Below are 61,523 nucleotides of genomic sequence, written 5' to 3' on the forward strand. Positions count from 1 at the left end.
ACTGCATCCCTTGAAAACTGTAATGTGGTCACCCTAACCATGATCTGCTTTGATAGATGCTGAAAGGAGTTCTCCTAGACCAAAAAAAAAAATTCTTAGAATCACTCATTTCCCATATTGGGATGAATTAACTTCCAGTTCTCAGTGCTGTGATATTCCAGGTAAAGTACCCAGAGAATACCTTGGAGTAAGGACAGAACCTGGAAGGCTCAGCGATCACAGCCCACCCCAGGGACTCCTGCCCAGCAGCAACCACGCTCAAAGCCTCCTCTGCCTCCCCCAGGCACAGCAGGACCCTGCTCAGCAGTGTTCAGGCAGCAAGAGAGGAGAAACAAAGTGATGTTACCTGCAGATTTAAGGTGCCAGAGTCAGCAGCAGGTGCCACCCGAGGCAGGGCACGCGGGCTCTGTGCAGCCAGGCAGGGCAGGCTGGGCACAGGCTGCCAGTGCAGGGCAGGGGCCTGGCACCAGCAGCTGCCTGCTGCTTGAGGCTTTCCACAGCACCTCCTCCTCCTGCCTAAGAGCAGATTTCGCATCAGTTAGCTTTTGAATGCCAGCCAAATCAATGCTGGCACTACTTTACAGTGAGCTCTGGTGCCTCACCACTGTGGAGACCTTTGGGGGGACATTCCCTGGTCTAGGGAGACACAAGAAGCTTCCCTCAAAAAGCTGTTAGACCCCATGGGCTCCTTCCCCTGTTCCTGTCTGTCCCTATGTCCCTGAGCCACTCCTTCCCTATTCCCTGATTGCCCTCATCTTTGTACTGCCCAAGAACAGGGTCAGCCCCCAGGCTCCTGTAGGGAAGAAGCTTCACCCGTTGTGTGTGGCTGCTTGGACCTGCACATCTCACCACACAGCTGAATAAAATATCTATTACAGCATCTTGTGTGGGTCGCTGCTGGTGAGAGAGAGACGGTGAATCTTGTTTCTAGATCAGAAAGTTGAATTTATTGATATATATCTAATACATTATAACTATACTAAAAAGAAATATGAGAGAAAGTTGTAAGGCTGCTGCTAGGCTAAGAATAGAAAGAAAGAATTTAAAATAAAGTTGTGTCTAAAGACTTTATCTCTAGCTTGCACTTTGTGATTGGCCCTTAATTATAAACAAGAAGCATGAGTTAATTAAGGTGTATCTTATTGCATTCTACAGCAGCTGATAACAATTGTTTACCTTCTCTTCTGAGGCTTCTGCCTTCCAGAAGACGCAGAAATTTGAAAGAAAAGATTTCTGTGAAAAAATGTCTGCGACAAACATCTGTGGATATTATGCAAAGGTCCTTTTTCCTTCCTTACCCTGGACTGTGCTAGCAGCAATTCAGACTGCTCCACACCACTCTGCAGTTTCTGAAAAGGGGTGTTCTATGGCCAACAGAGATGTTCAGCAAGTGGCATTTGAAATGCTCACTAGTGCTGAAGGTCTAAGCTAAGTAAAGCCAGGAAGGTGCAATACCTGGTCTGGATGGCCCCATGTAGTTCATGGTACACCTGAGCATTGAGTTGTGTTTGCACAGCTCTGGATGTGAAGGTTGGCACAGGGAGCAGCTTGGCATGTAGTGTAGGAAAGCCTCCCCAGCCCTCCTCAAATGCTGCACTGAGATGGTGTCTGGGGCATGGATGGAGCAGGAGAGGGTCATGATGGGGCAGCATTAGGGCTCTGGCCTGCAGCCCTGTGTGAGCATAGGTACAGCCAAACCACGGGCAGCTTCAGCTGGCACCTAAATCAAGGCCTCAGCATCTCACATGGGTGGCAAAGAGCCTCACTTGTCAAACTCTGCATTAACAGAAGTGCAGGGAGCAGGCAGAGCTGTAAGCCCCGAAGGGCTCAGTAATGGGTTGTTAATTGGTGTCAGTAATCAGCTGCTAGTGGGGACTGCCTCGCTGCACACTCAGCCTTGGCACCGGCCAGCTGCTGCACTGCTGCGTGTCAGGGATGCCCTGGTGGTTGGTGCCCTTCAATCAGCACCGTGGGTGCTGTCCTGGCTGGGGGAGCTGTGAGAAAGGAAGAAGCTGGCTGGAGCCCGGCTGAGTGAAGGGTGGCAGGATGCCCACAGGTGCCTGCCTCAGGAGCACTGGGTGGCACCAGGCAAAGGAAGCTCTGCAGCACAGCTGTGAAACCGGGCAGAGCTTCAGGCACAGGATCCTGAAGATAAGCCCCACTCGCTGTGCCCCACCACAAGGCTTCTGCAGCTCGCAGCCATCCCATAACCACAGAGATGTGCGTGCTGATCACAGCCCTCAGGGGGCAAACAGGCATCCAAAGTCCTGGGTGTGCCTGTCGCAGGAGGAGCAGCCCGTGTGAAAGGCAGGAGCCAAGTCAGATAGCTCAGAACCACAGGCTGATAAGACCCGTGGATAGCATCTGGCATTTGTAAGGTGCTGTGCAGGAGGGGGGCAGGGGAGCAGGGTGACACGAAATGCTGCAGTGGCTCTGTGGGTCACAGTGTGAAAAAGGGACAGGAGGGTCACTGCAGGTGTCCAGGGATGGGAAAGACCTGTGTGAAGAGAGCCACAAAGCAAAGGTGGTGGGAGCTGTTTGCCTGTGGTAGCTGCAGCTGCATTCCCCAGAGAGGCTGGTGATGTGAGTTATTTTTGAGTTAGAGCCCATGGTGATGGTCTTGTTCACAACTGGGGCTGGAAGGAGCCTCCTTCCACCAAAAGGAGGTTTCCACCAACCCTTTGCTCAGAGCCATTGTCTGAGGCCATGTCCAGTTTGGTTTTGAATAGCTTGAAGGATATTTCCACACATTCTCTGGGCAATCTGTTCTAGTGCTTGATCATTCTGAGACTAAACTTTTTTTTATGTTTTAACAGATTTTCCTTTATTTCAGTCTGTGCCTTTTGCCTCTTGCTCTTTCAGCTGTGTCAGGGAGAGGGCAGGAGGCAAAAGGCACAAACTGAAATATATGAAAGTCTGTTTAAACATAAAAAAAAAGTTTACTCCCTGCCACTGGGTGTTTATACACATGGATCAGATCCTTGAGAGACTCCTCCAGGCTGAATAGTCCCAGCTGTTTCAAGAGATATTCCAGTCCCTTAATCATCTTTGTGGCCTTTCCCTAGACCTGCTCTGGTAAGTCCAGGTCTTTCTTGTACTGGGTACAGTCTCAGGAGTGCTGGGCAGAGGGGCAGGGCTCACCTCCCCTGAGCTGCTGGCTGTGCTCCTTCCCCAGCAGCCCCAGCTGCTGTTCCCTCTCCCTGCTGCCATGGCACACTGCTGCCTCTCCATCAGCTGCATTCCCTCCTGGAGCCAGGCTCTCCTCTGCCAGGCTGCTTTCCAAGGGTCAGCCCCAGCCTGCCCAGGGGCATGGAGTCATTCCTCCTCAGCTGAAGGAATTGCAAGCGCTGACTGTCCTGCAGCTCTCTTTCCTGGAGGGTGACATTTGAGGGACACAGCAGTGTTGAAGGGAAGAGCACACCGTGAGTGTCAGCTCACTGCAGGCCTGGCTGTAAAAGGTGAGGAGATGAGCAGCACTGGAAAATTACTTTGTGCCACCACGATCTGCAGGGGCTGCAGTTGATGGTGAGGACTAAAAGCTGCCAGTGTCAGAAGGAGATGGAACTCAGCCTGTGGAGTTCCAGCTGATTTGGAGGTGGTGATCTAAGGAAAGAACCCCAAAGAGGGGTGTAAAGCAGGAGGGTGAGGTGGCTGGGGAGAGAAGACCATGGATAGGAGACAGGGTTGGATACAGGCTGGCCAAACTGTCTGGACCGATGAGCTCCACCACTGGAAGGGGCCAGGGAACACAGAGACATGGAGCAGAGGAGCTCTGGGATGGTGGCAGCCAAGCAGCCCTGGGGAAGGTCAGGCTGTGACAGTGGCACTGCCTGCAGCAGTGTCTAGCCTGGACAGAAGGATTCAGTCCCCCATGAGAGACAGGAGAAGGCTGCTCATGCTGGGTCTGCCTGAGCACCTGGCATTTTTTACCTCTCTTCTACCAAATCTCAGTGCTGGAAGATGCTGACCTGGTACAGATTACATCTGTTTGTGTTTGCTAAAATACAGTATAATAAGCAGAACTAAACAAAGTGGGTTTGGTTGTGGTGTGAAACAGGGGCAACACCTACATAGGATGCTGCAAACCTTCACAAGCCAGCCTGGGCAACCTTTGAAGGTACCACCTTTGCCATGACAGCAAGGCAAAAACACTCTTAAACCTGGTTTGGGTTTTTTCCCCTTCCCCTCCCTCAGTCACGATCATCTCTTTTCTGTATAATCAGTTTGAAAGATCACTTTGTTATGCAGTCCTTTGGGTTTGGAAGGTCTTCACCTTCATTAATATTCCAAATCCAAAGCTTAATTTATTTACAGTTTACATTCATATGTCCAAGAAGGAGGAAAACAAAGATGGGCTAAGGATGGCAGTGTTTGCACAGCCAGCCATGCTTTATTCAGGATGGGCTGCAGCAATACCCACCTGTACAGTGCTGTACAAATACATCTCACAGGTTTGGAATTATTTTATACATGGAGCAAATCCTCAGTGCTCTTCAGGCTGCACTCCAGCCTATCCAGACTGGTTATGTTGATGCTAAAGACTCACATCATTGATTTCCTGAGATTAAAAACTCCCTTTTGCTCTCTCTCTCTCCCTCTCTAAGAATCATTTTGTTTCTGAGTGCCCTGTGTTTGAGTGGAGACCTCTAATGCTTCAAGAGCTCCACCAGATTTTTTTCATCACTCCCCCTCAACCACAAAACACTCAAAAAAATAAAGAATAAAAAGAAAAAAAATGGGTTTTGCTAATGGGAAGCAACAGAGGAGAGTGGAAGTAGGTCTGGTAATTGTAACCCATGCTCTGACCTTGTCTAGTCCCAGGAGAACAAATCAATTTATCCTTGGCTTTCACTAGAAGTCTGTAATTTGCCTGTAGTTATCCTCCCATTTCTGCATTTGCACAGAGGCACTTTCAGCCTGGAGAAGCATCTCTCCTGCAACATAGTACTTATGAGTGTTAGAGGCTTTTGCTTATACTTTTGAACTTTGCCTATAGAAGTGCTTTGCTCTCAGTATTCTAGCACAGGCTAGGCTGAAATGTGTCTATGCTGGTTTCCTGAAATAAAAGGGTTCCTAAAACTCACTGGATGCATCACCCTTCTTCCTCCTGCTTATTTTTCCACTTGCCTTCTAAACTCCATTCCATTTGGTTTTTCATAAATTTGGATGAGAATGAGCAGTTTAGCTCAGAGGTTTTTAAACTGGGAAACTTTTGCTGCAGGAGGCAGGACAGCCATCAGAGGGTACAGGGAGGGAGAGTGCTCCATAAACATCCACTTTTCAGAAGGAAAATTACCCCAGCAGTCAAGAACTAGAAATAACCTGGCAAAGGAGAGGTGATAAATTAGATTCAAGTTAGTCTCACCTCATTTGGAAAGGTGATGATGAGTCTGTACCAAAAATTCCCTGTTACGTCAGACTGCTTCCGTTTCCTGAAACTGAATGCAAATTTAGAAATACAGTTTAACAATAACTTTAATAAATGGAAATTTAGGAATAGTGATTTTGACAAGATCTGTCAATAGCACCAAAGCATTTGGGACAGGGGGCAACCAGCTGATGATGACAAATGGGTCTTGCCTTCCTGTGCAAGCTACAGAGCATCAGCACAACAACATTGTGCCATTGCAGTGACAGTTTGGTGGTTTTGGGGTCCCCCATGGCAGGAAGGAAATGATGGATCTAACTCCATGTTCTTAGAAGGCTAATTTATTATTTAATGTTATTATATTATATTAAAGAATGCTATACTAAACTATACTAAAGAATAGAGAAAGGATACTTACAGAAGGCTATAAAGAAATATAATGAATCTTGTGACTCTCTCCAGAGTCTGACACAGCTGGACAGTGATTGGTCATTGAGTCAAAACAATTCACATGAAACCAATCAAACATGCACCTGTTGGATAAACAAGCTCCAAACCACATTCCGAAGTAACAAAACACAGGAGAAGCAAATGAGGTAAGAATTGTTTTCCTTTTTCTCTGAGGCTTCTCAGCTTCCCAGGAGAAGAATCCTGGGCAAGGGGATTTTTCAGAAAATATGATGGTGACATGACAGGGCTGAAAGCAATGACACCACCCTGATCCTGCTGGGTGCTGTGAGCCACAGATCTGCCTGTGAAGTTGTAGAAAATGTAAAGTGTCAGTGATGGGATGGAGTGGTAACCTTTGCAGGGCTGCCTTGTGGAGTAAAACAGTAAGCTGGTTATATTTGCTTTGCTTTTCAGGCCAGGGAGGCATATAAGCATATCTATAAATATCTATTAAAAATATATATCTTAACCTTTCCCCTTTGCAGGGCTGTGCTGATACACTGTGCTCAGAGAATAAAAAACAGAGAGCAAGGAACATGAACTTGGCTGAAGAATACATTTGTGAGATGTGCATATTTCTCACTTGCACAGACAGGAAGCAGGGAAAATGTAGTTTAGTAAGGTCAGCTCCAGCCTCTGACACTGGAATTTAATTTTGAGCTTGGAAATCTTGGCTTTCAGCATCTCACAGTTAAAACACATGTGAATTTGTGCACTCTGGAGAGCCACTGATTTACACCAAGGCGTTTTCGCTGTTACTTAATCACTCTGTTATCCAACCACTCATCAAGGGTAAGAAATCAACAGAGCACGACACTTTCACCCCCCTGGCCTCGTGTCAGACACATCCTTTTGCCCAGAACTTGACAACACTGACAGCTCTGCCAACAAACACAGGCTTCCCATAGGCCTCCCACTTCCAGACCTCCCTGCTGTCTAGGAAAATAAAAACCCAACATTTGGGTGGGAAAATTGGCCCAAAAAGACCCCATGTGGTGGCAGTGGCTGCTCCCCTTCCCAGCAGTGAGTGAGCAGGGGCTGTGCAGAACACTGAGCTCATCAGGGAGCACGTGAGGAAGGGAAAACAAGAACCCCATAAAGCTGTGCTGCATCCCATTTCACTGGCAGGTTCACTTGGTGGCTGCTCTGCTCCAGTACTTTTCTCCTGTGTGATAGCCTTTATCACCACAGGCTGTGACTCAGCAAGGCAGCAGATTTCCCCAGAGCCCCTTTGTGCAAATATCTGACCACAATGCAGATTCCAGGTGTCTGAGGATGCACAGAAACAACCCTGCACCTTCTCATGCCTCTTTAGGGCAGGGCTTCCCTTGGTGCTGGTCAGAGACACCCAAACCTGCCTCAGCTTTGTGGCTGCAATAGTGACAGCAGCCCCCTTACCCTTATCTGGGTCCCTGCCCTTTACCTCTCCCTAGCTTCAATGGCTGAAATACTTTCAGTGCTTTAAAATATTCCTTTTTCGCAGTATTGGTTGTTTTGGAGAAGAAAAGGCCTCCTGTGGGAGGTTGGTCCTTAAGAAGCAGCACAGATATCTCCTGGCCTGCTTGTCCAGCAGAACACTGGAGCACAGTGATGGAACCAACTTGTGCAGCTGCTTCCAGAGCCCTGGGATGGGTTCGAGCACTGACCTCTATCATTGTGGCTGCTTTTTAATGAAGGGGTGGGACTATTTTGGGGCTAAGAATGATTTATTGCTCAGATAAACATCAGCCTCAGAGGCTGTGAGATTTTAGAGGAGCAAGCAGTCAGCCACAGCTCAAAGCAGTCACAAGGCAATATAAACCTTCTGATCCAATGGACAGTTGCCACAGGGTTTATTTTTCTTTCCTAACCTATCACCTTTACTCACTTCTACTGCACTGCAGATACATTTATCAATGGGCTATTATCACACATACACACAAATGCTTCTATTATAACCTCTAAACTCTTAGCTTGCTCTATATAACTGCATTACTACACTATAAACCCTTCACCATCTTATCAATGCAGTTTCTCACTTAAGGCATATTCTTACAACTATAGAAACATAAATTTATGATTTTTCTGCTTAATGTCTGTGTATTGTATTTTTACATCAATCCAGGCTTCTCCCAAGGCTGCAGATCAAACCCTCCTGTGTGTGTGGAAGTTTCTGCCTTTCCATTTCCCACAAGCCCCTCTCCCAGCACACCAGTGCTCCCCACCTGAGAGAAAACGTTTTGGGGTTACTTGCTGGGAGTCTCCATCTGCTGTGCATGGCACCACTGCTGCACACAGAGCAGGGCCTGAGAAAGCCCCACCTGCACCCTGAGGCTCCTGAGCCAATCTGCTGCTGCTGCCTGAAATGCACTGCCCAAAGTCACCTCCAGTGCAGTTTGAGCAGGCTGTGACCCCTTGGGCCACGCTGGGCAGGAGCCTCTGGGGACATGTGTGCTGCTCTAAGTTGCTTATGTGACTTCAGGCTATTGCTTCATGCCAGCAGCCCCTAAAATGTGCATTATTTCTCTCACTGCATCAGTATCTTTTTGGCATTTCAACTGACATGTCAGTGACTACTCACTATGGCCTTGAGCACAGTGCAGTGTGAACCACACACAGAAGAAACCTCTCACCTGGTGGTTCTCCTTTCCTCCCTGAAGTAAAAGGTCAGGGGAAAATCAGCCTCTACTGCTGGTATTACCAGAAGGCATAGGACACAAATGAGATGTGGTGTTGATTTTTTGCCTCCTAGATCCTTATATAGTCTGCAGGGAAATGCCCCAATGAGGGAACGAATGATGCATCTGACTCCACTGATATCAGAGGTCTAATTAATCACTTTATTATTTTATATTATATTACACAATGTTACATTACATCTAAACTGAATCTGCCAAGCACTCAACCCTGCACAGAACTGCCCAGAATCTGTGACTGTCACCAACAGTCCTGACACAAACACACACACTTGGCCCTGACAGGCCAAGGAACCAAAACCCCATCACTGTGGGTAAACAATCTCCACATTGCATTCTGCTTTGGCACAAACACAGGCACAGCAAATGATAAGAATTGTGTTTTCTTTCTCTGATGTTCAGAGAATGTGAATCTCAGAAATATTCTTGGGAAGAACTGTGCCTTGCTTTTCTCTGTGAAGAGAAATGTGGTGACGCCCCTAGGTTTAATAAGCCTGCAGGCACAGGAAGTAACCTTCCGTGACTTACTTCCATTACATTTGAAAGCAATTTCCCAGTTTGCTACAAGGTGACAGAGTTCTCTATTGCTTTGTGGAAGTCCAGGGGTGCCTAAACCCTGTTCCCATTAACCCTTTAGTGCCACAGGAAGGAGGATGCTGATCCTGCATGCTGCGAGCACACAGCTGCCCACCTCAGCCCTGTGTGTGTGCAGGGACATCCCCTCCAGCACACAGGGGGAATTTCCTTTCTGCTCCCTGTTCTGAGGGGCTGGAGCAGTGAATAAACCAGAGTGAGGATAGAGAGGGGCTGTGGTATTTTCTGGGGTCCCCCGTGGCAGGAAGGAATGAATCTGACTCCATGTTCTTAGAAGGCTAATTTATTATTTTATGATATTATATCATAGTAAAGAATGCTATACTAAACTATACTAAAGAATAGAGAAAGGATACTTAGAGAAAGGATACTTACAGAAGACTTAACAAGATACTAATGAAAAACTCGTGACTCTCTCCAGAGCCCTGACACAGTTGGCCTGTAATTGGCCAATAAGTAAAAACAATTCACCTGTTGGATAAACAATCTCCAACCACTTTCCAAAGCAGCAAAACACAGGAGAAGCACATGAGATAACATTGTTTTCCTTTTTCTCTGAGGCTTCTCAGCTTCCCAGGAGAGAAATCCTGGGCAAGGGGATTTTTCCAGAAAATGTGACCATGTCAGGGGGCAGGATGGGGGCCAGGCACCTCCAGCACCCACCCTGCCCCAGCCTTCCCGTCCTCACACCCCCAGCTCTGTGAGCTGCTGCCCCACAGCTGTGTTCTGGTTCCTCTCACACCAGCATAAACCCTCAGTGACAATTTATCAGCCATTTTATTTATTATTTATTTTTAAGGTCTAGATCCTTATTTATTAGATCCAATTTATTATTTATTTTTAAGGAAAATTTATGATTCTCAGGAAATTTGCTGACACCACTGTTAAATTTGGCTGGGAAAACTGAGGATCAGTTTTTTTCAACCAATTTTTTAACACCAAGCTGTGGCGTAATTCAGGCTTCTATTTTGACCATTGGAGCTGGTTGCTTAGAGAGCAGCGAGGGTGATGTCTCAAATTCAGGCTGCTCTGGTGACAGCAGGGACCTGGGACTGGGACATCACTTACCCAGAGCTGCTGAGGACATTTTAATTACGTGCAGTTGGACAAAACAAGGTGTAGATCCTTAAAAAGAAGTACCCAGGACTGGTAAATCCAAGCAAAACCACATCCTTTTAGGGAAAGAAACAGGCAGCAAGGAAGAAATTATTTGCTCACCTTGCTTACGTGTTTAATGAAACCAGTCATGGTTCCTCCTTTCTCTTCATTCAGTCACATCAATCTCACTGCAAACCTTTTATCTCAGGAAATCTCTGCTTGATTTGCTTTCCTGATTGCAGGTCACTGTGTTGCTTTTCCTCTAAACAGAGATCAATCTCCATTTTGCCCACAGCCAATTAGCAGTGGCTCTGCCAGGCTTTAATACTATTTTTCTTATCACCCTGCTGGATGCTATAACATCCGAGGTGATCAGAAGGTTATCATGGTGTCTGAACTAGGTGTCTAAAGGTAATTTTTTAACTTTGTAGCATCATTTCCAGATAAGACAGTTCAGAAGTGCAAGGGTTTGCACTCCAAAATTCAGATTAGCCCCACATTGCGTGGGCAGATCGTTGTGACAGTGATATTTCCTCTTGACATTTGAGCACTTGCAGCTCTCACAGCCTCAAGCCTCCATCCAGGGAAAGACCCCATCCCCGGGAGGGAGGCAGGCCCCTGTTCCAGTGCAGGAGCACCTCAGGTCCTAAACATGGTCCAGGCTGCTTTTAGGTGCTCCATCTTCATAGTAAAAGTAATTCCTGCCTGAAACAACTTCTGAGGACACTGGCATCACCAAGGTAAGTCAAAACACACCCAAGCAGCCCCTGTGAGCACAGCTGTGTCTGCTGGGTGGGTCCCTGCTGAACCTCAGCTTTAACCTCAGTTAAAGTGCTTTGCTGACACCACTGTTCAATTTGGCTGGGAAAACTGATGATCAATTTTTTTTTTAACGCAGCCAAAGAGAGGAAATAGGTTCATTTGTGGTGTTAAGGTCTCTCTAGCAGATGGCCCCATAATGCCACAAGAACCAGGTGTGAATAACACCAAGCTGTGGTGTAATTCAGGCTTCTATTTTGACCATTGGAGCTGGTTATTTAGAGAGCAGTGAGGGTGATGTCTCAAATTCAGGCTGCTCTGGTGACAGCAAGACCTGGGACTGGGACATCACTTACCCAGACCTGCTGAGGACATTTTAAGTACTTGCAGCTGGCCAAAACAAAGCTGAATAATTCAGGAGGTCCACAATTATCCAGGGGGTCTGGCTGTGTGGCTGTGTGCAGCTGAGTGCCCCAGGACACCCTGGCTGTTCATCCCCTCCCTCATGGCCTTTGCTGTGGCACTTGTGCACCCTTCAAGGGGACAGGGGCAGCTGACACCAGGCTCAGCTTGATCACCTGGGTTTTGCAGCCAGGTTTTGCAGCAGAGAGGTGAGTGATGGGTCTGGTAACCTATTAAAGCTTGTGTAGCTGGCTGCCACTCCAAAGGCAGTGGCCAGGAGCCAGCTGTGCTGCTCTCAGGGTGTTTTGCAGAGATAATCAAAACTCCACAACTTTTGGGAAAGTTTTAAAGCTGGTATGTTTATTATTACAGTGTGCTGGATGCATGTGGGAATCATTCCCCTGAAATGACATGCGTGCCTCTGGGAACTTCAGGTCTCCTTTTATCCCACTCCCAAACACATATCCATAAAATTTCACAATAGGTTCATACATATTCATTTTTATGAATTTCGCGTGACATTTGCCGCTAGTTCTTCTTTATCAGAAAGAATTCCTAGGTGAGGTTGAGCTGCTCTCACAGCAGTCTCTGTCTCTCTCTATCACCCTCTTTCTTCCCCCCCCCCTTTATCTCTGTCCTTCACTGAAGCAGTTTCTCTGAGCCTAGGTTCTGCAGCCAGGCTAAATAGCTATGTTTTCTAAACACAGACTCAACTCAGAAATGTACATTTCACCTAAGTCAAAATGGATTTCTACCCTGGAAAATTTCCACCCTGCCTCAAGGGCACCCACAGCTGTGGCAGCAGGGCAGCTTCTGACGGCTGAGAGACTCCCCCTGTGTTTGCTCTTGCCCAGTTCTGAAAAAAGAAATAAATAAATAAAAGAAAATTCTGGGAATGTCTGTACACGTGCAGAGCACAGGGACCTCTCTGGCTTTTAGCACATCCCAGGAGCCTTAATAGGCCTTGAAAAGAGAGATGAGAAAAAGTCATTAAGATTATTCCTTGTTTCCAGAGCTTATTATCTACCTTCTTCTTTGACAGCCTCTTTTGTGATCCAGCATAGGGCAAGTAGTGCTTGTATGTTTATGCCTCACAGCTCCTGCTGTGAGAAATCTATCCTAAGAAATTGGTCACTGACACATCTGCTCAGAATTGTGGCTGTTTCAAGGTTAAAAAGAGTTAATTCTTATTTTCTCCTGTGTTACACACATATTTTATGAGAAATCTTTTTGCTAGGATTTTTCTCCTGAGAAGCCTCAGAAACAAAATGTAAACAATGGTTATCTGCTGCTGTGGAATGGAACAGGTGCATCTGTGATTGGTCTCATGTGGTTGTTTTAATTAATGGCCAATCACAGTCCAGCTGTCTCAGACTCTGGTCAGTCACAAAATTTCATTCCATTCCTTTCTATTCCTTTCAAGCCTTCTGATGAAATCCTTTCTTCTATTCTTTTAGTATAGTTTTAATATATCATTTTCTTTTAATATAATACATATAATGAAATAATAAATCAACCTTCTTAAACATGGAGTCAAGATTGTCCTCTCTTCCCTGGTTCTGGGACCCCTGTGAACACCACCACATTTGGTGAGCCCTGAGTGAAGAACATTGCCACACTCCTGGGTTATTTATTTGTTTGTTTGTTTGTTTTTCTTGTTTTTCTTCTCTGCTCTGCTTCATAACCCCTCTGCAGCCTTTGAGCTCTGCTCCAGGAGCTTTACCTGCCATGCACCCTGTGATAGATGAGTAATGCAATGATCGACTCTCACAATTAACAGACAGATATCATGTATATAGGCTAGGAAAAGTTTTATAGATTTATAGTGGTGTTTTACCCCTCATGTGGTTATCAAGGGACAGCTGGGAGGGCTGGCTTGTCACTGTGGAACACCTGAGCTCCAGTCAGGGTTTGAGGAGGAGATCTCCACCACTGGACAGCAAAGAAGGGGCTGATGGACAGAACTTTGGGAGGGGTTAAAGGGTTAAAAAGGGAAAACTTCCATTGTGAGGGGGCTGAGCACATGGCAGGGAAAATCTTTTGCTCCCAGCGCTGTAACATTTTTTCTTTATTCAGTCTTCTGTTGTATTTTTGATAAAGTTTAACAAACCTTTCTAAACTATGAAAAGTGAGTAGCTATTTCTCACACACCCACTTGCCTGGGCCAAGGGAGAGGGAAGAGGCCAGTGACAGCTCCAATGAGCCAAAGCCCTTCCCTTATTGCTCTGGAGATTCTCACACAGGGAATGCCCTGTTTCTGTACCAGGCTGTCTTTCACACAGACATTACTGACTTCAGCAGCCCAAGCAATACATTTATTTTGCTTTTTCTTTGCCTTTTTGGTGTCTATTTGCCCCAAGTGCTAAATTAAAATATTTTTTTACAGTTTGATGCCCATTTTATTTAATTTTGAGGTTCTCTGAGACAATCAGACCTCTCCCCTGGCATGGAGGACCATGTTACCTTCTCCACAAGGGCCATAGTGCTGTGCTCACCGGTTCCATCACACCCCATCCTTTGGGGAAGCTGAAAGGCTGGAGAGGAGCACAGACTACAGATCTGCACTAATAAACACCACAAGAACAACAGAGAGATCTGAATCCCTGTGTCAGCAGCGTGATCCAGGCTGGGAGACCCCAAGCCTGCAGCTCAGGGCCAGTGCATCTCTGAGACACTCTGGGGTTACAGCCCTACAAGGATGTGATGGTTTATAAAGATCTCTATTTTTTTTTTTTTAAGAATCTTTAAGAAATAAAAAAACACAACCCCAACATTTGAAACAAGAATTACACTGATTTCTGAGAGCAGCAAGAGGAGCTGGCAGTGGGAAGCAGTGTGTCACATCCTTTGGGACAGGTAAGCCAAGCTTATTTTGAGTCAAAACCAACCAAAGTTTTGTTTTTACTGAATTTTCCAGTATTTCTCCTTCAACATTTAATTCTCTGTGATTAATTACACCCTGATTTACTGATATCAGAATAGACAGGACCACAGAGAGCCATGTACAAAATAATAATCATTATTTACATAAGCCTCTTAGTTCATGTAAATTGTAACTTTTCGAATGCTAGCAGAGGGACTTCTTTTCATTACCACAATTTCTGTGGCTGTAATTAGTCCTGTAGGAGGATTATTACTTCTCTTATCATTAGTAAGAGAGAAAAGATAATTTGCTACAACGGTGTTGACTTCAGTGCCATTGGAGGCTGTGGCTGGTGAGATTTCCACATGGGGACAAGGGATTTACAGGACAGCACAACCCACAGAGTGCTGCCAGAGGAAATTACCCGTGTCTCCTTCCTGCCCCTTTCCAGCCATTATGGAAATATTGGTGTGGAAAATGGGTTCGGATGCTGGCTGGATGCAGACACTCGATGGCCAGCAGGGAGGCACAGCAGTGTGAAAGACGCCAATCACTTGTTTTTAAAATTTTAAAAAGTTTAATAGTAAGAAAATGGTTATAAAAATAGTAATACAATTAGAGTAATAACAATTTGGACAATTTGAATTAGGCCAATATGAGACAATAGAAACAAAGAGTTACAGACATCCAGGTACCTTTTTCTAGGCAGCACAAGCCCGAAAAAGGAAAAAGAAGACCCGTTAACAAAGGATTAACCCTTAAAAACAATAACCTGTTGCATATTCATACACCTCATACATGATGCATAAATTCCATTCAAACACAGGATTCTGTCTGGTCATCATCAACTTCTTCTTTTGAATCCTGACACCACCTTTGAGGCAGGAAGAAGATCATTTCTTCTGATAAGAGAGCAATAAATTCTCTTTCTCTGAAAGATTCAGGTGTCCTGTGGCTGCTATCTTGCTGCGAGTCCTTTCTTTAAAAACGTCTCCTACATAACATAGTTTCTATTTTAACATTTTTTATAACCTAAAACTATATTTAACACACTACTTAAGAGAATTAATGCAGCATTACTTTCTAACACAACACGCATCATATTCATTTTAATATTTGCAAAAAGCCAATCATAAAATACGTGCACTTTTCACAGCAGCAGAGTTGCAGACACCATGTTTAGCGCTGCAACCACTGGGAACACTGCCTCCTGTGGGGCCAGCATCCTGCCCTATTGGTATCACCAATATTGTGGATGGGATGTGCCTGGGCTTGTTTGGCCCTGCTGTTGAACCAAATTAGGGGCAACTCTGGTGTTTTATCCCAGAGACACCTTTGGCTGGCTGGGTGTGTGGTGTTTCACTCCACAGACACTTTTGGCTGTGGGTGTGTGGTGTTTCACCCCACAGACACTTTTGGCTGTGGGTGTGTGGTGTTTCACCCCAGAGACACTTTGGGCTGGCTGGGTGTGTGGTGTTTCACCCCACAGACACCTTTTGGCTGGCTGGCTGGGTGGTGTTTCACCCCAGAGACACTTTTGGCTGTGGGTGTGTGGTGTTTCACTCCACAGACACTTTTGGCTGGCTGGGTGTGTGGTATTTCACCCCACAGACACTTTGGGCTGGCTGGGTGTGTGGTGTTTCACTCCACAGACACTTTTGGCTAGCTGGGTGTGTGGTGTATCACCCCAGAGACACTTTTGGCTGTTTGACCCCACAGACACTTTGGGCTGGCTGGGTGTGTGGTGTTTGAGCCCACAGACACTTTGGGCTGGCTGGGTGTTGCAGCTGGGCATGTGGAGAGAGCTCCAGGCCTGCAGGAGCTCTGGTGGTGCTGGGATGGAGCTTCCCCCCATAACAGGGGCTGCTCCTCAGGTTTCCCTCTGCCAGAGAAGCTTTAAGGCAATGGTGAAGCAAAGGAGCCAGTTCTGATGGAGGGTTTGGACCCAGAGCTTTATTCTGGCCCACAGGCCTCTGAATCCAGCACAGCTCCAACAGAACTCCCTGAGCCCGTGGTTGCTGCTCCTTTCAACCCCGGGGAGAGAGGAGGGAAGGGGCAGGTTGCCACCAAGCAGGTACAGGAGGGGAGGTCTCAAGGGACAAAGGACACCTGGATGGCCCAATGCCCCCCAGGGGTAGAGGGCATCCTGTGAATCTGCCAATCACTCGAGGCCCTTCTGGAATGCCAGGACTGACAGCCAGTGCTGGGAGGGGTCAGGAAGGGGAAAAGAGGGATGACTGACACACCTGGGAGGGAATCTTCAGGGGACGGACCCGGGCCTCTGAGGTAAACCATGAAATCACAACGCAACAAAGCCCGGGCATCGCCCATGCTGCTGCCAGCCCTGCCCTGGTCCCCACCTGTCTGGTCCCTGAGCTGCGGTCACCCCAGGACAGCCCGGGCCAGCACAGGCAGCTCCCAGGCCGGCAGGGAATTCACCCAGGCCGGCAGGGAATTGACCCAGCTCGGCAGGGAATTCACCCAGCTTGGAAGGGAATTCACTCATCCTGGCAGGGAATTCACTCATCCCGGCAGGGAATTCACTCATCCCGGCAGGGAATTGACCCGGCCTGGCATTGAATTCCCCCAGCCCGGTGGGGAATTCACCCAGCCCCGCAGGGAATTGACCCAGCCAGGCAGGGAATTGACCCAGGCCGGTGGGGAATTCACCCAGGCTGGAAGGGAATTCACCCAGCCCGGCATTGAATCCAACCAGCCCGGCAGGGAATTGACCCAGCCTGGAAGGGAATTCACCCAGCCCAGCAAGGAATTCACCCAGGCCATGAGGGAATGGACCCAGCCCAGTGGGAAATTGAACCCAGCTTGGCAGGGAATTCATCCAGCCTGGAAGGAAATTCATCCAGCCCGGGAGGGAATTCATCGAGGCTGGCAGGGAATCCAACCACCCCGGCAGAAAATTCACCCAGGCCGGCAGGGAATTCACCCATCCCAACAGGGAATTGACCCAGGCCAGCAGGGAATTCACCCAGGCTGGAAGGGAATTGACCCAGCGTGGCAGGGAATCCAACCAGCCTGGAAGGGAATTGATCCAGGCCGGCAGGGAATTCACCCAGCCCGGCATTGAATCCACCCAGCCCGGCAAGGAATTCACCCATGCCATGAGGGAATTCATCCATCCTGGCAGAGAATTGACCCAGCCTGGCAGGGAATTGACCCAGGCTGGCATTGAATCCAGCCAGCCCGGCAGGGAATTCACCCAGCCCGGCGGGAGCTGGGCCAAAGCAGGGCCCTTGGACAAGGCGTTCCTTTATCTGGAGATCACCTTCTCCCGGAGCCCCGAGCTGCACTGGCAGTGCCAAGGCCACCGTGTGCGGGTCACCCTCGCTCCGGCTGTCACGCACATGGCTTGAGAGAGGTCACCGTGTGCCCACGGATCATTTCCAGCCATGCCCAGCCAAGCCATGGCTCCGGGCACCTCGGAAATCCCTTTTTGCCAGGGATCCAATTCCTCTCCTACTCGGAGCTGCCCTGTGCCATCTTGTGGCCGTTGCTAAAATCGAGGGGAACGTCACTAAATCGCTTCGGATTCCACATTTAGGTTTAGTAATTCCTATCCTTTTTTTTTTTTTTTTTTTTTTTTTCCAGAGGAAAAACCAGTTTCACCAGCAGCTGTGCAATTCCAGCCAAGTTCCCAGATGATCAAGGAGACAGACGTGCTGCACCACAGCACCTTTCCCCCAACTGAGTTGGCAAGTTCTTTTGCCTCAACAAATAGTAAGTGATACAATTTTCCAGGTGATCAAACCCATTTTGCATTATCAAAACGACTTCTTGACATGTTTTCAGGGTCTGACACATCCCACAACATTCTCCTGGGAAAACTGGCAGCCCACAGCTTGGACAGGCACGTCCTTTGCTGCATTAAAAACTACATGGATGGATGCACCTCAAATCCTGTATCCAGTTCTGGGCCCCTCGCTCCATGAAAGACATTGAAGGGCATGTCCAGAGGAGGGCGACAAAGTTGGTGAAGGGTCTGTTTTTCCATCCTTATTTTTTAGCTACAGTGCAGAGTTTCAGGTGACTGACCTCTTGAGCTACCCTGACCAGTTATATTCTTAGCCTTCAGAAATGCTAATAAATGATAAGAGCATCATGCTGGACCCTGTCCATCCCCTTAGCAGCCCAGAGGGAAGGCAAGAAGCAGCCAGCTTTCCCAAAGTGCAGGGGTTTCGTTTAAAAAAAAAACCTCAAAGGTCATTACAAGCAGAAATACTCTGAAGTGCCTCCTCCCCATAATGAACAACTAAAAAAAAATAGAGGAAAAAAAAGAAGGAGGACATCAGGCTTCACACTCTCCTTTTCAGTACTGCAGGAAGCTGCAGGAAATTGGACACATTCACTTTTTATTTGCAAACACAAAGAAAAATTCCCTTATGAGTAGAACAGTGGGGGTGTTTTTTCCCTCTTGGGTCAGCACATCAATATCAATACATTAAAATGTCTGAGAGTGCTCTCCTTATTGGAGGATGGGATATGACCAGAACTTAGATTTTAAGGAACTTCAACTGATAAATACTTTTTCTGTAGCTGGTTGGTGTAGCCATGATATTTTCTGAAAAACCCTTTCCTTAGGATTTTTTCTCCTGAGAAGCTGACAGCCCTCAGGAACAAAATGTAAACATTGATTATCTGCTGCTGTGGAATGCAACAGGTGCATCTGGGATTGGTCTCATGTGGTTGTTTCTAATTAATGGCCAATCACAGTCAGCTGGCTTGGACTCTGTCTGAGCCATGAACCTTTGTTATTCATTCTTTCATTTTCTGTTCTTAGTGTGAAAAATGCCAATCACTTGTTTTTAAAATTTTAAAAGTTTAATAGGAATAAAATGGTTTTAAAATTGTAATACAATTAGAGTAATAACAATTTGGACAATTTGAATTAGGACAATCTGAGACAATAGAGACAAAGAGTAATGGATGTCCAGGTACCTTTTTCTGGGCAGCACAAGCCCGAAAAAGGACCCACGTTAACAAAGGGTTAACCCTTAAAAGCAACAGCCTGTTGCATATTCATACATCTCATACATGCTGCATAAATTCCATTCAAATACAGGATTCTGTCTGGTCATCATCAACTTCTTCCTCTGAATCCTAACAGCGCCCTTGAGGCAGGAAGAAGTTCGTTTCTTCTGATAATGGAGCAATAAATTCTTTTTCTCTGAAAGATTCAGGTGTCCTGTGGCTGCTATCTCGCTGCAAGTCCTTTCTTAAAAAAAAGTATCCTACACAGCATAGTTTCTATTTTAACATTTTGTTATAACCTAAAACTATATTTAACACACTACTTAAGAGAATTAATACAGCACTATTTTCTAACAGAACACATATCATATTCATTTTAATATTTGCAAAAAGCCAATCATAAAATACATGCATTTTTCACACATAGATGATGAAATACTTTCTTCTATTCTTTTAGTATAGTTTTGATATAATATATATCATAAAATAATAAATCAAGCCTTCTGAAACATGGAGTCAGATCCTCGTCTCTTCCCTCACCCTCACACCCCTGCGACCACTGTCACAGGTTGGCAGCTCAAGCTTCACCTTTGCAGCGCTCCAGGACAGCCTGGCTCAGCTCTTTACTCTGAGAGCGCTGCGTGCCGAGCTGAGGCTCGCACACGGTCTGAAGCACATCCCGCTCGGTTCTGGAGGGATTTAGCGCTCCGCTGGCTGCACAGCGAGCTCCGAGCCCGTGGGTGTCCGGGGCGCTCCGGGGGCAGCCCGGGCAGGGCACGGAGCAGCGCGGGGATGCGGGAGGCCGGAGCCGGCTGCGGGGATGGCCGGGCCGAGGCCGAGCCCTGCCTGGGCCCCGGGGGGAGGCTGGCGGCCGCCGTGTGCCTGGGCGCCGTGGGCAGCCTGGGCTTCTGCAGCAACCTGCTGGTGCTGCTGCTCTTCTGGCGCTTCCCGGCGCTGCGCTCCCCCATCAACCTGCTGCTGCTCAACGTGGCCCTCAGCGACCTGCTGGGCTGCGCGCTGGGCACCCCGCTCGGGCTGGCCGCGGGCACCAGCGACGGCGGCAACAGCAACAGCAGCGCCGCCGGGGCCGCCTGCGCCTGGCACGGCTTCGCCACCGCCCTCTGCGGTGAGTGCCACCGGGCTGCGGGGCCGGGCCGGGACGGGACAGCTCCGGGGAGAGAATGGGATAGCCTGGGCAGCTCCGGGGAGGGGATGGCATGGGACGGGACGGGACAGTGCCAGCAGCTCCGGGGAGGGATGGGATGGGATGGGATGGGATGGGATGGGATGGGATGGGATGGGATGGGATGGGATGGGATGGGATGGGATGGGATGGGATGGGATGGGATGGGATGGGACGGGATGGGATGGGATGGGACGGGATAGCCCCGGGGAGGGGATGGGACAGCCCCGGCAGCTCCGGGGAGGGGAGGGGATGAGATGGGATGGGATGGGATGGGATGGGACGGGACGGGATGGGACGGGACGGGATGGGATGGGATGGGATGGGATGGGATGGGACGGGACGGGACGGGACGGGACGGGACGGGACGGGACGGGACGGGATGGGATGGGATGGGATGGGATGGGATGGGATGGGATGGGATGGGACGGGATGGGATGGGATAGCCCCAGGGAGAGGGGATGGGACAGCCCCGGCAGCTCCGGGAAGGGATGGGACGGGATGGCAGCTCCGGAGAGGGAACGGGAGAGCTCCAGGGAGGGGACGGGACAGCCCCGGCAGCTCTGGGGAGAGAATGGGATAGCCTGGGCAGCTCTGGGGAGAGAATGCGATAGCCCCGGCAGCTCCGGGGAGGGGAAGGGACATCCTGGGCAGCTCCGGGGAGGGAACGGGATGGGATAGCCAGGGGAGGGGACAGGACAGCCCCGGCAGGGACGGGACGGCTCCGGGGAGGGAATGGGACAGCCTGGGCAGCTCCGGGGGAGAGAATGGAATAGCCTCGCAGTTCTGGGGAGGGGATGCGATAGCCTCGGCAGCTCCGGGGAGAGAACGGGACAGCCCCGGCAGCTCTGAGGAGAGGATGGAATTGTCTCGCAGTACTGGGGAGGGGACGGGACAGCCTCGGCAGCTCCGGGGGCCAGGGAGGGCAGAGCCAGCCCGCAGCGGTGCAGCCGCTGGGTTCGTGTCCGGGGCCGCGATGGAGCTCGGGCTGTGCCTGGGGAGGGGACCCCGGGCACGCCAGGAGCACAGGGCTGGGGGAATCCTTCTCAGCTTGGGTGGTTGTTTCGCTGGGAAAAGCCCAGGCAGCGTTAGGTGTGAGTCCTCATTCAGGCTCCACAGCGTGTTTCCAGCGGCCGAGGAAGAGCTCTACAAACTTTAAAGGATGAAAGCGGGGATAGAATCAGCCTCGTTTAGGTTATAAAAGACCTTTAAGCTCTGCCGACTCTGGCACACATCGGCGGGGCTCTCCCCCAGCCAGCATTCCCATGGAGCAGAGGCTTTACCAGCAGAGCATCCCTCTGCTGTCAGAACAGACCTGAACCACCCCGGGAGCACAGCTTAGCCGGCATCCAGGCTTCCCACAGCCGCTTAGGAGACACTGACACTGCTGATGCACACTCTAAAGAGATATTTGCAGCAGCTGTTTGCTGCCATCTCTTTCCCTCATGAAGTTACACAGGGTAAAAAGCCAAATTTGTGCATGTAAAACCTTTACTCGGCAAGGAAAGTTTAGCAGGAGTGTGTCAGCATCCAGCAACATCCCCTTGTACCTGCCAGCACCGATCCACAGCGCAGCCCGGGAGGTGTGTGTGGAGGGAAACTGCAAACTCATATCAGCTTTAGAAATGACCTCCCCTCCAGCATTTCTGCACGCTAAAGAAGCCTTTGATTTGCTGCTGGTGGTTTTACTGCCCCCTTGGTGTCTGCTGGCAGTACCCCAATTGCAGGGGATCCATCACTGTCTCTGCAAAGGCTCACGAGCTGCCTGCCCTCCTGAGAGGGGCTCTTGCTGGCACAGGGAGCTTCAGGACGTGGCTTTGACCTACAGCTCTGCATTATGCACAGCATGAAATCCTCATGGGGCTGCACTGCCCCAAGAAGGGCTCAGAAGGCTGCACTTCAGAGCTGGCAGAGGAGCACCAGATCAGCTCCACACTTTGGGCAAGTCTAGATATTAATCTCGATTTCTACAGGTGCAGCAAGAACCAGATCTGATGGAGAAGGCAGGGTTTTGCTGCAGCTCATACTCACACACACACACACACACACACACAAGTATCCACTCAGACAGGTGTGGTTAATTACTGATGAGCATTTATAACTGACTGCTTTGGCTGGATGTGTTTGCACACCCCCAGCTCCTGTGAGTGGGGCCAGGCTCTCAGCACCTCTCACCCTTAGGGGACACCTCAGTCCCACTCCTTGCCTGCCTTGTTTCCAAAGCCAGTGCCTTCAGGCTCATCCAAAGCTTGAAGTACTGTTTTGGGAGGCACAGCAAAGCCTCCACTCATTGATTTTTTGCTGATACCAGGCTCTGGTTTGGCACAGGCATCATCTCCCTCGTCTCCCTGGCCGTGCTCTCGTATGAGCGCTGCTGCACCATGACCAGGACAGCAGAGCCTGACACCACCAACTACAGGAAAGCCTGGGCAGCCATCATCCTGTCCTGGACATACTCCCTGCTCTGGACTGTGCCCCCACTGCTTGGCTGGAGCAGCTATGGGCCAGAGGGAGCAGGGATAACCTGCTCTGTGAACTGGCATTCCAGGGACGCCAACAATGCCTCCTACATCATCTGTCTTTTCATCTTTTGCCTCGTGATCCCGTTTGCCATCATTGTCTATTCCTATGGGAAGCTGCTCTGTGCTGTCAGACAGGTGAGTTGGTTCCTCAGCTGCCTTTTGAGTGCCACCCCAAGCCCATGATGCCCATTTTCCACATCTGGAACTCCTCTGCTGCCAGATGTGCTGCCAGCCCTGGAAATGCCTCTCCTGGGGCTGTCCTGGGGACAGGCTCCAGCCTGCCAGGGCTCTGAAAGTCATACTCAGGTGTTAGCAGCACCAAGTGTGGCATGGCAAATGTGCTGCCACTGGGCTGGAACAGGAGCCTCCTGTGAGCTTGGTAAAGTCTTTGGATTCATTTTCATCTCTGATTTTAGCTGTGGCTCAGAGTGCTACAGGCATGCAGAGTGCTCTGTCAGTGGTGGTACTGATGCCTTGGATGGGCTGCCTAGAGCAGAGGCCAGACAAGGTTCAGAGAATAAAGTGGGGATTTATTAAAGCCCTTCAACAGCCACACCTTGGGCAGTCACAGCCTCCCAGAGGCTGCACCCAAGCTGGACGATGGGCACCAGTTTTTCAGACAATTATAAGTTTGCTCCATTTACATATCAGGGGTTAATTATCCAATTACAGCTTCACTAATGAAGTCATTTACCCCCAGTTTGCTGCCCCCAATTCACTTTTGTTTGTACTTTTTGGGGCCTGAGGCTGCGGGGTGTCCTTGGATCCCAGGCCCAGAGGGATTGTGTTGTCTGACCAAAATGTGAGGACAGTAATTCACACTCTGTGTGGAGTTTGGAGTGATGCACTGATGCAGTACTGGATCTGAAAAATATAAAAACTAAAATCCTAAGGCATCAGAGGCCCCTTTGTCAGCATCACAGATGAGGAAATTTGCCAGAGCACTCTAGATACTTCAAATTACCCCTAATTAAAACCAGGAAAGATTTACCCACCTTGATGGGATTGATGCTAAGATTGAAATCTGCAGGAATGCAGTGGAGAGAAGTGAGCATCAGCAGCAGCTCCAGCAGCTGCAGGGTCAGTGCAGAGTGTGGGAGCAGGGATTTCTGGAGATCAGTGCTTCTCTTCTGAGAGCAGGAAAGTGAACCCTGCAGAAAAGGCTGCTAGGAAAAGAGTCACACATGACCAAGCTGCTGGTGGGATCAGGCAGAGCAGGAGGATGGAACTGAACAATTCTGAACTGTAAGACAGAGCCATGGCATGAGGCAGATAACCCTGGGCACAAAGCAAAGCCAGTCCATAAATGACCATTGTTGAGTCTTAACTTCTTTCTGCCAGGATCAGGATTAAATGCATGAGATGGAATTTCTTGTTGGGACTCAGATGTCTGTTAGTTCTTATCTATGTTACAGTCTCATAAACCCTGAGTTCTACAGCACTTCACTCTAATAAACTAGAATGGAGTCCTATCTCTCTCCCTCTACAAGGCCTTTTAAGGATAAACTGTCTAATTAAGAAATTACACCGAAATGATTTCTACTTTTAACCCAATAACCAACCACCTGTGCCCACAATGTGGATTTTTTTATCCAATTACACAAAACCACCCAAACACATGGAGAAGGTGAAGAAGAAGGATCACCCTTGGCCCTAAATCCTAGTGTTCCCTAAAACCAAGGACTACCCTTGGCCCTAAAACCCAGTGTTCCCTAAAACCTCCATCTTGCTTTATAGATATTACTATATTCTAAACCCTTAAACTCTAAGTTTCCCACCCTGTGATATCACACACTTCTATTCAAACTCCACAGCCACAATCCCAGTTCTGCCATTCCATTTTGGAAGCTTCTCCACGGCCTCAGGTCAATGCAGTTTTCTCCTGGGGGTCAGTGCCTGGCAGCACAGAAAGTCTGAAATTCTCAGCATCCAGGGTTCCAACAGCTTTTTGCCAAGATAAGGAATAGCAGCTCTAAATTTTGCTACCCCAGTGGAACATTTGGTACCAAACACCATCAGGGCAGCACTGTCAGGCAGCTGGAAGTGCCAGTGCAGAGGTTTTCCCTCCTGTGTGAAGAAATCTGCATTTAGCCATGAGTGATGGACCAGCACTGGCTGCTCATGGCATGGAGAGGCTGGGAGAGATTGGAGAGCCCCCTTGGGGAGCCAGGACAGGCAAGGACTGTCCCAGCACAAAGGATTATTCACCCCCAAACACCTCCACGCTGCACCCTGAGAGCCACCCCAGGCTGGCCCCAGCTCCATCAGTGCTCCCAGAGCGGGATTGGGCTCACCTCGTGCAGTAAGCAAAGAGAAAATTAGATAAAGATCACTCTGTGAGCCACATTTGCAGATGTAAACTTTAATTTAAGCTTATTATTGCTCAGGGACTTTGGGCAGAAGCAAATTAAATCAGTGGAGATGTTTAAATTAATCCTCAATTAACCCCCAGCCCGTTGTTTTGTTACAAATCCTTCACTCCCCACAAAAGCCAGCTCAGTCCCCTCTGGTCACCCTGTGCTGGGGGCAGCTGCTGCTCCTGCACCACCATGGGGCACAGGCAAGGGCTGGGTTTCACAGCACTTCAGTGATTTTCCATCTTTTAAGGCTAAAAATCCTGTTTTAGAGGTGCTGTTACAAGCAGCTGGGGCTGGAGCAGGTCTTTTCCTCTCCAGAGTTCCTCCAAGGGCAAGAAACAGCAAGCAAACCTGCTTTGCTGTGAAGGCTGTGCTGTCTGATGTGTCAGAGTGACCCCAGAGCTGGGACTGCCCTCTCCAGGGCCAACAGAACATTTATTTATGCTGCAGCAGCACTGCAGGGGGAAGGTTTTACACTAAATATTCTTCCCATTGATGCAGCCATCACATGAAATGTTGTATTTGGGCCAGGAGAGTGGACAGCTGTGGACATGGGTGGGGCAGGGGAGATGCAGCAGCAGTTCAGGCAACAGCAGAGCCCTGGTGCCTGCAGGGAGCAGTGGGATCTCTGCAGTGAAGGGACCACAGTGGCTTGGAAAAGGGACAGGGTGGTGGCAGGGGCTGTCACCCTCCCTGTCACACGGGTGACAGCTCGAAAGGTCAGGAGCTGTCTTCCCTGTGCTCCCTGGTGTCACAGGCATCTTTTCATTAAAAATCCTTTTCTTAGGATTTTTCTTCCTGAGAGGCTGAGAGGCCTCAGGAACAAAATGTAAACAATGGTTATCTGCTGCTGTGGGATGCAACAGGTGCATCTGGGATTGGCCCATCTCAGATGTTTACAATTAATGGCCAACCACAGCTCAGTTAGCTTGGACTCTCTGTTCGAGGCACAAACCTTTATTATTCATTCCTTTCTATTCTATTCTTAGCCAGCCTTCTGAGATGAAACTTTTCCTTCTATTCTTTTTAGTATAGTTACAATGTAATATATATATATATATCATAAAACAATAAATCAAGCCTTCTGAAACATGGAGTCAACATTCTCATCTCTTCCTTCTCCTGAAAACCCCTGTGAACCCTGTCACACCCTGGTCCTGCAGAAACCCCCAAACAAGGGAAAATAAAATGAAAATTGTTCAGTCTGGATGGAAATGATCCTTTCAGGAAGGGGGATTTTTACAAAGAGGGACAGTCAGAACGGGATGGTGCTGTGGGTGCACCTGGGCTCCTTTGGGAAGGCAGGAGGGAGGGGTGGGCAGGGGCAGAGCCTCCCTGCTGCCTCCCATGCCCTGGGCCATCCCTGCAATTCCTGACCCAGGCTGCTGCCCAGCATCCCCAGGGCAGCAAGGTGCAGAAACAACAAAATCCCTCATGTGTGAGAGAGAGAGAAAAAAAAAAGAACAAAAATAAGCTTCACATGCCAGCTTAATATTTAAGGAATTGAACAACAGACATTTGTGCTTTTAGTGGATTTAAATTACAGGCAGCACTGTGTAAGCCTTTAATGGTGCCTTCGGCTCCTGCCGTGGATATCTGCTGTAAGTGAGATTATCTGCACCACTTACAGGAGTAAAACTGTGCTGGGAGATCAGGGTGCTTGGTTTCAACCAGGCATGAAAAATTGTATCCTTTCGCTTGACATTTGTGTTTTCATGCTCTGATTTCTGACCTGATTGTCACCACGGGAGATTTGCAGGGAGGCTTAAACTCTGGGAGTCCAGGCTCCCTCTCCCACTGTATTGCTTCAAGGTCACACAGATTCCTTAAATTTGAAGAGAATTTCCACCTCTAAGGCCAGCTCTGTTTTTCCTCCCATGCCCTGTTTGAGGCTGGCAGGGAATGGCCAGAGGGAAGGGATTGCTCTGAGCGGTTTAAAATGAACAGCACAGGAGCTGGGATGATCACAGCACACTGCCAACAATGAATCTGAATTCTGAAAACAGCCATTAGAAAATGGTTATCTAGGTTTATCTAGATAACCATTAGAGGGTTATCTAGGTCTCCAATCACATTGAGCTTTAGTGTTAATGATGTAATTTCTGAGAAGTGTTTCTGCTTTGATTGAGGTTTCACAGCTCTCCTGAAGGCCTGTGCAGGGCCCAGGCAGACGCCCAGAGAAGGCTGCAGCTTTCCTGGGGGTGCAGGGGCACCATGCAGGTGTGACAGCTGGGTCAGGGGGTCCATCTCAGCTTCCCTGGCTTCAGCACAGTGCCCCAGGGATGCCAGGGAGTGCCTGTAGGATCGACAGGGGTAGCACAGTGGGGACAGATGGAGAGCAGAGATCTCTGAAGCCAGCTCGTGGAACTTGGGGTTTATTGCCAAGGGCCTGGGTGCAGGGCCCTGCTGGGATTTGGGGTTCATTGCAAAGGGCCTGGGTGCAGGGCCCTGCTGGGATTTGGGGTTTATTGCAAAGGGCCTGGGTGCAGGGCCCTGCTGGGATTTGGGGTTCATTGCAAAGGGCCTGGGTGCAGGGCCCTGCTGGGATTTGGGGTTCATTGCACAGGGCCTGGGTGCAGGGCCCTGCTGGGAGCTGCAGCCACAGCTTAGAGCAGGCCCCAGAGAGGGGGAGAGAGGGAAAGAGGATGAGAGGGTAAGAGAGAAAAAGGGGTAAGAGCATAGAAAAGTGAGAGCTAAGAGTAAGATCTAAGAGTAAGAGCTAAGAGAGCAAAGTTCCCATTACAATACCATAAATCTTCTGTGTTGAATATTCTGATTCTCACTAACCAATCTAGTACAAGATACAAATCCTATAGCATTTCCATCAACCTATAAGAATCACTACATTACTGTGCTACATTTTAAACCCTAAAAACTCCTCTTTGGGCCCCTTCTGCCAAGCTGGCAGGGTCTGCTCTGACCCTTGGAGCTGTCTGCAAGCAGAGGGTGTTGTTCCATCAAAAGGGGATTACCTTCAGCTGGCCACACCATTGTTTTCCCGTTGTTCAGTAACTGAGGCATCTCAAAGCTTGCTTTCATTTCAGTCTCGCTTATAGTTTCCATATTCTCAAAATCTCTTGCCAGACAATCATATTTATAAGGCTTTCCTGCTTCATCTTCCCCAACAGGTGCCTGTGCCCCCATGTCCAGTCCCATTCCCGAAAGGCAGAAATCTGCCAGCTGGGTTTGCTGCAGGGAGCAATCTGCAGAGAGCAGGGCTGCTTTAGGATGGCCTTGGCTCTGTTATCAGGGCATGGAGAGTGTGTTGGTGCTCCAGAGCTGAGTGTGCAGCTCCAGAGCAGCTCACAGCACCCGTGGCCCAGCAGAGGAGCTGTGATCCCCCAGCTCAGGTCACTGCAGGACAATGACAGAGTCCATCAAGGTTTGGAAATGACAGAAGTGAGGCAGAGCCTGGGAGGCTGAGCCAGCTGAGGAGGAGAACAGCAAATCTGCCCCTTGCTCTGCAGAGCCCTTAGAGGGCAGGGGCAGAGGCTGTGGGGTGATCTGTTCCAGGGCAAACCTGCCACAGACAGCTTTTATGAAAAATCCTTTCCTGAGGAGTTTCCTCCTGAGAAGCTGGGAGGCCTCAGGAACAAAATGTAAACAGTGGTTATCTGCTGCTGTGGAATGCAACAGGTTCATCTGGGATTGGTCTCATGTGGTTGTTTCTAATTAATGGCCAATCACAGTCAGCTGGCTCAGACTCTCTGTCCCAGACACAAGCCTTTGTTATTCATTCCTTCTTTTTCTATTCTTAGCCAGCCTCCTGATGAAATCCTTTCTTCTATTCTTTTAGTATAGTTTTAATATAATATATATAATAAAATAATAAATCAAGCCTTCTGAAACATGGAGTCAGATCCTCATGTCTTCCCTCATCCTCAGACCCCTGTGAACACGGTCACACAAACCCTGTGGGACAGGCAGCTGGCAGTGCAGGGAGGCTGGATTCATCCTCACCCAAAGCCTCCTGGCTGCTTGGAGAAGCTTGGTAGGTCTGTAACTTCTGCAAGCCCCCCCAGTGCACATGGACCCCCAAAGGCACCTCCTGATATCAAATCTCTTATGCTAACCAGGTCCAAAGTCCATCATCTGTCTTGTGTATATCCCAATATCTGTTTGTGCAAAGCACCTGGTCAGGATCAGCATCCCAGATTCAGCTGGAATAGCCAGCTCACTGCAAGCAGCTCACAGGCACAATCCATGAATCCTGCAGCAGGCAACCATCCTGCTCCCAGCTCTTGGAACACCAAGTGCAACCTTAAAAATGCTTGCTGGAAACAGATAAATCATTTTGTGAGCTCAGGGTTTAGACAGTCACTAGTCAGAGTCATTGACAAGTCCTCTCACATGACTTGTCACAATGCAAATCCAATCAATCCCAGCCTTTGTGTCACTGTGTTACACTGTGCATTGGAATTTGTCACAGACATCTTTTATGAAAAATCTTTTTTTTAAGATTTTTCCTCTTGAGAAGCTGAGAGGCTTCAAGAACAAAATGTAAACAATGGTTATCTGCTGCTGTGGAATGGAACAGGTAGATCTTTGATTAGCCCATGTTAGTTGTGTCTAATTGTTGGCTAATCAAAGTGAGCTGGCTCAGACAGAGAGTCTGAGCCACAAGCCTTTGTTATCATTCTTTCTTTTTCTATTCTTAGCTAGCCTTCTGATGAAACCTTATCTTCTATTCTTTTAGTATAGTTTTAACATGGTCACAGGGATTTTCCCTTTAATTCACAGACAGCCTACTCTTCTATTATCTCCTTGACAAATGAATCTGAGGGCCTGCCTTCAAATTATCCATCCAAGCACACCAGTGCAAGGCTCAATATTCTGCATTTCTGCACAGGCTCCTGCCCTGAGTCACATCAGGGTAAATCTGCCTGGAGCAGCAGTCACAGGCAGGGCAGGAAAAGCCAACACCTTGGCGTGGTTCCCGCCAGCCCTCTGCCCCATTGGTTCCTCATGTGTTACGGAAAAGACAAAAAAGTGCAGCAAGGAGGCCTTTGATGTGTTCCATGTTCATTTCCTTGTGTCAATTAGCAAGTGCAGCAGTTTCCAATGCAGGAAACAGCTTGGTCCAGCACGGGCAGGAGAAACTGGGGGAGAGCAGCTCCGTGTTCAGCAATTCCCTTCCTGGCAGGAAGGGGAAAGGGTGATCACACTGCTCCTCCAGCATCCCTCAGCAAAGCCTGAAACAAACAGGGCAGGAGACCTTTCTCCTTTGTAATGCCTTTATTACAAGTGATCAGCTCTGGGGGCAGAACTGACAGGTCCACATGGGTGCTCACACTGCTGCTGCTCCCAGGAGTAACTTGGAGAAGGAGGAAGAGGAGGAAGAGGAGTGCAGCAGTGTCCATTGTTCTGTGGGCAGAGCTGGGAGGTCCTGTCCTCATGAGAGCATCAGGAAATTCTCTCCCTTTTTAGGTTAATATTTGAGGTGCTCTATCTAGCTGACATCTTTGATTTAGGGTGAGAGGTAAAAAGGATCTTGGTGGATACTGGATTCTGTTCTTCATGTCTAGACATTACTTTGATTCATCAGTTTTGTGTTGGCTCTTTGTTTTAGGGGTTTTGGGCTAGGTTTGGTGAGGGGTCCCTCCCATTGCATGCTGGTTCCGATATCATTTCCATGCCAAATCAATGTCCCTTCCCCTTCACTGTATGGGTGCCATCCTCCAGGAAGCACTGGACAAAAGGGGGAATTCTTAACCATCAACGACAGGTAGTTAATGAAAACAACAGGTGATTGCAGTGACAAACAGTTAGAACCCCACCCTGGCAGCAACTGGCCCAACCTGTGACTCTGCATCCTTTTAAAAAATGGGCAGCTTTTCTACTCGTAACAGTCTGAATAGCCACTGAACTGGGCTGAACTGGGCCTCATGTGAGACAGGCACATTCCCAAAGGCAGGAATCATGACAGCTGCAACACCTCAGCCACCAGGGAAGGGAAAATCAGTCTTGAGCTGAGCCCAGAGAGCTGCAGAGGCCATGCAGGTCACTGATGGAAGAGGGAAATCACCTCGGGTCAATCCACCCACGCTCAGGAAAACCAAGAATTGGCTTTCCTGGCTGCAGCTGAGTTCAGTCCCAGGGAAAATGAGGCGGGGATGTTTCTGTATTTCCCCTCTTGGACGGCAGCAGGAGCTCTGCCCATGCAGGATGCTCGTGGTTATCTCTGCTCAGAGCTGCAGGAAGGGCTCTTCCTTCTGTGGGCAGTGGAGGATCTGATCCCTTCCTGTGGTGCCTTGTGGGGCTACCTAAAACAGAGACCAGACAGAATTAAGGGGATAAAAAGCAGTTCTGTTTATGGAAGGGCCTTCAGGTACATTCAGGGCAGACAAAGCCCCCCAGAGGCTACACCCAAAATGGACCATGGCTCACAGGTTTGCACACTCTATAAGTTTGGTCCATTTGCATATTGGGGGTTCATCTTCCAAGTACAGCTTCAGGTAATGAAGCCATGTACCCCAAGTCTGCTCCCCCCAACTCACTTTTATTTTACATCTCTCAGGGCCTGAGGCAGTGAGGTGTCCTTGACTGGAGAGGAATTGTAGTGTCTGCCCAAAATGGGAAAGCAGCAGCTCACACTGTGTGTGGAGTTTAGAGTTACACTAAAGAATTGCAGGATTACAAATACATGAAAAAACACAAAAGCTAAAGTTCTAAGGCATCAGCAGCACCAGGGACCAGCTGAGTATCTGTGCCCACACACTGGGCAGGGCATGGAAAAGCCTGTGCTTCCCAAGAGCCTGATGCTGCTCCAGGGCTTGTGGAGTTCCCTGGAGGCTGCTGGGCAGCGCTCACCCCTGGAACAGCTGTGCTGTGCCAAGGAAACAAAATCAGAGATGCCTCCAGCACCTGGAAGCAGCACCCAGCCCACAGCTCCCCAGTATTGTCCTTCAGCCCCTGGAGATCAAACCTCTGATAAGAACTCAGCTCTTATTCCATGTTCCAAGAACATGGAATATATACAAATCCTAAAATCCCAAGGCATCAGGTGGATACAAAGCACAGGTGCAAGGAGGGCCAGAGTCCAGTGCTGTTCTGGAACAACAGAGCAGCACTTCCCTCCTTTGGGATACTGGGATTCCCTGGGGGGATTTGCTCAGAGGGGCTCTGCCTGTCCAGAGAGCTGCAGGGGAGATAACCTCTGCTGGGTGTGCCACAGAATGACCTTCCAACAGCACCCACCCACCTATGAGCACACTGAGGGTTTTTCTGATTGAAAACAAGCCAGCTGTGGTATTTTTTTCTTCCTGTAGCACCAATATTTTCCCTCAGGTGCTTCCAAACCTTGAAAGTGTCCAAGCACAGGCAGTGAGGGAGGCAGAGCCTGCAGGGACAGCAGGAGCAGCCCTGCCCTGCAGGCTGAGCTCCACTGCCCTGGCTCTCCCTGGTGCTCTGCTGTGTGTCCCAGACAACAACAACTGAGAACAGCTCCATCCTCAGTGAGAGGAACGGACTCCACCAGTCATTACTAATTAAAGGATCAGTGCAAGGTGCAGGAGGAGGGGAACCAGACCAGTGAGAGCATCAGTGGTGCTGAGATGTTATAGCAGCCATTCTCCCTGACAGATGGGCTGTGCAGATCCAGAACCCCAGAGGACATCCCTGCACAGGGAGCCCCCAGCCTGGAAGCTCCCTGGCTGTGTTAGAGGGAGCTCAGGGTGCCTGGATTTGGACAGGAATCTGCTAAGGAAGGCAGGAGCCTCCCCTATAATGGAGAATGTAAACCCTTCCCACCCCTCTGAAGTGCTGTAAGCTTTAAATTAAGGGGCTCTCAAACAAAAATATGGGAGCAGGAAATAACAGTTCTTTAATAGGGAAAGGAAAAAAGTAAAAGGATAAAATAAACAATGCAGTACACTAGAACAGCACTGCCAGAGTCAGAACCCAACCTGACACCCTGTGGGTCAGGGTGTTGGTGGCAGTCCCATTGGAATTGTGGCTCAGCCCTCCTGCAGTGTCAGGGGTGGTTCTGTTGGAGCAGGGATCCTGTAGAGAAGGATGGATTCTTCCTCTGGAGATCCAGTGGAAGGAGAGGCAGCTGCTGTTCCTCTGGGAATCCAGTGGAGAAGCCGTGCTGGTGTCTCAAACCTCTGGATTATATCTGGGCAGCAATGCTTGGCTCCTCCCTCTGGGCTCACATCTCCCAATGGGATGCTGTAGTTCTTATCAGCCATGCAGGGACATTCAATAGCTGTTATCAGCAATGTCCCCTCCTGAGGGAGGTGTGAATGTGGTCACTCTAAGAGAGAGATAAGGCAAACTGCCCACTTGACAAAGGTAATCTGCCATACAGATGGTAATGGAAAACAACTTGCATTGCAATCTGCAACAAGCAAGAGGCTGCCCTGAAATGGAAAATGTAAACCCCCTGCCTCTGAATTGTTATAATTTTGAAATTAAGGGGCTCTCAGGCAAAGATACGGGAGCAGGAATAACAGTTCTTTATGAGGGAAGAAAATAAAAATAAAATAAAAATGCAGTGATGCAAACCAACCCTGCCAGAGTGAGAGCAGTCCCTGCCCCCTGTGTGCCAGGGCGGTGTCCCAGCCCCATCCCAGGGGGGCTCAGCCCTCCTGCAGTGCCAGCTGTGGCTCTGCTGCAGCAGGGATCCTGCACAAGGGGGGAGTTTTCCTCTGCAGCTCCAGGGCTGCTGCAGATGGGCCTGGGCTCCCTCTGGCCATGCAGGGCAGCAGAAAGCTGCTCCTCTGGCAGTGCAGGGGGCAAAGGCTGCTGTGCTGTGCCAGGCTCAGATTGGATCCAGGCAGGAATGCTTGGCTCCTCCCCTGGGCGGAGCATCTCCCCATGGGATGCTGGGATTGGATCAGCCCTGCAGGGACACTCAGTGGCCATGGACAGCAGAGATCTCCTGCAGGGAGGGTTGGCTGGGGCAGAGAGAAAGGAAAAACTGCCCCAGGGACAGCAGAGAACTGCCCCAGCTCTGACAGGTGGTGATGGAATACACACCCCAGCCACATCTTGCATTTTCCAGCCTCAGACACAGGGACTGGGAAGAATGAGGCCACACCTGGAACCCAGCAGTGCTGCTTGGTGCCCACACTTGGTGCTCCAGACTTTGAAAACAACAACCAGGATGAATTATTCTAATATTCTGGCATTTGAAATTAAACATTAACCCCTTTTTGTGACTACAAGACCTCTCCTTACAACCCTCCATGTCTATAACAGCAACTGAGAGACTGAATTGAAATTTAAATTTTGATCTTATATCATGAGGTGCACACTTCAGAGGACAGAGGTGGGTGTGAGAGGATGCTGTGAGCACTTTGAAGGGTACCTGAGCCAGAGAGCTCCTCCCTTGCAGCCCACAGGGCACTCAATGACTCCTCCAGCACTTCCCAAGCCCTCTCAAAATTGAGAAAAATTACTGCTGCAGAGGTGAAAGGCATCAGCCCAGCAGATGGAAATTGATTTCTTCTCTCTCTCCTCACGTCCCCAGCAGCTTTGGCAGAGCTCTGGCACAGCAGAGAGCCATCAGGAGTGGCTGGTCCCTGCATGGGCTCCGTGATCCCCTGCCAGCCTGAGACCACCTGCCTTTCTCAGAGCCAGCTTTAAGAGCTTTTGGCCAAATTTCCACAGCACCAATCTCATTAACTCACTTACCATGGGAGATTTTCCACAGCCTTCACTTCCAGGAAAAGAAAAGATGATTTTCAGAGGCAAATCCTCCCACAGCTCTTGGTGCTGGGCAGCACCAGGAGCACAGCCCAGGGTCAGAGGTTTTGTTTGGAGCCACCAGACTGGGGGTGCCCTCTTTGTATGAGCAGGCAAACTTGGGGTGTTCTGGTGCACTAAGGCACATGAACAGATCCTGTATTTAGGTTTGAAGCTGAGGCAGAAGCATCAGTGGCATTTGGAGCATGTTTTGTACACCAGGAATGGTCACATTTGTCATCTGGTTCCCCTTCACAGCACAGCCAAGTGAGGTGGAGTTCTCCACAGCTTTCCAAAAGCAGGGAAATGCTCAGGGCAACCCAAACTGTGCCTCGGTAACTGAGGGAGACAAAGATAAAACAGCACAGGAAAAAGGCAGGGGGAAAGAAATGTGTGACTGGAAAAAGCAGTAATTTATGTGGACTTGTCAAGCCTGGGTGATACAAATGTCCTGATGTGGCTGAGGATTGCTCTGCCTTTCCACAGCCCTCTGAAGAGAGGGGGGCACCTCTCAGCTGTGCAGGTCACACATGCAAGAGCCTAAATGAGGGATGTGGGACTCCAGGGGCACTTCAAAATGCAGTTTATTAGATCCAAGATGTTACAGCAGCCCAGGGTTGTGGGTGACAGAGCTGTGCCCACAGCTGTCAGCTCCAGCTGCAGGCAGGCCTGGAGACCCTTTGGTTTTGGTTACAAATGCATTATATACTTTTCTTTTGGTTATAATGCATTAGATACTTTTCTTTGCAGAGCATCTTAACACAGTAGAACCAATCTATACCTTAACTATTATCTATAGCCTGTCATAACTACTGTAATTACCATATTCATCTTACTGTTCTCCAATCACTAACATTTAGTACATTACAGTTTAAGCTAGAAGTTGCTTTTTCAGTTTTCTTGCAGTGGAAAATTCTGAGACCTTTTTTCTACTTGCCACATCAGCAGGCTTGTTTGTTTGCCTGTGCCATCTTCCTGCTTGGTAAAAACATCTTCTTGTTTGGGGTGGGTTTATCCTTTGCTCTAAGCCATAAAACCCCTTCTAACTCACACACCCTTTGCCTCCTTGGTTATCCAGTGAGACTGACTCAGCAATTCTTTTCTTCCATATCAAAACTTGCTTCCATCTCTATTCCTTCATCAGACTCCACATTTAAAAGTCTTTCTCCAAGCACACATATCTGTGAGACTTCCTCGTCAAACTTTCATCCTTCCCAACACACAGACACCTGCTGCAATCTCTGCTTGGCCACAGGGCAGGGTGACCAGACACCTCCAGCAGGGAGAGCAGAGCAAGAGGGAGAGCAGAGCAAAAGGGGAAGCAAAGCAAAAGGGAAAGGAGAGCAAAAGGGAAAGGAGAGTAAAATGGAAAGGAGAGCAAAAGGGAAAGGAGAGCAAAAGGGAAAGGAGAGTGACTTCCTGAGTGCAGCCAAACTCCAGGCTCAGCTCCCCCAGCCCAACACCTCTTCTGCAAAAGGAGGATGGAACTCTGGTTGAAAATATTCAGCAGCTGGAGGCAAAAGGAATTTCTTACAGATGTTTTATTCCTTCCTGTGCATAAGGTGTTCCATTATCCATTAAAATCCCTTTAGTGCCAGGTGAGGAGCCCAGAGTCAGGAATGCTGTGGTTGTGGTTGGAAGGAAGGCTCTGCACAGCCCACAGACAGCCTTGCTTCTCTTTCTGAGCAAGGATTTCAGCCCTGACAGTAATTGTGGGGGGTTGCCCTTGACACTAACAGCCACTGCTTTCAATCAGTTTCCATCTCCATCTCCTGCCAGCTCAGCTTTGCTGGGGGAGCAGCTGGGGCTGGCAGAGCCCCCCAGCTCCAGCCAGGGCAGGGCAGCGCAGGGAGCTCCTCTGCCCCTGCAGGAAAAGCTGCTGCATCTTCTGTGACTCTCAGAGGAATGATAAACCCTTTCCATTCCACATCTTTCACCTCACATTCCCCTATTTCCCCCAAAATATTTAAATATATTATAAATTATATGTTTTGTAATACATAAAATTATAGAAATTATAAAATATATATTATTTATAAAATTTTATTTATTTATTTATTTATTTATTTATTTATTTATTTATATATATGCAGAAATATTTATATATAAAGATAAATCAGAGGGGCTTCTAACTGTCCCCTTTCCTACAGGAAAGGCCTGGGCCTTTCCAGCCAGGAGGGACAGGGCTTGGCTGGTGTTACACGAAGGACACCCCAAAAGGTTTCTCTTTCACTCAGACAGAGGAATTTGGGTTTTGCCATCAGTGACGAAGCTTAGCCCGATGATATTTCAGTTTACCAGACCCAGTGCAGGAGTGCAGCACTCTGGGGATCTGGGAGCAGAAGCTCCCAGTGACAAACCAGCAGTGCAGCTGCTTTTGGCCTCGTGTCACTTTGGGTCCCCATCCGTGCTGTCCTGCAGGCTGCTCTGCTGGCTCAGGGCTGTTCCATCTCTGTTTTGGGTACAGCCCCAGGTCTGTCAGTGACGCTGGCTGGGGTCTGTGTACAAATCACAAACAGGACAGGACTGCTGGGAACGTGCCTCGAGCTGTTTGATTTTCCAGCATCAGCCTCATTCCATGGTTATGGCAATGGGAAGATGCCAGCAGCTCACATCCCAGGCAGCAGATAAAGAACTTAATGTTACAACTTACTTTATAAGTTTTTTGCCCAATCACACAAAGCAAAAGCATATTGACAGGAGTTCCATCCAACCACTATAAGCACAGGTACCTTTGGTTAAACAATGCTTGCTTATTTCAAATACAATACCTGCTTGTAAGCCTTAAAACACAATGCTCAGAGCTCCATTATTAAGCTTAGAACTCCCTAATATCTTGCTAGATAAACTTTCTGTATCTTAGAGAGGTATTCAGACATGCGTTAATCCACACACCATTGTTCTATTTGTCCTTGCTTTTCTACAGTTTAAATAATTTTTCTGCTGACCAATCTCATGGTTGCTGCTGACCTCCAATCACAGTTCTGCTGTCTCTCTGCCTTTTGCAGCTTTCCCAAAACCTCTGATTTTATGGATTCCCACATGTCAGGAGCAGAGCTCCCCTCTCACACACAGCATTAAAACAGGCAGGGAACAGAGCTGGCACTTGCTCTCCCCACTCTCATCCTCATGACAAGGCAGTGAGTGATGGGGCTGTGAGAAAGGCAGTGCTCCACTGTGAGTGCAGATAAGGAGTTTCTAGCTTTTTTATCACTGTACTTAGAGGTTTTAATATAATTCAAAGGTTTGAATGTTAGCAGGGATAGAAGAAAAGCTTCCTTAGAAATATTACAAAATAAAATAAAATAAAATATTTTTATATAAAATAAAATAAAATAAAATAAAATAAAATAAAATAAAATAAAATAAAATAAAATAAAATATTTTTATTTAAAATAAAATAAAAGAAAATATTTTTATATAAAATAAAATAAAATAAAATAAAATAAAATAAAATAAAATAAAATAAAATATTTTTATTTAAAATAAAATAAAATAAAATATTTTTATATAAAATAAAATAAAATAAAATAAAATAAAATAAAATAAAACAAAATAAAACAAACAAACAAAAAAACCCAAAACCAAAACAAACCAAAAAAACCCCACCAAAACAAAAAAACCCTCGTTCTTGCAACATTTCTTCATGGGAGTGCCAGCCCTTTATTTCTTCTCCAAGCAAAACTTTTTTTTCGTTTTTAATTAGTTAAAATAAGTATTTTAACTAATTAAAGTCTTAGTTTAATTAGTTAAAATGCTAATTAGTATTTTAATAATTAATATTGTCACGGATAACAAAATATTGTTAAACCAGCGCTGTTAAACCAGAACTTCAAGGAAATTCTCAATAATCATTGAATGGGTTGCATTGGATTTGAAGGGACTTCAAGGAAATTCTCAATAATCATTGAATGGATTGCGTTGGATTTGAAGGGACTTCAAGGAAATTCTCAATAATCATTGAATGGGTTGCGTTGGATTTGAAGGGACTTCAAGGAAATTCTCAATAATCATTGAATGGGTTGTGTTGGGTTTGAAGGGACCTTGAAGATCTTCTAATCCCAGCCCCAAATAGCGGAGGCATCCAATTCAGCTCCCTACAGTTATCAATTATTAGAAGCCCCTGATGGACAGGGGCACCAGGAGCTCTCACATCCTCCTCAGAAGGAACCAGGCTGACCTGCAATGCCCAGGCTGTGCAGTTTAATCCCATCTCCACTGGGTTACAGCCTGGTTCCTCAGTCCATGCTCAAACAGCCCCAGCCAGGAGCTCTCTGTGTCTGGTTTCAGAGCTCTTGGGCTGCCTTTGAGCAGGCAGTGATGCCTGAGATGCTCCGGGCTGCCTGTGCTGCCCCTTCTGTCCCTGCTTTGCCCACAGGGCTCAGCTGGCACCTGTAGCAATGTGCCTCATGTTCATGGAGTGACAAAATTATCCTTTGTCTCCGAAAAAGGAAAAAAGCCCAGAAGTTTCTCTCCTCAATTAGGTAAAAAGACATCTCTTAGGACCCTGGGGACTTCACCTCAAACTTAAGGATAGCCAATCGGACAGGAGCCAAAAAGTCCCACCTGAGCAATTTACTAGAAAAAGAAGATAACAAAATGAAATAATCACTTTTGTGAGGTGTTTTACCAGGAGCAGGAGGGGCTCTTGCACCTGGATTGGTTTTTCTCTGTAAAGAGTTTGTTATTTAGTCTTTTAATAAAACTTTTGTTGTTTCCAACACTACCACAGAAGCCATCCTGCTGATTTTATGCCATCTGAGGTGGCTGAGGTGCCTCAGGTGTGCTATAGATCTGTCGCAGACATCTTTTCATTAAAAATCCTTTCCTTAGGATTTTTCCTTCTGAGAAGCTGAAAGGCCTCAGGAACAAAATGTAAACAATGGTTATCTGCTGCTGTGGAATGCAACAGGTGCATCTGGGATTGGTCTCACGTGGATGTTTGGAATTAATGGCCAATCACAGTCAGCTGGCTCTCTCTCTGTCCGAGCCACAAACCTTTGTTTATTCATTCTTTTCTGTTCTTAGCCAGCCTTCTGATGAGAACTTTTTATTCTATTCTTTTAGTATAGTTTTAATGTAATATATATCATAAAATAATAATTCAAGCCTTCTGAAACATGGAGTCAGATCCTCCTCTCTTCCCTCATCCTCAGACCCCTGCGACCACAGTCACATAGATCTCCAAGAGCTTATCAGACCTGGCTCAAGGAGACCCCAATATCAGGCACCTTCAGGCCAGCACATGCAAACTTTGGTTGAGGTTTTTTTCCCCTTTATCTCCTTATTCTGACATTTCTCATCCTCTCAGTCCCACGAGTGCTGCATCAATTCTCCAGGCTCTATAGAGTGTGGTGCTTTCACAGAAAGGCACAGAGCACAGTCAGGCCCTCAGCTGAGGTTCTCAGGTAACCCTGTGGATCCAGGAGTTCCTCACAGGGGATTTTGTGCCTGAGCCCCCCAGGTGCCTCAGCTGTGCCCTCCAAGCCTGGATGTGGCTGAGCAATTTCCACCCCCAGTGCTGAAACCACGGATTTTGCTTTCCTGGTGAAGTGCTGACTGTGTTCTTCCTGCACAGAGTCAGCAGCCCCAGCCAGGGATGTGCTGTGTCCACAGTGACCTCTGTTTAAACCTGTGCTCATTGTTTGCTGCATTATTCCCTCACCCACAGCTCCTGTCTGTGCCACCCCACACAAACACCATTGGTGAGCCTTTCTGCTCCTGCACTGGGAGGATGACTGTGTACAATCCCAATTATGGTCAGTGAGATTTTTTAAAGGGCAAATTAATCACTTCTGCAGGCTGAATCACCACCTTGAGGTGCTTCTCTGCAGGAGAAAACACAAAGAAACTCAGCCAGTAAAAAACCAACAGCCGTGGGAAGCAAAAGGAAAAAAACTGTAAGAGCAAGGTGGGGCCAGGGCTTGCAGCTCCCCAGTCCTGCTAACATGGATTTCTCCCTTCCTATCCCAAAATCTTTCCCTTCTCTTTGCTAAAATAAGCAAAGTGGAATGCAGAATTTCTCCTGGGCTCCTCAACACCATCCCTGAAGCAGCAGAGTTCATCCTGCCCTGGCAGGAACTGGGGAACCTGGGAAGAAACCCAAGATCAGGAATCATCCCAAGTCCTGCCTGACCTGGCAGAGCTCCCAGGAATGCCTTGAAAAGGCTGGCCTGGAACAGAGGATGGATGGAGCTAAAGAATAAAGTAGGGATTTATTAAAAGGATCTCCTCAATGGATCCACCTTGGGCAGCTCACACTGGGACACACATTCAACACTGAAGCTGTGATATAGAGGCAAAATGAATTTTAGGAAACTGAAAAGATAATTTTAGAAGAAAGAGAGACTCAATTTCCACTGAAGAAAATACGAAGGCAGTTAAAGCACGTTTTTCACAGCTGTTTTCTCTACCAAACCCTACAGAAACAGTGAGATTTTAAAAACACATTTCTTGCAGAGCAGATTGAAGTTGAGATTTTTGGTCAAGCCAGAAGCAGAGGACAATGCACAGCCAGGGTTCCCCTGTGCTGAACTCCTGCTGCTGCTGAGACAGGAGCAGCCTGGGCTGAATTCCACCCTCCATGGGCCAGACCTGTGCTCTTGGCTCTCCTGGAAGTTATTGAGACTGTGGGAAATGGAAAGGCAGAAACTTCCACACACAGAGGAGGGTTTGGTCTGCAGCCTTGGGAGAAGCCTGGATTGATGTAAAAATACAATACACAGACATTAAGCAGAAAAATCATAAACTTATGTTTCTATTGTAAGGAAGAATGTGCCTTAAGTAAGTAAAAAATTGGATTGATAAAATGTGAAGGGTTCATAATGTAAGGATGGGGCTGTATGGAATAAACTGAGAGTTCAGAGGTTGTGATAGAAGCATTTGTGTGCATGTGACACCATGGGGTAAAAGTATCCACAGTACAGTAGAAGTGAGTAAAGGTAAAAGGTAAGAAAAGCAAAATTGATCCTGTGGCAACTGTCCATTGGATCAGAAGGTTTATATTGCCTTGTGACTGCTTTGAGCTATGGCTGGCTGCTTGCTCCTCTAAAATCTCACAGCCTCTGAGACTGATGGTTATCTGAGCAGTAAATCATAGCCCCAAAATAGTCCCATCCCTTTAATTAATGCAGTGATAATAATTACGACAAAATTAAGCTAAAAGCCCACAGCACCATTCAGCAGCATCACTTTAGCAGAGCTCTTTGCTTTGCCCACCTCCAGAGGGTGATCTGGTGCCAGGCACAGCCCACAGCCACAGGGTGAAGCCAAGTCTCCATCTGCTTACAGGGGGCAGCAACATTTCAAAGTTGATGGGTTTGATTTGGTTTTGAAGAAATTTTCTGCATGTGTGCCAAATATTAATATCTCAGGTTTCCTTGGCTGACCAGGGGAGCCTTGTAGCCAAAAGCAAAATTGCTTCAAGGAGAGTTACAGAAGTGACAGGATATTCAAAATTTCTCATGGAAACCCAGGGCACTGGGAATATTTCTCTGCATGCTCTGGGGTGCCCTGACCCCCAGGGCAGCACTGACCCTGACCCTCATCCATGGAGAAAGTTTCCCACACTTCAAGATAGACAAAAGTGTGCAATAGATTACAGAGAGCAGTGCAGGTGTGTCACTGGGTGAGAAATTGAGGGTTTGGGGTTTTTAGTGTGCTGTGGGTGGCAGCAAGATGGAGGGCACAGGGTGCTGTCCTGGGTTTCTTCTTCAGCTTCTTCTTCCTCCTTCTCCATGGGTTTGGGTGGCATTTTGTAATTGACAGGAAAGTCTGCACTGTGGGATCAGTTATTGGGTTAAAAGGGAAAATAATCCAGGTGTCAGTTCTTAACTGGATAGTTTAGTCTTAGGAGACCTTGTACCAAGAGATTGTTGGGCATTTTGTGCCTTCTAATGCAAAGCTGCAGAACTCACAGCAGTGAGACTGTTTTACTGATAAGAGATAATAAACACCTGAGTCCCAACACGAAACTGCTGTCCAGCTAGAACACACCAGTAAAACATTTGTCCTCTCTGGCCTTATTTGAAGGAAGAGGTGGTTGAGTTTCCTTTTCTAGAATTGATGGAAATCAATAGAACCAAAGAGAGCTTTTGGCTTTCCTTGAGGTGCTCCGCAGGCAAGGCCTCACCCACCTCCTCCTCAGGTGTTCCTGGCATGGGGGGGACAGGAGGGCTCAGGGGGGCTCAGAGGAGCTGGGATTGATGTGGGGATGGAGAGCTGGGATTTGTGTGGGGATGGAGAGCTGGGATTGGTGTGGGGATGCAGGGCTGGGATTGCAGAGCTGGGATTGCAGAGCTGGGATTTGTGTGGGGATGCAGGGCTGGGATTTGTGTGGGGATGGAGAGCTGGGATTGGTGTGGGGATGGAGAGATGGGATTGGTGTGGGGATGCAGAGATGGGATTTGTGTGGGGATGCAGAGCTGGGATTGGTGTGGGGATGGAGAGCTGGGATTTGTGTGGGGATGGAGAGCTGGGATTTGTGTGGGGATGCAGGGCTGGAATTTGTGTGGGGATAGAGAGCTGGGATTTGTGTGGGGATGGAGAGCTGGGATTGGTGTGGGGATGGAGAGCTGGGATTGCAGAGCTGGGATTTGTGGTGGATGCAGGGCTGGGATTGGTGTGGAGATGGAGAACTGGGATTTGTGTGGGGATGCAGGGCTGGAATTTGTGTGGGGACGCAGAGATGGGATTGGTGTGGGGATGCAGAGCTGGGATTTGTGGTGGATGCAGGGCTGGGATTGGTGTGGAGATGGAGAACTGGGATTTGTGTGGGGATGCAGGGCTGGAATTTGTGTGGGGATGCAGAGATGGGATTGGTGTGGGGATGCAGAGCCCTGGCAGCTGGTGCTGATGCCTTCCAGTGCCTCTCCTCAGGACCCTCACAAACCAAACCAAGCACACAATATGGAAATTCAGCCCCTCTCTGGTCTCCAGCCCTGCTCCCACACCAGTCCAGCTGTCTGGACTTCATCACACAGCCTGGGTGAAGTTTTATACCAAGGCATGGCAGACTCTCAAGAAATCCACAAGAAATGTGGAGTGCAAAATTCTTATCAGCTCCACGAGATACAATGGAAGAAGATAAATGTGAGATTTGTCTGAGATGGCTGTGAATAAATCTGAGCTACTGATGCCTGTGGGTGGCTCTGAGTGAAATACTCACTTCTTGCTAATGGAAATATTTTGATTAACAACTTTATTTGCCTAGTAGCAAATGCCACTTTTTTTCCTTTTAAATTACAGACAAGTGTCATAAAAGATTTCATTTGCACATTAACAAGATATTTATAAAGTACTTGATATTTGAGTTCCCTCAGCAGGCAATTACAGATATGTTCTACTTTTTGAACAGTTTTGGTTAGGCTTTTTAATTAGTCTCAAGGTGACTTCCAACACTCAAATACATCCTGAGGGACTCCCCATAAAACTGCTTGTAATAATGAGTTCCTTGTGCTTACTGCAGCACTTCTGAGTGCAGGCATGACACAGCAGCCACTGAAAAGTCTGGTTTTCCAAGCACACAGACAACAGCAAAGCAGGCCAGCACAGTTTCATGCAGTGGGATTTACTCTCAGGTTTGTGAGCCCCGAGCCCAGAGGAGGAGCCTGCTGTAAATCACTTTAATTCAGGTGATGCCTTTTGCCAGGGATCCAGGGAAGGGATTCCCTCAGCCCCCCTCAGTGCTGTGGGTACAGGCACATCCATCCTGCTGGGGATCTCCTGCAGGACTGGGCACGGGCTCTGGGGCTCTGGGAGCTGCTGCCTCTGCTCACACCAGGCTCATTCCCCTCCTTGCCTCCTGCCCAGGGCATTCCTGCTAAAATCTGGGGTTTGCAGGGAGCTGGAGGGGGCTGTTGTAGATGCAGAGCACTTGTGCTGGTCCTGCTGATGCCTTGGGATTTCAGCTTGTATATTTTTCATGTATTTGTAATCCTGCAGTTCTTTAGTATATAACTCTTTATGCTCTTCCCAGGGAGGTGGTGGAATCACCATCTCTGGATGCGTTTAAAAAAAGGCTGGACATTGTTCTGGTGCTATAGTCTGGTTGAGGTGTTAGGGCATAGGTTGGACTGGATGATCTTAGAGGTCTCTTCCAACCTCATTATTCTGTGATTCTGTTAATCTGTGATTCTGTGATTCTAAACTCCACACACAGTGTGAGCTGCTGCTTTCCCATTTTGGGCAGACACAACAATTCCTCTCCAGGCCTGGCAATCAAGGACACCTCACTGCCTCAGGCCCTGAAAGATGTAAAATAAAAGTGAGTTGGGGGGAGCAAACTTGGGGTACATGGCTTCATTACCTGAAGCTGGAATTGGAAGATGAACCCCCAATATGCAAATGGCCCAAATTTATAAAATTGTACAAACCTGTGAGCCATGGTCCATTTTGGGTGTAGCCCCTGGGGGGCTTTGTCTGCCCTAAATGTACCTGAAGGCCCTTCCATAAACAGAACTGCTTTTTATTGCCTTAATTCTGTCTGGCCTCTGGTTTTCAGATAGCCCCAAAAGGCATCACAGCCCAGCTGTCAGGGACACACTCAGCACTCACCACCCCAGCCCTGCCCTTAGTGCAGCCACCCCAGGAGCCCCCAGGTGTGGGAAATAGTAAAGGTAAGAAGATTTTCAGAAAAAAAAAGGAAAGAAAACCTTAGAAACAGCAGAGGAACTTAGAATCAGCTGTAGCTGCAAAGTCTGGAGGTAGAAAAAGTTGCAATGGTACAGCAAGCAAGGATATAAAACAGTAGCTTGGGTCTTAGGCTTTGCTAAGATATACCTTAAGACTGCAGGAAAATGTGCTTAGCAAGATGGTAGAAGGTTTTAAGCTTAATAATGTTGTATTGTGTATTGTTAATAGAAAGAAGACAAGCAAACATTGTGTGAAGCTACATGTGCTTTTAGTAATTAGCTAGAAGAGCTGTCTGTAAGCTTTAGCAACGTGCCATTGGCCAGAAAGCTTTTGAGATGCTCTGTATCAAAGCCACCTTTGGCTGCTGCTGGCTGTACCTGAGCTTTGCCATCCTACCCCTGCCTCAGCCATGTCCCGAGGCTGATGCTGCAGTAAAGCTCCAGGAAGGTTCCCCAGCAGTGCTGCCCAGTTTGTGCAGTACCCAATGGGCGCAGCAGCACCCTCCCTGTGGCCGTGCTCTGTCCCCAGGTGAGCAGCCTGCCCCGGGGGCCGGGCCGGGGCCGCCAGCAGCGCCTCCTGCTCATGGTGATGGTGATGGTGCTGTGCTTCCTCCTCTGCTGGCTGCCCTACGCGGCTGTGGCACTGCTGGCCACCTTCGGGCAGCCTGGCCTCGTCAGCCCTGCAGCCAGCATCGTCCCAGCCATCCTTGCCAAGAGCAGCACTGTCTACAACCCCATCATCTACGTCTTTCTGAACAAACAGGTCAGTGAAATGCCTCCCTTCCCTTCCCTTCCCTTCCCTTCCCTTCCCTTCCCTTCCCTTCCCTTCCCTTCCCTTCCCTTCCCTTCCCTTCCCTTCCCTTCCCTTCCCTTCCCTTCCCTTCCCTTCCCTTCCCTTCCCTTCCCTTCCCTCCAGATTCCATCTGTGCAAGGAGGGACAAAATAGCGAGGGGAGATTGGCACTGTCATATTTTATAAAAAATCCCTTTGCCAGGATTTTTCTCCCGAGAAGCTGAAAATCCTCAGAAAAGAAATGTAAACAATAATTATCTGATTGCTTGGGATGTGTTATGGAAGTTGCTCACCAACAGGTGCATCTTTGATTGGTTCCATGTGAATTGCTTTTAATTAATTACCAATCACAGTCCAGCTGTGTCAGACTGGTCAGTCAGGGGTTTTTATTATTCATTCCTTTCTAGCCTTCTGATGTCTCCTCTCTCTTTGTTTAGTATAGTTTTAGTATATAGTTTTTATATAGTTTTAGTATATATATAATATAATATAATATAATATAATATAATATAATATAATATAATATAATATAATATAATATAATATAATATAATATAATATAATATAATATAATATAATATAATATAATATAATATAACATAACATAATATAATATAATATTGTAATGTAATGTAAAGTAATATAATATATCAGCCTTCTAAGAACTTGGAGTCAATTCTCATCTCTCACTTCATCCTGGGACCCACAACAACACAACAATTAATAACCACAGGAGATAAAGAGAGCATCAGTGACATCACCCAGATCCATGAGAGGGAAGCTCTGAAAAACAGCTCCAAGGAGCAAATCTATTCAACAAATCTGCATTTTTGGCAGTTGGACAAGCAGCTCCCCACATGTGCAAATAGCAAATGATTTTTTGGTCCTTCCTTTCCATTGCCCAATTCACCAAAAAGAGAAGAAATCCATGTTCTGGCAAGAGTGGAAGCACCAGGCATTGTCTGAGGTGTCTCAGATGTGTGAAGCGTTGTGAGGATGTGAGCCCTTGCTGCCCCACACCCAGCCCAGCACATTGCCCGCAGCAACTCCTCCTCCTCACAACCCCAGCTCTCTGATTTACTCCTGATTTACTCTTTTAACCCGCCTGAAATCCTTCAGCCACTCTTTGTCCTGCTCTCCCCTCCAGGAGCTGGTGAGGATCTGCAGTGCCAGAGGAGCTGGGCTGGCCCCTGGCACAGGGACTGACAATAAAAGTGAGGATGAGCAGAGATCTACAGAGAAAACCAGAGAGCGTCAGAGCTCCTCCAATCCCTCAGGCAGCTCCAGCTCCACCAGCCCATTGCACTGATCTCTGCATTGCTGGGATTACAGCAGGTGGATCATTTGTTTCCCTGGGTCCAGCAAATTGTCCACTTGAAATGGTTTTTGGAAGCTGTTAGGAAGCACAGACAGTAAATTGCTCACTCTCTCTCGGAAACAAATGATGATGGTAAAAGATTGATTTAAGTCTGGCTTGAATTAGCTGTGGGTGTTTTTCCTGGGACATGAGAAATTGCCAGGGAGTGAAAGTTTCCATGACAGCATCCACCATCTCCTCAGCATCCATCATCCCCACACCATCCACCAGCTCCACTCAGTGCCACAAACAGCCCAGGGGGTGCAGAATTCCCTGACACCTTCCCTGGGATAGGAGCCCTTCTTTCCCTTCTCCTCCACAATTTAGCTTTTGAATAAGGTCTCTGATGAAACCCCTGCAGTGTTGGGCAGCTGCTGCCATCCCCTGCCAGGGAAAGCCCAGCACATCAAGGGTAATTCTGCCTCACTGCCAACACCCCCAGCCCTGCTCGCCCCCAGAGAGGCAGCTCAGAGCCCCCAGGCTGATCTGAACTTGTTCATGTGCAAAGAGCTCTCCAAAACAACACAGACTGCGCACAGGAGTCTTCGACAGACAATTCTAAATTAATCTTTTTACTGAATAGCTTGCTGACACAAACAGCAGTTAGACACAAATTAAACTGGGTTTGTCCATGCCAGACTCTTGAAGTTCACCATGAACTTTTATTCCAGGTGCTCCACACACGCTTCATTTTGTTTGTGGAGGGGGTTTTGAGGTTGGGTTTTTAAAATTTTTCTTCAGTTCCACTTGGTTTGCATTGCTCAGTTGGTATTTCAGCAGCAATCAGTCCTCAGGGTTCTATACTCAGTGCAGAATGAGAAGTCAATAGTTTGGGTTTGCCTGCACTCAGGAGAGAACCTCAGGCCAGAAGATGCTGCAGCCACCCAGGAGTGCCAGGCACGGGAGAGCAGGAGCTGTTGTTGTGGTGTTAATGAATTGTTGTGGTGTTTCAGGTCACCCAGAAAACCACATGCAACACCAACAGCATTCCTGAGGCTCTGGGAACCTGGAGGAGATGCCTTGAGAGCTCCCACAGTGACACTGCCCTCTAATTCTGGGCTATTCCTGAAACAATTCTGTGTCCAGGCTTCCCCCATGCTCTGGTCAATGCTCAGAAATCTCTAATGAGGCTGGATAAAATCTGAGAACAGGCCAGATAAAATAACATTCACATGCAGGAAATGCATCCAGGCAAGGACCAGGTGAAGGTTAAGCAGATTGAGGAGACTCTCCAGTGAAACAGGAATTCACTGGGGATTAAACAGCTGCAGAAAGGTACCTGGGAAGAACCATGTGAGCTTGACTATGAGGGCAAAGAAAAAATATAAAATAGACAGTACTGCCCATGAGTTTTGAAGCTGCTTAATATTTCAATGCTGATGAAAAAATTCTGATTATTACAAAGTAAGTTTTTAGTCCTGACAAAATGCAGTTTCTCATTGAAAAGGAACCTCAGCTGATACAAAAATTGTGTAAAACTTTAAAAAAGCCACTTTGCCCAGCAAGCAAGGCTGCTGATGAAAAACCAGCATGATTTTCCACTTGGCTGTTGATAACAAGAGTTGTCAGAGCTCGTTGCCAGCAGCTGCATTGTACAAAGAATTACCAGTAATGTTGTTTTGGACTCTTGAGTGTAGAGATCAGTTACCAGCCTTTGACCCTGCAGCCTTGGGGAGGCCATGCACACAATCCACACCACCTAAAATCCCCATTTTTTCAGCTACAGGCAGTTTCCTTGTCCTCATGCTTTGCACATTCCCTCTGCTCTCAGATCCACAGAATGTTCTGCTGTGCAACTGAAAAAATCCCTCCAGTTATGGGTATTGAACCAGCCCCTCCTGAGAGCTTAAACATCTCATCTTTTCCCTGGTCAGACCCAAACCAAAGCAGCCAGCAGTTTGATTGGTAACTCAATTAATTCAATCCATTCCCCACTCTGAGCAAGGGGATGTATCCACACCCTGATGGAGGCAGCAGGAGTGACTCTCAGCTCCCCAAAATCCCTGTGCACAGCAGGGTTTGCAGCAGGTGACAGATCCTACAAGGAGGAGTTTTAGTCCCTTCTGTTCTCTGCCTTGCACAAACTCAGTAGTATCTGTGATCAATAAAACACAGCACAGCTGCTGGAGGCCTGTGACCTGTCCCAGAACTTTGCTCAAGGCTCTCTCCCCTCTGTGCTGCTCTGCTGAGCACAAGGACATGTGTGACATTCACAGTCTCTGGAGAGAGAGACACACAATTCTCCCTCCCAGGATTTTCCTGGAGAAGCACAGAGAGAAGAAGAGAAAACAATTCCTATCTCTATTCTCTGCTCCTGTTGCTTTTGCACATGTGGAGTGTGTTATGGAGATTGTTCACCTGAAGGGATTTTTCAATTGGATTCTGCTGAGGATTGTTTTGTTTCCTTGGCCAGTTGGCTCAATGTGATGGTGTTCACAGGGGCTCTTGGACTGGGGAAGATATGAGGATCTGACTCCATGTTTCAGAAGGCTTGATTTATTATTTTATGATATATATTATATTAAAACTATACTAAAAGAATAGAAGAAAGGATTTCATCAGAAGGCTGGCTAAGAATAGAAAAGAAAGGAATGATAACAAAGGTTTGTGGCTCGGGCTCTGTGTCCAAGCCAGCAGACTGTGATTGGCCATTAATTAGAAACAACCACATGAGCCCAATCCCAGATGCACCTGTTGCATTCCACAGCAGCAGATAATCATTGTTTACATTTTGTTCCTGAGGCCTCCCAGCTTCTCAGGAGGAAAAATCCTAAGAAAAGGATTTTCCATAAAAGATGTCTGTGACATCTCAAAGCTGTGTCCAGGCTGTCTCAGTCACAGTTTTTTCTTTAGTCTCTTTTGTATAGTGTAGCATCTCTTTAGTATAGTTAAAATATAGCATTAATGTAATGTAGTATAGCTTAATAAACAATTGTTCAACATTCTGAATAATGGACTCAGATGCCAATCATCCCCTGCATTCAATAGATATATTTTATTTGAGAAAACATTTCAACTTCCAATACAAAATATTGTCACACCCATGCTGTTCCAGAGCTATCCCAGGAACTTAATGAACACCAAATCATGAGATAAAGCCCGGCTTATAAAACCTGAGCTGAATTAAACTGCTGCTGACTTGCTGTTCTCTTTGTGTGCCAGTTTCACAGGTGCTTTGTGGAGCTCCTGAGGTGCAACAAATCCCCCCAGAGCTCCTTGCCCAGGCTGAAACAGCAAGAACAAACCCCAGGTTCTGAAGAGCTTCTGCCAAAGCCCAGCCAAGCCCAAAGGAGAGATCCAGAGCTGGGTGCTGTGGGAGGGCTCCAAGAAACAAGCTGCATGTGAGGAGAGGGGCACAAGGCTCTCCGGGAGGGAATGGCCAGCCTGCAGATGGTCCCTCTCTCCCTGGCTTGGGTTATCTCCTCCAAAAAGTCTCATGTTGCTTTTCAAACAAACACAAACAGATAATGATGAACTATGCAGTTACAGGGTAAAGCTCTGCTAAAATGTAAAGTGCATGTATTGGTTATGCTTCAAACTTTAGAAATTGCAGCTGAAGCTTAGGAAAATATGTATTTTAGGGACCTTTTAATTGTCAGCTTACGAAGTTAGTGCAGCAAAAGATAACTTCCCCCAGCACTCAGTGAAGGAGCAGCTCTGAATGCACAGCCCCTGTCTCTGGAATCTCTGGAAATGCCACTTGGTGAGCATTAGGAACAAAGCAGAGGGATCCTGTGGGCAGGGGGGGCTCTGGGAGCACCTATGGGGGCAAGGGGAGCCAGGGAGGCTGAGAGTGCAGGGCAGCCCTGGGCAGCAGTGGGAACAGAGCTGGGAAACAATTCTGGGGAAACAATGTCAGGAGCCAGCACATCCCTCTGTCTGTCCTGAGCAGCCAAGACCCCTGCCAGGGGTCTCACAGACCCTGGCACAGAGCCCAAAACACCTGTGGGTTTGATTATGACCCATGGAGCAGATTACCAACCTTGGATGAAGATCTGCAAGCCATGGCAAATTAAGTAGAATAATAGTGAAGTTACCCTTTTTCACAGGGTGAAAAAGTAGATTTTGGGGTTTTTGGTATGGGGGTTCAGGGGGCAAAATGGAGGGAACTGGGTGTGCCCAGCCCTTCTCCTTCTTCTTCTTCTTGGCCTCCATCTTCTGCTGTGATGGTGGCACTGACAGATTGGTTTAGAGTAGAAGCTCACTGTCTAACACAGGTGATAGGTATTGGGAAGTAATTGTAAACATTGCACACGTAGTTTTCAGTATAAAGACATAACACTGCCCTGGGGGCAGGCAGAGTGCCTGGAACTGTCCTGCTGGATGGACCTGGGCAGGGCAGGAGAAAGAATTTTATAGATAAGGAACAATAAACAACCTTGAGACCGAGAAATGAAGAGCCCTGACTCCTTCTTCAAGTGCCACGCTGGGAAAAGAGACTTTGGAACTTTTCTCGGGGTGACTTTGACCAGATAGAGATCCCAACAAAACAATTCTGCTGAAACAACAATTCTCCTTCCACCCAGAGCTGTCCCTGCTTCCCCCCAGGGATCCTTCTGCAGGATCCTCCTCCTGGGCATTTTTGGGGAGGGAGGGACAGTGGTGCCTCCTACGAACAGAAAAGCATTGGGAAGCCCCAGAAGGGCAGCTGGAGGAAAAATGATAAACAAAAAAGAGGGAACAACCTTCTCCCTCATCAACTCTGAGCACAATCTCAATATTTTGACATGTTTGAAAATATTTGACAATATTGTCATCCCAGATTGGAAGGAAAACATGAAATGGCACTATTCTGTGGAAAATTACTTTTCTAGCCCCAAACTACATGGGAATGCCTTCTTTCAGAGGAGTTTCACACAGAAGCAAATCCACAGCCCTGCCAACACAGCTGTCAAAAACTTGTACCACAGTGCTGTAATTACCATAATTAGCCAGCACAGGGGTTCGGGGAGTGAACACTGTGCATATCATTACCAGGGTACCTGTTCCAAAAGGATATTTTTTGATTTTTCAGATGATCAAAGCTGTCTTTTTCTTCTAGGGATGTGGGTTTGTTTTTCTTTCCAATATTAACAAAATCTTCATTGTAGTCACATTATTTCACAACCTATTTCTTTTTTTATCCCTAAACCACAACTGTGCTAATAACCTAAATAACACCAAATGTTTTAAAATACAGAAGCAGAAGCCATGAATTGAGGTTTTTACTGAGGTGATATTAGTGGATGAAATATAAGCAATAGATGCACTTACTGCTAAGCAATACTAATCAATTATTTATTCCCAAGCACATATTTTTAAAGAGTAGTTTGTTATTTTCTGATTAGAAAGCATGCCAGGAATTTTCCAGTTCATCTTTTCCCTTGATATTGTCTCTAGGTGGATTGTTAAATTCCAGTATGAATTTGTGCATTAATAGCAGTATTGCAGCTCTGTGACTGGTGGGTTTTGTACACGTAAGGATTTGTTCTTAGAGCATACAAATCTGGTGTTGGTAGGTGTCTTGGAGACTTTAAATAATTCATGGTTTGTGATACAAATGTGTGTTTTCAGCACAAATTGTTGGTTTCTGTTGCATTAACCCCGTAACCTGCTGCAAACCCCACCTGAGAGCAGCTTGTACCTGCCCTGCTTGGAAACATGCAGGATGTTGTAGCTATAAATAAAAATATTCTCCAGTGGTACCTCCCCAGCCTCCTCTCCTGGTCAGCTCAGCACCACGGCCCTCACCCATCCCCACATCTGGCACCAGGGACAGCAGCTCCTCTGGCCAAACTGCTGGATAACACCATCCAGGTGACACCAATTTCATGAAAAACACACAGAAAAGGCCAAACACACACACCAGCACAAGCAGAACAACACCAGAATCCCCAGATTTCAATTTACACTTCCAAAGTGACAGCGAAATTCTCCTCCTTGAAAAGAAGGTACAGCTCCCATTTGTTTCAATGACTGTACAGCTCTCTACTTTCTGAGGTTTATGAGCAGCTTGTAATTTCATTTCAGCAGGCAGGTTTGCTGCCATTAAAAGGGATTATAATTTCATAACCATTTACCTGGATTTTTTTAAAACCAAGCACTGTGTAACCAGCAGTATCACAGGGTGCTCAGCAAGCAGTCAAACCTTCCTTTACTGATTTTTTAGCACCTTCAATATATGAAAAATGAGCTAAATGACTGAAATTCACCCCTTGCACTACTTTGCATCCTTTTCTTTTGTGATAAGGAAAATCTGTTTGGCTTTGAATGAATCATCTCACTGCATGCAGACCCAATGCCCAGAGGACACCCCAAGGGAGACTTTGCTGAATTTTCAGATACAAACACAAGAACTGGGTTTAGAGTCAAGCAGAACTGATAGCAGCAAGGAAATGAACATTAAACAGTTCAAACAGCTCCGTGTCCTTCAGAGCTCTCCCTTCCCAGCATCACAAAAGGAACAAAGGATGATCAGGGCACAGGCACCACGCTCAGGGAGGAGGGAACCTTGCACATCCCTTGGGACTCATCAGATGTGAGATGTCACCAGATGTCACCTCCCAGAGGCACAGACCCCCTTGTACCCATCACAGGAAAAGCTTCCAAGAACTCTTTCACTCTTTCCTTTTCTGCCTGGATTGTGGTGGCCCCGTTCCAGGAAGGGATGAGGAAAAGTCCCTCCAGGCAATGGGAGCTTTCTCACCACTGTGAGAGCGCTTCAGGCCCACAGGCTGAAACTTCATTTAAAGCAAATCAGTTCTCAGTGCCCCTGTGCCTCGCCTTGAATTGAACAGAAATACCAGCTCAGCTGTAAAAGGCCAAGGCCCCAGGTTAGAAGAGAACAAGCCCAAGTCCTGCAGGAGAAGGAGCAGCACCCTCTGGAGCTGCAGGGAGCTCAATCCCAAGGAAATTTGGGGTTCCTGCCATGTGGGAGCAGGAATGAGCCAGCACTCATTGTGGAGTTACCCTGCAGAGTTTCTGTCAGCTCTGGGGCCAGGACAGCCCCAGCCAGGTAGGAAGCTGACACACGTTATTTTTACATAGCACAGGGGAACTAAACTTAGTGTGATGAACAATGACTGCAGTTGCTGTAGTGACTGATTTTATTTGCCTTCCACATGGGCTAGATGGCTTTTTCTCCCCTAATCCCTAGAGAATATGGCCAAAAAAGTGAGCAACACCAGTCACACCACTGACAACTGAATGACATCCAGCACCCAGAAAGTGCTTTTGTGTTTATTGGGTTTCCCATCAAACGCTGAGCAAGTTCAATAACAGATTAATTAATTACACCAGAATGACACCAGTACTGTCACAGACATCTTTTATGAAAAATACTTTATTTAGGAATTTTCCTCCTGAGAAGCTGGGAGGCCTCAGGAACAAAATGTAAACAATGGTTATCTGCTGCTGTGGAATGCAACAGGTGCATCTGGGATTGGTCTCATGTGGTTGTTTCTAATTAATGGCCAATCACAGACAGATGGCTTGGACCGAGAGCCAAGCCACAAAGCCTTTGTTATCATTCCTTTTCTACTGTTAGCTAGCCTTCTGATGAAATCCTTTCTTCTATTCTTTTAGTATAGTTTTAATGTAATATATATCATAAAATAATAAAGCAAGCCTTCTGAAACATGGAGTCAGATCCTCATCTCTTCCCTCATCCCCAGACCCCTGTGAACACCATTACACTCCAGTGATGAGGATTCATGCAAGTGTCACCCTTCTGATCTAAATGTAGTAAAATTGCACCAAGTGCCAGCCACAAACACTTCAGCAGAAGTTGCTGTGATCCAAGAATAAAAACATCCTTAGAAAGGAGACCTGGGAGAATGAACAGAGAGGCTCCTGCTCCCCTGGCTCTCAGTCAGCAGCTGACACAGTTACACAGCCCAAAGCGATGAACAATGGAGAAGGAATTTCTGCATCTATTTAAAGAAAGATTGAAAATAAAAGAAGATTATTAAAGTCACAGTGCGCACCATCCTGTTCCATCACAAGAACTGGAAATATTTACACAAGCATTAGAAGACCAATTACCTGCCTTTGCTTTGTTGAACTGCCCGAGTTTAACAATTCATTCCCACCAAATTGGAATTTGAGGAAACACAGGGAAAAGATCCTATCTTGTCCATCTACATAACCCAAATACAGACAATAATTTGAGGTATTATTGCACAGTGCCTTCTATAACAACCTCAGAGAGGACTCTTTGTTTCTTTGCCTTTATTCCTGCACATGGATGCTCAATCCTGACTGCAGAGGGGTTTGCTCTCAGGAAGAAACCTCTCCATGTGCACTACTGAGCAGAGAGGGATTTAACTCTCCCCTTAAGCCCCAAAGCAATGAATCCAGTCAGGCTGCAAGTTTTGCAGCAGAGCAGAAACCAAGTAGGAAACCAGTGTACACTGAGTCGGTCAGGTGTGACACTGCCTTCTCCAGAACAAGCTCTTCTTGGTGAGGTGTCTGTGCTCTTCTCCAGCTTTTCAGGAGCACAGCTGGAGGTCTGCAGCAGCCTGGCTTTCAAAAGGGGCAGGTTTGGGGTACTGGAGTCTGTGACCCCAGCCCCTCACACCTCCATACAAGCCTTTATTTGAAATCTTTTGAGCAGTTCCCTCAGCATCAGTGTGGTCAGTCTGAGCTGAGAAGCTGCATTAAGTCTGCAGGATTCACCCTCTTCAGTGAGCTGTGCCTCTGAGGGTAATAAATAAATAACTTGGTTTCCTGGCTGGTCTCCCTGAGTGAAGTTCTCAGGCTCGCTCTACTGAAAAACTCCCTCTGGGCCTTGGGAGAGCCAACCAGTCTATAAACAGCCCATGAGAAACATCTTACAAGTTTAAAATTAGCATGAAAACCACTGAGATCTCAAGTATGTTGCAGAAATAACAAAATCCCTTTGTGTGGGAGCCCAAGGGTGACCTCGGTACTCCATGGAGAGCCCTTTCCCCAGCAGGGTTCTGCTCTCCCCCAGCTGTGTCACAGACACCTTTTATGAAAAACCCTTTCCTGAGGATTTTTCCTCCTGAGAAGTTGGGAGGCCTCAGGAACAAAATGTAAACAATGGTTATCTGCTACTGTGGAATGCAACAGGTGCATCTGGGATTGGTCTCGTGTGGTTGTTTCTAATTAATGGCCAATCACACTCAGCTGGCTCAGGCTTTGTCTGAGACACAAGCCTTTGTTATCATTCCTTCTTTTTCTATTCTTAGCCAGCCTTCTGATGAAATCCTTTCTTCTATTCTTTTAGTTTAGTTTTAATATCATATATATCATAATAAATCAAGCCTTCTGTAACATGGAGTCAGGTCTGTGTCTCTTCCCTCATCCTCAGACCCCTGTGAACACGGTCACACAGCAGGGCTCAGCTCTCCCCCAGCAGACCCTACCAGGGCACCTCCATCACCATCACCCCGTGCCCAGCTCAGGTTGTTACAGGACATGCCAAGGACCAGGGGAGCCCTCAGATCCAGTGGGCACCCTCCAGTCACAGCAGGGCTTTCCACGTCTAAAGCCCAACGTCAGTTGTGGTTTTCATCCTGAAAGACGACACCAGATCTTACAACTGAGATACAAATAAGGGAGAGGAAAGCAAAAGAAAAACATCGAGATTACTCCACAAGTAAAGAAGGAGCAGCCTCTGCCCTAAAACCTCCATCTTGCTTTACAGATATTACTATATTGTTATACCTTAATCTCTAAGTTTTCCACCATGTGATATTACACACTTCTATTCAAACTCCACAGCCACAATCCCAGTTCCATCAATCAGTTTGGAACCTTCTCCATGGCCTCAGGTCAATGCAGTGTTCTCCTGGGGGTCAGTGCCTGTCAGCACAGAAACTCTAAAATTCTCAGCAAGCAGTGTATAAATATGGTAAATAACAAAAATGTTCCCTTCAATCCAAAATGATGATGATTGCATAAAAATAGATTCATGGCATAAAGGAAGATTTGTTAGCAAGAGAAAGAGCTTCATTCAATCTTAATTCTACATGTTGAGGTTTTTAATATAATTTGCCTAAAACCCCGACCACTTTGCATTAAAAAACAGACAACGACACAGTGGTAAATCAATGAGAATGAGATTAATCAGACAGGCTTTCCAGTGCTAAAACATCCTCAGCTGAGTCTGAAAGTCCTGATTTGGTCTGAGCTGTCAGTATTCAGTGGAAGAAGAGGCAGCTGCTGTTCCTCTGGGGAATCCAGTGGAGAAGCCGTGCTGGTGTCTCAAAACCTCTGGATTATATCCGGGTAGCAATGCCTGGCTCCTCCCTCTGGGCTCACATCTCCCAGTGGGATGCTGTAGCTCTTATCAGCCATGCAGGGACATTCAATAGCTGTTATCAGCAATGTCCCCTCCCAGGGAGGTGTGAATGTGGTCACTCAGAGAGAGAGATAAGGCAAACTGCCCACTTGACAAAGGTCATCTGCCATACAGATGGTAATGGAAAACATCCTGCATTGCAATTTTCAACCCACTGTCACCCTCTAATCTACCATCACTCTTACAAAACTATAAGTGTTAGAGTCAGAAAATAAACTTTTTTTTTCTTCACTCTGAGAACAGCAGTGTGCGCTTGTGTTCCTTCATGTCCTACAGTGACAAGAGGGGGAAGGCCACGTGCACACACTGAAATGGTTGAGATAGAAAGGTAGACATTTTTCCCAATGTATTGAAAGCAGAGACACGAGTGTCCTGACCCTGTACAAGAGAGAATCTCCCATGGAGGAGGGAGCTCTCCCACCCTGAGAGCCTGCTGGCAGCGGGAGCCACATCCCTGCTGCCCCAGAAGGTCCCTGCCCAGAGGCAGCACATTCCCTGTTCTCCCTTCTCCTCTGCACAGCCCCAGGAGAAGATGGCCGAATCCATCACGTGTGGTTTCTCCCCACCATCCATGGTCCAGCTCAGCCAGCAGTGCTGTCCCACCCCTGGGCTGGCTCCGCTCACCCCAAGGAATTCAGGGACAGGAGTACTTCAGAGATTGAGCACAAACCAATGAACTGGGGATAGGAAACTCCCCAGACATGGACAAGTGCTGTTCTGAGGTGACAATAAATTGTTTTACATGAGAAAACCACAAGGTATTTCCGTAATCCTGGTATTTTTCCTCAAACAATTCAATTTTAAATACTAAGTTCTTTAGCTTTGTGATGAGACAGTTGCAATTGTGCAAGTTTTTATATCTTGTACCAAAGGCTGTTTTAATTTAAGTCTGTACTTTACTGTGGGAAGTATCTACTGCAGCTGGAGGGAGGAGGTTGTGATTTTATCCCATCTGATATATTCAAGCCTTTTTTTTCTCCTGAGTTCTTTTCTTCCAGACAGATATCTAAAAGAATCAGATTACAATAATAATAATCTAAAAGATAATAATAATAATCTAAAAGAATCAGTCTTGAGAGAGAAACTGAGGAACAGCTGTGGCAGCAGACATCCCAAAGCTGGGTTTAGACTACACCAGTGGCTTTAACAACCTCAAATACCACAAAACTAAACAGGCAAAGAGCGGCAGGAAAGGCACTGACAACCTGAATGGACTGGAAGCATCGACCTTGAGAGCTCAATTAAGGCAGGCAAAGTTCATTAAACAGCAGCTGAATGAAAGAAACTCATTTTCATTTACACACAGCCTCCCGCTGAAGTGTGAGGATCCCTGCTGGTTACACCTGCTCACATTTTGAAGCACATGCAAATGTCTCCACTTCCCAAATTCCAATCTGTGCCCCATCCTCAAAACTGTTAGGTTAAAACAAATCCTAAATTTAAAATAAAATAGCCTTTAGCTAAACTTTTATTATACAACCATAAACAAAACCATTTTTCCTGTAACACAAAAACTGCATTTAAAAAACCCCAATAACTTAAAACCAAGAAGTACGGCAATGTTCTATAAAAAAGTGCATAAACAAAAACAAATTAAAAAATAATAGTATCCTCTGTCTTCAGTAAAAAAAAAAAATCTCTGTTCTCAAAACCCCTCAGTTCCAAAAAATAAATTAATGTCCTGGAAATAAAAAACTGTTACTTTTTTAAAACCAGACAAAACATCCTTAAAAAAAACCCCTAAAAACAACTCTAATCCATGCACAATAATAAAAACACTATACATTAAAAAAAAATCACAATAACAAATGTTCTCCAAAAGTACCACATAGCATAAGACCACATAAAATTTTCAATTGTATTTCCTAAAAGAACCTATAATAAAAATAAAACCTCCTCTCTTCTTAATAAACTGAATTCAATTATCTAAAAAATAACAGCTAAATTAAAACCTAAATTCTATTTCGTGTAATAGTAGAAATTTTAAAAAAAGTTTTAAGATTTTTTAAATTTTAAGTTCTGTATATTCCTTTTTTCATATTATAAGTTAATAAAGTTCTTTCCTTTATTCCGAAACTAAAACCTACTTTACTCTATTTCTAATCACATAACAAACATTTGAAAAAATATATTTTCATAAAAACACTAACGTTACACCAACATCAAACCATAACATTTTTGGTTATTAATTTTCTGGTATTTTTTCCAATACTGGAAAAGCCAGAAATACTTCTATTTTGTGTAATAGTAAAAAATTTTTTAAAATATTTTAAAAATTTCATTCTAAGTTGTGTATATTCCTTTTTTCAAATTATAAGTTAATAAAGTTCTTTCCTTTAGTCCTAAACTAAAACCTACTTTTCTCTATTTTGAATCACATCTCACAACAAACATTTTAAAAAATATATTTTCATAAAAACATTAACATTCCACCAACATCAAACCATAACATTTTTGGTTATTAATTTTCCAGTATTAATTTTCCAGTATTTTTTCCAGTACTGGAAAGTATTCCTGGAAAAGCCAGGAATACTTCTATTTTGTGTAATAGTAAAAAAATTTTAAAAATATTTTTAAAATTTACTTCTAAGTTGTGTATATTCCTTTTTTCATATTATAAGTTATTAGAGTTTTTTTCCTTTATTCCTAAACTAAAACCTACTTTATTTCTAATCACACAAAAACATTTTAAAAATATATTTTCATAAAAACACTAACATTACACCAACATCAAACCATAACATTTTTGGTTATTAATTTTCCGGTATTTTTTCCAATACTGGAAAAGCCAGGAATACTTCTATTTTGTGTAATAGTAAAAAATTTTAAAAAATATTTTAAAAATTTCATTCTAAGTTGTGTATATTCCTTTTTTCATAAGTTAATAAAGTTCTTTCCTTTAGTCCTAAACTAAAACCTACTTTTCTCTATTTTTAATCACATCTCACAACAAACACTTTAAAAAATATATTTTCATAAAAACATTAACATTCCACCAACATCAAACCATAACATTTTTGGTTATTAATTTTCCAGTATTAATTTTCCAGTACTGGAAAGTATTCCTGGAAAAGCCAGGAATACTTCTATTTTGTGTAATAGTAAAAAATTTTTTAAAATATTTTAAAAATTTCATTCTAAGTTGTGTATATTCCTTTTGTCATATTATAAGTTATTAGAGTTTTTTCCTTTATTCCTAAACTAAAACCTACTTTATTTCTAATCACACAACAGATATTTAAAAAATATATTTTCATAAAAACACTAACATTACACTAACATCAAACCATAACATTTTTGGTTATTAATTTTCCGGTATTTAATTTTTATTAATTTTTTCCAATACTGGAAAAGCCAGGAATGCCCTCTTGCTGCCATTCTTGCTCAAACATCCCCTGCTTCACTCTGCAGTTTTGTGCTTCACTTTGCAGTTTTGTGCTTCACTCTGCAGTTTTGGGCTTCACTCTGCAGTTTTGTGCTTCTTCCCCTGATG

The 61,523-nt window shown here is 46.6% G+C and overlaps 1 protein-coding gene across 1 annotated transcript; it reads left to right on the forward strand.

The window, feature by feature from the left end:
• Positions 1-19,987: 19,987 nt before the first annotated feature.
• On the forward strand, positions 19,988-51,069 carry LOC131087292 (opsin-3-like). Its single transcript, XM_058030797.1, has 4 exons — positions 19,988-20,321; positions 22,707-23,035; positions 46,105-46,338; positions 50,887-51,069. The coding sequence occupies exons 1-4, from the start codon at positions 19,988-19,990 to the stop codon at positions 51,067-51,069; spliced, it is 1,080 nt and encodes a 359-aa protein (XP_057886780.1).
• The last annotated feature ends 10,454 nt before the right edge of the window (positions 51,070-61,523 follow it).

Source organism: Melospiza georgiana, chromosome 10 (assembly GCF_028018845.1).
Source record: "Melospiza georgiana isolate bMelGeo1 chromosome 10, bMelGeo1.pri, whole genome shotgun sequence".
Taxonomy (NCBI): Eukaryota; Metazoa; Chordata; class Aves; order Passeriformes; family Passerellidae; genus Melospiza; species Melospiza georgiana.

What these genes read in the sequence shown, in the direction of transcription:
- LOC131087292 (XM_058030797.1), top strand. Translation starts at nt 19,988, where the DNA reads ATGCGGGAGGCCGGAGCCGGCTGCGGGGATGGCCGGGCCGAGGCCGAG. An exon ending in TGCTCTGTGCTGTCAGACAG is followed by an intron (nt 23,036 to 46,104) that starts GTGAGTTGGTTC and finishes CTCTGTCCCCAG; the next exon opens with GTGAGCAGCCTGCCCCGGGG. An exon ending in ACGTCTTTCTGAACAAACAG is followed by an intron (nt 46,339 to 50,886) that starts GTCAGTGAAATG and finishes TTTGTGTGCCAG; the next exon opens with TTTCACAGGTGCTTTGTGGA.